This window comes from Salvia miltiorrhiza, unplaced genomic scaffold (genome assembly GCF_028751815.1).
Source record: "Salvia miltiorrhiza cultivar Shanhuang (shh) unplaced genomic scaffold, IMPLAD_Smil_shh original_scaffold_386, whole genome shotgun sequence".
NCBI classification, from domain to species: domain Eukaryota; kingdom Viridiplantae; phylum Streptophyta; class Magnoliopsida; order Lamiales; family Lamiaceae; genus Salvia; species Salvia miltiorrhiza.
In genome coordinates this window covers 143,438-213,764 of record NW_026651539.1, presented here as the reverse complement: position 1 = coordinate 213,764, position 70,327 = coordinate 143,438, and the positions used below count along the sequence as shown (strand labels likewise).

Genomic DNA, 70,327 nt, shown 5'->3' with positions numbered 1-70,327 from the left:
GTTGACTTATGACAAAACTATAAAAATTTTAGTATTATGAACTCTGTCCGTTTACATGAACATAACAACTGAACATGGAACATTAAAAATTTGAATATTTTTATCAAGCGAACATATTAAAGGAACTTATGTTCATATTTTTGTTCATTATTAATAAACGATGAATCAAATTTGTCTGATGACTCCATGCAAATTTACCTGACTACTCAATGCAATGTTCGTTTGATATAATCTTACTGATTTTTTAATATAAATTATTTGCATTATTATAATGTTGTGGCTTTGAACGTGGTGCATTCCCCCTTCCCAACACCACCACCAAATTTGTTTATGCATCTTTGATTTGTCATTAAATTAAGAGGTGATTTCCCTGTGTATATCGAGCGAACATATTAAATGAACTTGTGTTCATACTTGTGTTCCTTGCTAATAAACGATTAAACAAATTTGTCTGATGACTCCATGCAATGTTCGTTTACTATGTTCGCTTGATATAATCTTACTGACTTTTTAATAAAAATTATTTGCATTATTATAATGTTGTAGCTTTGAACGTGGCAACCCACCTTCCCAACACCACCGCCAAATTTGTTTACGCATCTTTGATTTGTTATTAAATTAAGAGGTGATTTCCCTGTGTATATAGAGCGAACATATTAAATGAACTTGTGTTCATACCTATGTTCGTTGAATATACATTGCCAAATCTAGGATCATAGACAACCGTGTTCTGTATTTAACTCCTGTGAAATCCATTGAAAAAATTAAAACTTCCATTGCATAAATCTACGATAATGATAATGATAAAATCAAAAACATGATTTCCGAAGGAAATCAATACAATGATAAACTTCAGGGTTCTTCAAATCAAAATCAAAACTCCGAACAATAAAATCAGTACATGATTTCCGAAAACGTATAATTGATATTATTACAAAGATTACTTAATGAGTCATACGAATTCATAGCAATTATCTTGAGACTCCATATCACAAATGCTTGACATAAAACTCTCTTCTGGATTTCAGAACTGAAACCGACAAGGAAGAAGGAAAAAAAAACGGTTAGAATGGAATTCAGCGATATTCACGTAAAGCCATATCTCAAGCACATATCTTCTATAATTAAATAATTTGATTTTATGTAAACCTTTTACTGTAACGGAAATCATTTAGCCGGAATTACACATATAACCTTTGGTGCTCAATTGAACGAAAATAATCTCATCTAATCAGGCACGTTTTTGACCTTTAGATCGCAAGCAATCGACGCACAGGATTTGGTCTCCGTTCTTCGCACACTTAGGTGGTCTCCATTGAACTCTCCCCTATATAGTTATATATATATATATATATATATATATATATAGTCCAAGGTTCAATGAAGAAGGCCTAAATGTAAGAAAGAAGAGAGAAGTAATCTCATCCGTTGATCTTATCTAATCTAACGGACATGATTTGTTCACGCCATGTTCAACGGATTTTTTCGTTGAACATTCGTGAACATATACAATATTTTTGGGGGTTCTGGGTTTCGACCCCCCATATGTTCAACGAAAAAATCCGTTGAACATGGCGTGAACAAATCATGTCCGTTAGATTAGATAAGATCAACGGATGAGATTACTTCTCTCTTCTTTCTTACATTTAGGCATTTTTCATTGAACCTAACCCTATATATATATATATATATATATATATATATATGGTGTGGTTCTAGAGAGAACTACATTATTTGTGAGAACCAGAGAACCATCAAATCTAATGCATCAACTGTAAAAATTAATGCATTCGCTGTTAAAATTAATGCACTAAAAAAATAAAAATAAAAATGCTCCCTTCAGGATTCGAACCCAGGATCTGCATTCATCCAACAAGATGATGCATCCACCGTAGATCTTGATGATCGAATGGCTGAAAATGGTTCTCCGGTCTCTTTTTATTTATGGTTCTTTCTTGAACCTCTCCCTATATATATATATATATATATATATATATATATATATATAGGGGAGGGCTAGAATAAAAACACTCTTAGAGCACTCCCAGCAGAAATCCCAAAATTATGCTCCTATATTCCTCCCTAAAGCTTCCCTATTTAATTTTAGGATTTCGATTTTATAAATGGATACACCAGATCTCCTATTTTCTACATTAAAACAATAATTATGTGTGGACCCTACTAATTATAACTTAAAATAAATTTAGGGTGGGTGTAAATTTAAGATTGAATTTAGGTGGGTGTAAAATTTTTTGTGGGCCCCATCCAATTTAGGGGATCTGCTGGATGAATTTTTTATCTCATTTTCAATTGTTTTAGCTTAAATTTAGAGTTAGTGGTGCATTTAGGTGATCTGCTGGGAGTGCTCTTAAGTGTATAAAATATAAATGATTTTCAGCCCTTAGATCATCAAGATCTACGGTTGATTCGTGGTCCAGGGTTCGAATCCCAAAGGTAGCAAAAAATTATTTTTCATAATTCGTAACTATGTTTGATGAATTCGTAACCTTGTTGGATAAAATTCGTACATTAAAAAACGTTTATATTTATATTTTAAGAAGTGTTTTTACCGTAGCCCTCCCCTATATATATATATATGTGTGTGTGTGTGTGTGTGTGTGTGTGTGTGTGTGTGTGAAAATCTAACCCTATATATATATATATATATATATAGGGGAAGGCTAAAATAAGAACGCTTCTTAAAATATAAATTAGGAACCATTTTCAGCCCTTAGATCATCAAGATCTACGGTTGATTCATCATCTTGTTGGATAAATTTATGGTCCAGAGTTCGAATCCCAAAGGTAGCAAAAAATTATTTTTCGCAATTCATGCCTTTATACAGTTTATTCATGCGTGTCATACATAAAATTCATGCATTTTTGCTGGTTCGTAATTCTTAAAATAAGGGTGGTTTATTGAATAACCGCCCCCTATATATATATATGTATATATATATATATATGAGAGGGCTACGGTATAAATATTTTTTAACATATAAAATACGAATTACCTAAAATTTATAAATCCTGTGTAAAATACATATGAATTCGCTGTATAAATGTATGAATTGCGAAAAATAAATTTTTTCTTACCTATGTGATTCAAACTCAGGACCATGAATTCATTCAACAAGTTGATAAATCAATCGTAGATCCTGTGATCCAAGGACTAAAAATAATTCCTATTTTATATTCTAAAAGGTTTTTTTATTTTAATCCACTCCTTAAAATAAGAAATAAGAACTAGAAAAAATGTATAAATTTTATGTAGAACACGTATGAATTCGCTGTATAAAGGTATGAATTGCGAAAAATAAATTTTTGCTACCTTTGAGATTCAGGATCATGAATTCATCCAACATGATGATGAATCAACCGTAGATCTTGATGATCTAAGGGTTGAAAATAATTTTTATTTTATACTTATTTTAGCCCTCCCCTATATTCTTAAGATATAAAATAAGAATCATTTTAAGTCTTTATATATATATATATCTAAAATTTCTAATTAACATAATAAAATTTAAAAAATTAATTCAGTAAACCCAACCTCATATATACATATGGATGTATCATGTATGATGTATGCGAATGGACAATGATAAGAATATGTTATTGCAACTATAAGGAGTGAAGATTAAAAGAAAACATTAGACAGCCGACATGAGTTACTAAGATGTGACAACATTTTGTTTCATTGAAAAAAAGATTAAAGAATGCGGTTGGAGCCTCGCCTCGTCTCGTCTTTGTCGTATCTCTATGGGCCGGGCGTCTGTGGTGTCTTCTATTCACTTCCCATTTATGAGACACAGAAATCTTTTATATTTATAGCAATATGAATTATCTATTAATTGTTCGGAGAGATGGTGAATTCAAATTAAATTTCAATTACCGTTAAGAGGGTATTAAAATTTGAACATATTAACTGCAGAGTTAAGTTCCATTATCTTCTTCCAATTGATATTCCTATCTCAATCTTCACCTAACTTCATTTAGATGCACATAAACTCAATTACAACCTTTAATTTTAGGATGAAATTCTGAATTAATTGGCCGGCTTAGTAATCACATTTTTCTTCTATTCGTCAGCTCAACTTTAGCTCTTCCCTTAATCATAGAGCTCTTTCTCTTTAAGCTTTCTATAACTTGATTGATCTAACAAAATTTGTTGGATCATCATTTTAATTGAGAATTTTGAGATAATTTAAAATATCTTTATTGAGTTTTTTTTCAAATCCCAACACTTCAAAAATAGTGTTTTGAAAAATATTTTTTGAGTGGACCTGTTTGATCTTCGGACAAAACTGATGTAGCTAATTAAATTAAATATAAATAAATTATTATATTTCATACAAAATAATAAACGTCCCAAAAATATAGGGCATGCAAATTGAGGAAATGTAGATAAAATAAATAAAAAAGAAAGTAGTAGAAAAGTAAATATGATTAAAAATAGAAAGAGTAAATATAATAATTTATTTATTTTTAAAATTTTAAATATTAGGAATAGAACTAGGGATGTCAGTCTAGCCCCGAAACCCGTGGGCTGGCCCGATTAACCCGCCACCCGAGAGGGTTAGGGTTGAATATTTTCAACCCGATAAAAGTTACAATCCGATTAGCCCGTAACCGAATAGCCCGGCACCCGATACGGCCGGCCCGACTAACCCGATGGGCTAACCCGAAACCCGAATACTTAATATTAAATATTTAGATATAAAAATAAAAAAATGACAAAATATTATATAGTCTCATCATTTCATTTTTCTGTATTTTTGAGATGCTTTGCTTCTATGAATTCAAACTATTGTTGGATATTTTATTATTTTTTCGTTAACAAAATTGAACATTTTATTATTACCAACTTATTTTATATGTTATGCAATCTTGGTGTTTTTTTCAATATCATATATTTTTGGCATTTCATGTTTGCTATATAATTTATATCTTTGATTTCTATGTATATTTTATACATTATACATTAGATCATTAAAAATAACAAAATACAAATGATTATTTTATTTTACGCATTTAAGCCGACTAGTCCGATGGGCTAGCCCGAAACCCGAACGTTTAGGGTTAGGGTTGAAAATTTATAACCCGACAAAATCCCCAACTCGATTAGCCCACACCCAATTAATTCGAAACCTGATAGGGCTGGCCCAAAATCTGATGGACTGGCCCCATAGATTGACATCTCTAAATAGAACCTCTCAAAAACAAAATTAAAACGTCGTAAGCGGGGACGAAAAGAGTAGCTGTTACTTGCCATGCATAAAATTTAGCATGTAGTGGTTTCATATCATTACTTCATTAGAGTTGGGTGACGCACCAAATTTATGTGGCTAAAATTAAAATAAGCACTCAATATACAGGTGGCAAAATTGCCATTTGGACTTCCTCAATCTTTGTTTTCTTTGGTGTGCCAAATTTTCAAATAAAGAAAGAATGCCACACCATTGTCTTTCCTCTTTTATCGTCTTTGTCATCATTTATTTATATCATTTGGTTTCATTTTGTCATGTTTGGTCACGAAGGTGTTGTTTTATGCAAGTATATATAGAGAGAGGGATTAATATGCCGGTCAGTTTATACACTATTATTATTATATATATAGAACGGGGGTTAATAGGTTCATTTATACATTATTATTTAATAAAAGCAAATAATATTTATGAGTTAAAAAATAAAAAAATTTAATCTTTTTAATGTAAATATATAAGTACACCGTTAATGATTTAAAAATTTAAAATTAAAAAAAATTCCCCTCCGCCCACTTGTGATGGTCCCACTTATTTAGGGACTTACACGTAGGCTTTGGGTGGTTTAACTAAAATAATTACTCAACTGCTTTACTAACTAGCTAGTTAATTAGCGGAAATAATTAACCCAACTACTCTGCTAAAATAGGTTAATTAGCAAAAATAATTAATCTAAAATTTGGAGAGATTGCTCAAGGCAAACCCAATTTGATGCAGGTATGAAGACTTCAGTCAAACTTGGATAACTATATAAAAAAAGAGAAGTCGAATACTCAAGAACAACTCAATTTTCCAATTGTCAATAAAATAAAATTTGTTCTTAGGTGCCACGTAGGGCATGTTCAAAAATTAAGTTTAACTAGGGGAAACTGAAGGTGACTCATTCAAAGACATGAGACCAACTAGAGAAAATCTTGTCAATGATGATCTTGACGTGCTTGTATTGTTCCTGACCAATACCACCACTCACCCTTCACTGCACCCGGATCCTCATCAATCTGCAAAAGATTTAAAAAAAAATTGGGTTGAATACTAGTGCACTCAGTGAAGTTAATGTCATTTTCTTTAAAACTTATTTTAAAGAATTTTCTACTGGTAAAATGCATGCTTGCCAGAAATATAGTAATACTTTAAGAAAATAGTTACTATAATTCAAAAATACTTTTACTGTGAGTCTGAGCTCCTGAAACGTGCGCACTTTGGGTTTGGTGTTACCTTGCTGGGTGCTAGGTATGGGGGACCCGGCCGACTCTGCCCATACTTAGACTTCTACTTGTGTACAATACTATGATCCCATGTTGGGGTCAGGGCCAATCGTCTTATTCGAGTGAACCCGACTCTTTCAGGCGAAGCCGACTTATAACTTTGTAACAACCAAACAAAAACTTTGCATGCATTCACAAATAAAATTCATTTGCTTTAACCTTAAAAGAGTGGGATTACTAACCCAAACTTACTTCGAAAATATAACCCACTTGTAAAATCTGGTGTGGGAGACTGAGCTTAGGCTGTAGAACCGTCTTGTGGATCAACCCCTACAAGACGAATATTAAATCTTAGCTCATGCTATAGATAACGGAAACTATTGTCTATCTAAGGTTCTCTAGGTCAAACTACTCTATGGTTCTTAAAACATAATAAAATCTAGAGATTATGTGTACTTTTACTCATTTTTTACTTGTTTTGGTGCCTTAACTAGGTTAACTCAACCCATTCTCTTTAAAACTTTGCACAAAACATATTTAAATTATCATGCATATGCAACTTAACTCAAGTGAATAATCTTTGAAAAATGATCACTCTCAACACTTAAATTTTATTTAAAAACTTTTGATCTCTGAAGGGGTTGTTTTCAAACAAACCATACTTATGCTTTAAAGCTCTAATATGGAGGCTCCAGAGGACATTCTGGAAATTAGAACTTGCAAGGATCATTTTCCAATTTGAATTGAGAAAATCAGAGATCAAACAAATAAAATATGGCCTCACAAAGATAGACACTTGCTAAGTAAAATCTGAAAATTCCAGACTTTCCAGACTTGAACTTGGTCATTAACTCACTTGGCTACATTAAAAAATTTACATCTCCCATTTCTAAAGTCCACTGGGAACCTAAAAGGTTAATCCAGACTCTAGAGAAAGTGTATAACACTTCTCCAATTGAACTCAACCCTAAAAGATTTATGGATCAAGAGATATTTATACTTCAAAATCAGTGCTCAAACTGGGTTTCAAATCAACATATGAAACAAAAATTGCAAAAACAAACTTGGGCTTTTCCAAAATGCTGAAACTTGACACAGAGACTCATAACATACAAAATAGTGCTCCGTATAAAAATGGGCTCAAAACTCAACGATTTAGGTTGGCCCTTGCATTCCCAAAGTTGTAGGCTATACAGAACCTATTGGGAAGTTCACTGGGACAACACTGAATTTCATAAATTCATAGTGGTTGTTGTCCTCACCCAAGCACTGAACTTCATAAATTCATAGCGGTCGTTTTCCTCACCCAAAAATGGTGAGGCTAGTGGCTAAAGAAAGCTGAAGAAGTCTAATACAACATACTCGAGTTTGAAGGGTTTTCACCAATTAAAACTGGACTTATGTCCAATTGGAAGAGATCTACTAAAACTGGATCTAATTTGAACAACAATTTTTTTTAAATCAAAAAATATTCTTAAGAGCTCGAAAAAATTTGAAATTTACCACAAGGCAAAAGACATACAGACATGCACACTGGTAAAATTGGAGAATTTTTATAAACCATTTGGTGGGTTGAAATTGTGTTACAAACCACTGCTGTGACAATGTGCCTTCGGCAGACTTCAGCCTTGCCCCTCTATATTGAGTATGGCCTGAGCGACAACATCAAGGTTTGAGCCAAATTGAGCAACCCTCATCCTAAACTTGGTTCTTAAACCTTAAAAAGTCACCAAACCCATCAATAAAATTCATGACACACACCAAGACATGATATATCTCATATCTATGCATATAAAACAAATATCCATGCTCATTTCAAGACTTAGTCAAAGAGATATGCATCCTTGTAGCTTAATCTTCACTCTAACTTTACGCCCTAATCCTTCTCTCACATCCTCCCTTGCTTTCCTAGCTTGCTTTAGGCTTCAAGGGGATGCTTTTGGGTGGTGAGATGATGGATGAAAAACCTTGGTCAAGGTATGTGTGTGTGGTGGCGCAAAATGGAGAGGGGAGAGAAAGGGGAGAGAGCTCTTGTCTTACCTTAGGTTTTTCACTTGGAATGAAAGGACATGAAGAAAGAAATTTGCACTTGAAGAGAAAGGGTGGGCTGAAAATAGGGGGTAGAGGGGAGGGATGCCTTCCACCAATGCATGTATCCATTTGTACTCTCAAATAAAGCATGTTCTTCACTTCACCATTTAAAGTAATCATGCTCTAAGGTTTTAATTTAAAATTCAAAACGTGGCTGCACTTTGATGTGTTTTAATGTAAATATCTCACCTCCGCGAAACCCCCAGAGCTGCTGCAGCGATATCTCACCTCCGCGACACTTTTTTTTCTTCTCTCCCTCTTTCTTTCTTTGTCCTGGTGCCGCTGCTTCTTCCCCCTCCGTGTTTTTCCTTTTTCCTCTACCTCCGCCGGCTGCCCTCCGCCACCGCGGTCGTCTCCTGCTACCCCTCACTCTCTTTCTCTCTGTCTCTCTCATCAACACTACCTTCTGCCTTGTAAATATTTTTTTATTCGAATTAAAGGAACAAAAATAAATCGAACTTTGTACTTTGTAAATACATATGAACTCTGAACTTAAAATATTGAATTTTAAATATTAATTACTTTACTATTAAATCAATACATTAATTTAGTTTAATGTAAAAGTTAATTAAGACGAAACATTAAAACTAGAATAAAGAAACACACCGAACAATCTCTACTATATTTATCACATGGGTGATTCTATTTGTAACCCCCATTTTACTCCTTATAACCTCTTTTTTAAAATAATAATAATAATTAATTAAAAATTTACTATTTTACCCTATATTCTATAATTCAAAATTAAATTAAATTTTAAATTTATCATTTTAATTTCCTTTTAGCCACAAATTTTGGAGATTTCTCTATATTTCGATTTTCTTGTAATTGGTAATTGTTCATTGTTGAAACCTCCAACCGGGGATATCCAACCTCAAAATACGAAAAGAAATTACTTCTATAGTTCTACAACACAATCATCAATTCTCAAACTAAATAATCTACCATTCAGTAAAAATATAGAATCAAATGAAGCGATTCACATCCATCTCATACTATAGCTATACGACTATACATATATATCAGTAGGAAGACAAAGAAATCAAGCACAGAACCATACAAATTGAATCCCAACAATTCAAACATCAACAAATTTAAAAAACAGGTAGTTTCGACAAACTAAATAGGATTGAAACAAATTCTGATTTCAGCTATGTTGCAAACCCTAATAACAGTTATCTTCTGGGTAGGATTTTGGTAGCGGGATTGATGGGGAGGGGTGGGCTTCATACAGAAAGAAACGCAAACAAATAAGGAATTGGATTTGCATGTTCTTGGTAACAACAAATTCCTGCATAATTTGCTCATCGGCAAATTCCAGGAGTCGGGATTTGCATGTTCTTGGTAACGGGCGATTTCAACAATGAACAATTAGCAATTACAAGAAAATCGGGCTATAGAGAAACCTCAAAAATTTATGGCTAAAAGAAATAGAAATGGTGAATTTAAAATTTAATTTAATTTGGGGCTATAGAATATAGGGTAAAATAGTAAATTTCTAATTAATTATTATTAGTATTTTAAAAAAGAGGTTATAAGGAGTAAAATAGGGGCTGTGAATAGAATCACCCTTATCACATCCATAGCTGACGTAATATGGGCCGTATATGATTGACGACTTCTTCCACGAACCTAACTAATGTGTCACTGATGATATATGTACCCAAAAAACTATGAAAGATAGTCAAGTAACGTTTTGTAATGTGACTAATGTCTATGACTCTGAATTTAAGTTCAGTCGCATTCAATCAAGGATACTACCGTCACCACCAATTTGGCAGCCACTTTTTAATTTTTACTATCTATAATTGTTATAAATCTCAATTTTGCCCTTTTTCACATTTTCAATTTTTTATAATTTTGTCATTAGTTTTAATATTTTATTTTTTTAGTATAATTGTAATATAATTAATTAAAGTTAATTGCATATAAATTATTGAACTTTCAACAAATTCTCATTTTGTATACGAACTTTAAAAATTTTATTGAAATTACTCAACTATTAATTTTTTTTCTCTCATTTTGCATAGTTCCTTTTTTTATCGTAGTGACATGGCATAATTATGATCTACTTGACATGACCGTGTGAAAAAATAGAACTGTAGTTGGATGGAAACGACGTCATTTCAGGCCCAAAGTTTGGTCTGAAAATAGACAAATATGCAAAATGAGAATAAATTAATAGTTGAGAATTTTAATAAAAGATTTTAAAGTTCATGTGCAAAATGAGAATTTGTAGAAAGTTCGGTAATTTATAGTATGCAATCAACCCTTAATTAATTTTCACTAATTCAATTATGATTTATATATTTTGTATTTACTGTATTTTCAATTTTTGAAGCAATAATTGACTATTAGGATTAAATAATTTAAATTTTTAAAATTTTAAATTTGAGTGACAATATTAATTAAGATTTATTATATATTATTCACTCCGTCCCATTGATAATGGTCCTATTTTTTTGGGCACACATATTAAGGAAGCATTATTTAATAGTACTATCAAGTAAAGATACTCACTTATTTTAAGACATAAAATGTATTTTGGGTCATTATAAATGGAACACCATATAGTAAATTTTGGTCATTATCAATAAATGAATAGAGAAACATTTATTATTTTATAATAAATAATTATAAAATAATATTTCATCCATTCACGAAAAATATGATATTTTTTCATTTTTGGCGTCCATCAAAATTATGACACTTTTCTTTTTAGGACATGGTTTCAAATTATTTCCTTATTTTTTATTTTTATAAATATTCTATTTATAAAAGAATCACCCTGATGCACATTTAATTTGATTTTAATAATTTATTTCATACAATATTGTGACCATTTCTTAACTGCATAAAAATCACCCATTGTCCCTCAAAAAAAAAAAAAAAAAAAAAAACACCCATTGTTTTATTAAAATTTATATCCAATAGAAAAACAGAATAAACTATTCTCCATTGGACAATAAACTTGAGTCTTTATTCTCCCTCTTTAAAACCCTCCCTCTCACTCCATTCCTTATTCTTGTCCACCTTTCATTTCCTCTACACACGCACAGACTTGATATATAATACAAGTACGTGAATCAACACACACTTATCAGTATCATCACTCTCTCATTGACCTCCCTCTTCCTCTAATGGCACCTCCCCATCTCCTTCTCCTTCTCCTCCTCCTCTTCTCTCTCTCCTCCCTCCAACCTTCTCTCTCCTCACTCCTCCTCCCCCTCTCCCACTCCCTCTCCTCCGCCCTCTTCAACTCCACCCCGCACCTCCTCAAGTCCACCGCCTCCCGCTCCGCCTCCCGCTTTCGGCGGCGCGTCTCCCTCCCCCTCTCCCCGGGGGCGGACTACACCCTCTCCTTCTCCCTCGGCCCCCAAACCATCTCCCTCTACATGGACACCGGCAGCGACGTCGTTTGGGTCCCCTGCCACCCCTTCGACTGCATCCTCTGCGAGGGCAAGTACTCCCCCTCCTCCATCCCCCACCCCTCCCCCCTCAACCTCTCCTCCGCCGCCCGCCTCCCCTGCAAATCCCCCTCCTGCTCCGCCGTCCACTCCTCCCTCCCCTCCTCCGACCTCTGCGCCATCGCCAATTGCCCCCTCGAGACCATCGAAATCAGCGACTGCCACAAATTCCCCTGCCCCCCTTTCTACTACGCCTATGGCGACGGCAGCTTCGTCGCAAAGCTCTACCACGACACCCTCTCCTTCCCCTCCTCGCCGTCTCTCAATCTCCCCAATTTCACCTTCGGCTGCGCCCACTCCGCCCTCGGCGAGCCAATCGGCGTCGCCGGATTCGGCCGCGGACGCCTCTCCTTCCCGGCGCAGCTCGCCCGCAGCTCGCCGGAGATCGGCAACTACTTCTCCTACTGTTTGATCGCGCACGAATTCGACGCCGCGCGGGTTCTGAAGCCGAGCCCCCTCATTCTCGGCCGGCGCGAGAAGAAGAAGAAGATCAATAGCGATATCTCTGAGGAAGAAGAAGAGGTTTACTACAGCTACACGCCGATGCTCTACAATCCCAAGCACTCATACTTTTACTGCGTCGGCCTCGAGGCGGTTTCAATCGGGAAAATCAAAATTCCGGCGCCGGCGAGCCTCCAGCGGGTCGACCGGAGGGGGAACGGCGGGATGGTGGTGGACTCGGGGACCACCTTCACCATGCTGCCAAGGAAATTCTACCTCGCGGTGGTGCGGGAATTTAACCGGCGCGTTGCGGCGGCGCACCGGCGGGCGGGCGGGGTGGAGGAGCGGACGGGGCTGAGCCCGTGCTACTACGGGGATTCCTTCGACGACGTGCCGCGGCTGGCGTGGCATTTCGGGGGGAATTCGACGGTGGCGATGCCGCGGAGGAACTACTTCTACGAGTTCCTGGACGGCGAGGCGAAGCGGAAGGTGGGGTGCGTGATGCTGATGGACAGTGGGGATGAGGCGGAGAGCGAAGGCGGGCCGGCGGGGCTGCTGGGGAACTACCAGCAGCAGGGGTTTGAGGTGGTTTATGACTTGGAGGAGAAGCGCCTCGGCTTCGCCAGCCGCAAGTGCGCATCTTTGTGGGATACTTTGAAGTAGCGGCTAACGTGCGCAAGTCAACTGGGTTGACTCCTTTGGAACATGGTCAAACAGGTCGGGTCGTATCTGCCTAAGATTTTAACTGCTTCAAGTTTTGTGAGTTGATGGAAGAAATTGAGATAATTTTGGAGGGTCGACGTGCAAATAATGGAAGCTTGTAAATTTGTAAATTTTTTATATTAATTTGTTGTTTGTGTATGTGTAACATACCCCTTGGATATAAAGGAAAAACTAAAATTAAATTGTCTAATTTTTTTTTTGGTTTTGATGTGGTGCCAATCTCCAGGTGCTACAATATTTGTGCGCTTTGGTAAATTTCCAGTCGTGTAGCGTGTAATATGGTGGGTTTTTATCATTACAAAATTAAATATGAGGATTGAAACACTAATGGCAAAAACGAGCCAAGATGGAAGCAATTTGAACTTGTGTAGTGCGAATAACCAATTTAACAGAGTTTGCCTTGTATAATCATGATAGTTTATTTTATATGATTGAATATTTTTGTTTTTAAAAATATAATTTCTCCAATTCAATTTTTTATATGGTATAAAAATCAAGAAAAAAATAGTTTGAATGATAAAAATAATCGAAGGTCTTGTGATATTTCAAAATTTCAATACATCTAAGTAAATAAGGATTTAGTCTTACTAATTTTATCTATCAACGTTAATCCTTCAAATTAAATGTCTTTGAGATGATTAGTTATTTATATGAATTTTTTAGATTAATGGGCCGTTTATTTTGGATGATTAGTCTTGATAGATAAAAATAATAAGATTAATTTCTTATTTACTTTGATGAATTGCAACTTTGAGACATCGCAAGGCCTTTGATTATTTCCATAATTCAAGCTAATTTTATCTTATTCTTATGACATGTACATTGTGAGATTGGAAATATTCTACTCTAAAGGATAAAAATACTCAATCCTACATATAATCAATCATGCAAAGTAAACGTCTCATAAGAGTATTCCCATCCTTTCAACTCTACGTGTGGACGGTATTTTCGTTCTTTCGTATGGAATAGGAGTGCGCATTCGATTATATGGTTCGATTTTTGCTAAAACCAAATCAAACCATATTTTTGTTCGGTTTGAAAAAAAAATCGAATCGAACCAAATTAATCAAAATTTTTATAATTAAAACCGAACCGAAAAACCGAATTAATAAAAAAATCGAAAAAAATGAAAATTTTGAAAAAAAAAAACAGAAAATTCAAAAAAAAAACTATAAAAATTTAAAAAATATTAGAAGTTAGATATTAGTATAAAATTATAATTAAAATATTATATTATATATATATATATATATATATATTATAAATATAATTCAATTTTTCGATTTTAAAAAATCCGAACCGAATCAAACCGAAAAATCGAAAGTTTGTGAAAAAAAATCGAATCGAACCGAAAAATCAAAAAAATTGAACCATATTTTAAATTTTCGATTTGAATCGATTCAATTATTCGATTTCAGATTTTTTGTTCATCCCTAGCACAGAGTGACTCATCTTTTCAAAGTTCATTTGTATTGCACTGGGTGGTTACGTCAATTAGTTGTATTTTGAAGATTTTATAGTTAATTGAATTATTTGTCGTTTTGCAGTTGATGTGGTTTAGGTATGAGACCGCACTTTAGCTTTGCCACTAATTTTTTTTGAATATTCAAGTTTCTCTCGTTATTTCTCTAACTTTCACCTTTGTCTAAATGTTGTCAGAGTTGATTTATTTCTCTAACGTAAGTATAACATAAAGTTAGTATATTTAAGCCCTCAAACTAAAAAAAAGTTACTCCCTCCGTCTACGAAATAAGTACCCATATTTCCTTTTTCGTCCGTCCACGAAATGAGTACCCATTTCCCTTTTTGGCAAGTGTATCCCACGCATCTCTTTAATTAATACACTAAAAAAGTGGAACCCTTAAACTATTCACATTACATTCCATACATTTCTTAAAACCCGTGCCGTCCACAAATGGGTACTCATTTCGTGGACGGAGGGAGTAGTATATTGAAATGTAATTGACCTTTTCAACTATAATTCTTATTCATTGAGCTTGATCCAATGAAGAGAGAGTATAATATCATTCAAGCGATCACGAAATCACACAAAATAGGTTAATCACATTTGTAACATGTGTTACTTAGATGTGGAGGGGATTTATTTTGAACTAGCCAAATTGAATTTATTTTTTCTTAAGATCCATTACTGGTTAATTTAATGCTGATTTTAATGTAGGATAGACCATTGTTTTTTATACATTTAGTAAGATTATGAAAATGACATTTGATAGTTCAAAATGGCAAAATTGGGGCAACAAAAACTCTCTATTTCTAAGGGCATCCACAGCCTTTGTGTCTTAGACTGTGTCTTAGATAGTTGTCCCCACCTAAGACACAACTCTCCACAACCCTTATGTCTTAGCTTGTGTCTTAAATCATCACTTCCACAAAATCCCCAATTCTACATTTTAATTTTAAATTTTTATTAAAATTAAAATTCAACATTACAATAATTAAAGACGCGATTGTCCTTTGACGATTGTCCAACGATTAAAATTTCAAATTTTAATTAAAATGCACGTGAACATGATGTCGTTCATTTCCTCCTTGTGCCAAAGACGCGATTGTTCTTTGACGATTGTCCAACGAGCTTGAAGCACGCCGAAAGCTTGTTCGATATCCTTGCGAGCTGTTTCCAGCATCACTTTGAACCTCTTACTCTTCGAGTCCGTCGGATGTGTAGGACTCTTCACGAAAACAGGCCAATTGGGGTAGATGTCGTCAGTCAAGTAGTACCCACTCGTATAGTAGGAGTTGTTAACTTGATATGTGATCGGCACAGCCCTTCCTTGTAGGCGATCGTTGAACAACGTCGAAGAGTTGAGCACGTTGATATTGTTGTTCGAACCAGGAGTCCCAAAAAAGGTATGACAGATCCATAGATCTTGAGATTCGACAGCTTCGAGGATGATGGTCGGTTCCCCTTGATCGCCTCGAGTGTATGCTCCTTGCCATGCCGTTGGACAATTCTTCCACGCCCAATGCATGCAATCAAGGCTCCCTAGCATTCCCGGGAAGCCGTGCTTCACCTCGTACAGTGCTAGAAGCCTTTGGCAATCGGCGGAAGTCGGCCTCCTCAAGTATTCCGCGTCGAAGGGTTGGTTGATGACTCGACAGAATTTGCGCAAGCACTCCAACAAGGTGGACTCGGTAATCCGTAGATACTCATCGTACTGGTCAGCTGCCCCACCATTTGCTAGCATACGAATAGCAACCGTGCATTTCTGCAACGGTGTGAAGCCGGGTCTACCAAGTGCATCCGTGCGTTGTTGGAAGTATGGATCGGACTGCACAGCGTCGACGATGCGCAAAAACAATGCACGACGCATACAAAATCGACGCCGGAAAATGGAGTCGGGGTAGACCGGATTTTCTGCAAAACAATCTGCGTGCAAACGTTGTGCTCCGGCTTCACGGTCCCAATGAATGTACGCCTTCTTTGCTACCCTTCTTCGAGGACGACGGGTTTCCGTCTCCGAATCACCAATAGCTTCAACAATTTGATGAAATTATTGCACGAGATGGGAGAATTGTTGAGCACGTTGCTCGTTGCCGCTTGATGAAGATGATGACATTTTTGTAGAGATTTTTTTGATGTGGAGATGATTTTTTAAAAGTGAATTGAATGGAATAGAAATGGGGTATATATAGATAATGTAAAAAGTTTTTTTTTTTTTTTTTTTGAAAAACCTATACTACCATTTGAATCCAACGGTCTGATTTTTTTAAAAAAATAGAAAACAATCGAAAAATTTGACAAAAACCTATACTACCATTTGCCCTTCGTCCCGTGTCGCCATGGAAACGCGGCCTCGACCTCGCCCAAGTCACCAGCGCGGACGGGTATCCGTCGACGCGCCTCGACCCGAGGCACCGAGACCGCACTGGAGATGCTCTAAGAGGTCATTGATTTAAGTTGTATCTCTAAAATAAAAAGAAAATGGCATTTTGTCAAAAAAGATGTAATGAGGCAAGTCTATATAGATGCTGATGACTTAAATTTTTTAGTTCCGTGACATATGCAGGTATATATATACATCCTACATAAATATTACTAGCATTTGCACGAGTTAATTGTGTTACATATATAATCAACAAAGTTGGCTAAATTAAATACACCAACTAGTTTGTACATTTAATAAGAATCATAACCTGTTTCTTTTTTCTTTTTGCTACCTGATTTTGGAAAGTAGCAAATAGGTAATCAAATTTGTTGGATTTGGGGAAACGTATGTGGTTGATGCTACCTCGCATACAAAATACTCAATTTCATTAGATTTTTTGTACATCTTTAAATGGATCTCATTAACTCTTTTAAATTTTTTTTGAGAGAATTAACTCATTTAATTAAATTTATGATAATTATATTTACAAATAAATATGCATAACATCGACATAAATAAGACTGATATATATTAACCAAATTGAAATAAAATTGACGTAGTTGGTAAACAATAACTCATCCAAAGAAATGAGTGCATCTTTCCATTTTTGGTTTGTGTAGTCACATTACACGCAACTCTTCTGCCACTGCAGAAATAATGATCCAAGCTCATCAATTGCGATTCTTTACATTTGGAAGACAGCTGTCTTTTTTTTTTTTTTTTTTATTACTAGTTTTTTATGGGCATTTACAATTGTCTCATTAATTTAGACCACAAATATTAAGAGAATATGTAATTAGTAGATAAAATGAGTTAGTGAAGAGAGAAATAAATTGAGATTTGTAAAAATAGGTATAAAGAGAGTAAGTAGTGGGTCAATTAATTAATTAATCTCTTAATTATTTGTTAAAAAAAGGAATGAGATATTTATAATGAGACATCCTATTATAAAAATTGAGTTATTTATAATGGGACGGAAGGAGTTATTTTTGTGTCTTAAATACAAGGCATATAGTATCTTTTTTATAAGAAAAAGAAGATATGATAAAACCACTGGTACCAGAGGTACCTAGAAAGTCATACATGAAGAAAGAGAAAAAGTTAATGAACACCATGACAAGAAATTAATATCCGGGGACCAAATTCTAAAAGCTGCATTCCAGCTCCAAAGCCTTCCTTTAATTTCCATCACCACCTCCTCAGAAACCCAAGTTATTCCTTCAAATCTGCTTTCATTGCGTCTCTTCCATAACACCCAAACCGTACAGACCCATAATGCTCTAAGAAGCTTCCCACTCTTCTTACCTCTGCCAAGATGTGTAAACCATTCAAAGTGTTGAACCAAGCTCCTCGGTCTCGCCGAGGGGAAGCCAACCCACTCAACAATATCATCCCACACTTGTTCCGTTTTCGGACATTCCAACAAAAAGTGTTCGGCCGTTTCTTCTTTTGACACACATCCATTACACCACAAATCCTCCGTCGTGAGCACTTTCCTCCTAAAAAGGTTGTCACAAGTTGCTAACCTGTTTCTCAAACATCTCCATGCGAACACTCGAGCCTTCTGCGGAGCTGGAATCTCCCAAACTTTTGCGAGCTGCTCCTTAAAAGGCTGTGTTGAAGAGTTGGCGTTCCTAACTGCCGCCAACTTATGGTATGCTGAATTTGTAGAGAACACACCATCTTTTGAAGCTTTCCAAAACCATCCATCATCTTTTCCTGGACAAAGAACGAACTCAGAAAGAAAAGCTGTTAGTTCCCCAATCTTCGCCCTCTCCCTGTCAAAAGGTTCTCTCCTCCATCTAAACTCCCATTCCCATTTCCCCTCCACCCATTTGCCATACTCGCTAATAGACACGTCTTTATCTTCACAAAACTGAAAGAGTCTCGGGAAAACAAAGCAAAGTGGTTTGGAGCCCGCCCATCTGTCTTTCCAGAATTTTGTGTCTCGACCATCCCCTACCTTACGCACCAAATTCCCCAAAAACCAGTCCTTTCCCATCCCACCCCCGGCCTCCATCACCTTCGGCCACCACCAAGGCATATAGTATCTTGTGATGTGATTGCTCCAGAGTATACAAAATATATTTATAATTTTTTTAAAACTAAATATATTTATAAAATTAAAAATACTATAGAATGTAAATTCTGTTCACAAAGGCATAGATTTCGCAAGACACAATGGCTAGGGATCGTCAAACACTGATTAAAACTATTATTGAATATTGATATTGGTTTTTCAAATCTATCGTTTAATTTGTTAAACTCTATTTAAGTTGCATTGTGGTTATCTTTGATTCGTGATCATTATTTTATATTCTCTTCTTTTTAGTGGAAGTTGTATTTTTTTTTTTGAAACAAAAGAATAATCATTATATTAGAAGTAATCCTACAAAAGAACGCGCAAAACCAATAAGGGAAATCAATAATCCAACAAACTGATTGCTGACAAGAACGTGTAATTAAATTGCGCTAAACTATGAACAACTTTATTGACAAGAGCGTGTAAATTACTCGTTCACTTCAAAGCTTCATTGAATAACCTCCGCAATATTCAGAAGCATAATCCAATTAGCATTCTTCAAAATTCGCCAAAATATAGATCTTTTGAAAGATCAGTCCATGTTCCGTCGATTCCCACCAATCATGACATCGCCATAAATTGTTTAACATGAATAAATTAAAATTAATTTAGGCTAGTTAGGCTAGAAAATTTCAAAATCAAAAATTTGAAAGTTGTATTGTATAACATAAATAAATTATCAATGGATGAGTTTATTTTGAGTAAACTGGATTTTAATTTAGGCTAGTTAGGCTAAAAAAATTTAAAATCAAAATTTTCGGCCTTGATGACCATAAACCTTCGACTTTCAAATTAATCCGTTGGATCAAATTATTCACAATTTCTTTTAGCATGTACTATAAAACTCCTTGATGAACGTATTCTTTTTACAAAAAATAGGTTATGTTTTTTTAAGAAAACGTGCCTTAGTTTAAAAAAGATTTCTCGCTTGATCTCATATTAAATGAAAAATTAAATAAATATCCTGACCGACAACAGATTTTTTTCTAAACAATTTTAATTTTCAATTTTCACGTCGGAATTTTTCATTAAGCGTGAAATATTAAAATTGAAGAGTTAAATTAATAATGAGTACAGCTTCTAAAAATAAATCAAAACAAATTTCCCAAATATATATCTAAAACGAGTTTAATTAAGAAGCAAAGTAATAATTTTTTTATAATTAAATAGTGAAAAAAAAAACTGATCAGTCTGCAGGCTATTCACTTGGTTTTCGGTATTTTCGATTTGAGTCTTACCTGTTTTCAATGTATATTCTTGATTCGACTATTACAAATAATTTCTTTTGCATAAAACGAGGATTACAAATTTATCAATAAAAAAGAATACACTTATAGATAGATAAATAAGTTTCTCTTCAAATTCAAAAGTTTTACTTTATAAAAGCACAAAACTTACATTCGGGTTGACTCACACCTAAAATAATATTTTTATAAAGTTCGAATTAAGATACGGGTTCAAATCAAAGTGCGGGTCAGGGTCTAAGTAGGTGTGCTGTACACGAGCCTTAAACGAGTCGAACTCGAACTCGTGTAACATATTAATTAAGAAGATTTTTTTAAATTTATAACAAATTCGAATTTGAACACCATATATACAAACATTTAACGAGTCAAGCTCGAGCTCAAGCTCGAATTCGATATTATCGAGCATCACCCGAGCCGAACTCGAACCGAGCCCGAGCTTAGTAAGTGGATGACGAGCCGAGCTCGATCATCAAGATAAAAGCTCGAATCGAGCTCGAGCCGAGCTCGAACACCCGAATATTTAAACGAGCCGAGCTCGAGCCTGCTAGTATTCGGCTCGGCTCGGCTCGTTTACAGTCCTAGGTGTGCAAAATCACCTCTTATAAAAATATTACTCCCTCCGTCTCAATTCAATAGGTCATAAGGTTTGGACACAGATTAGGCTTGGGCACGAATATTAAAAAATAAATAATTTATAATAAAATAGAAAAAAATAAAGTAATTTTTATTGAGAATATATGTGTTCAAAAAATAGGAGAGAAAAATAAGTAAAAAGATAATTATGTGTGAAGTACAATGATAATTAGTATAAATAATAAGTTATATAAGAATATTGGTTATGTGTTGACTTTTTATTTTAGGAAGTAACTTATTAAATTGAAACATCCAAGAAAATATAGTCCATTGAATTTTGTATATGTTCTTGAAATTATTGAACAAATAATAATCCTACCACGCGATGTCTCACGAATTTCACTGTAGACTGCTTATGGAATCGTGTGACGCTACTTTTTGAGAATGATAATAAATTAATAAGCAAGGATAATCAAGGATTTTATTTTTTTAATACATATTACGTCATGCGAATTTTGAACTATTTAAAGAGTCTTTTCTATGAAAAAAAAAGTCTTTTATATCTCAGTTTTCAGTTTGGGGTGGAGAATGTGAAAACTGAAATGAAGGGATAAAGATGAATTCTTGGATCAATTAAATTTGACAACTGTAATACCTTTGGCCTTGGACACGGTGAGATTGACATGCTAATATCTTTGGTAAATCTTTGAGAATGTATATTTTATATAAGTCGCATTGACTTAATTCTTTTTATTTTCGTACTTCAACTTTAAAGTTTATTACAATGTGATAATACTACAGGTCCAATAAATATAAGGTTATAGCAAAAAATTAAGTCAAATATATTAATTTTTGTTTTCTTAGACCTCCGAGTTTATAAGAACTCTTCATCATTATAAGTTAGACCAACATCAGGTGAACTTTCGACTGTCAATTAATATCTAATTTCGTCGAAAGTCAAATTCAGGTGAATATTGCGACAAAAAATATAATTTCGTGTATTTTTTAACTTAATTGAAAATTCAAATGAAAAATTACAACTTTTTTTTAAATTTGTGTATTTTTTTGCCGTCCCCTAAACATAACTCCTGCAAATATGACGCATTTTAAAGCTCTTAATCCAAGATTTGTTTGTTTTGAGAACTTCAAAATAAAGTTTCCAATTTCGAATATCAAACTAATGACATATTAGTGTAGACTGTGTAGTGGATATTTTTGTGATTAAATTATTCAGATTAGAATTTCATTGACATTTCATACGTCGAGCATACCTGTTTTATGTGATTTGTAGATTATTACTCGTGAACAAAATTTTCCAATGCACGACTCAAAATTTTATGTCATTGAAAAAATATTTTCGACTCCTAATGTTAACTTCTAGAAATAATTTGACTTATACTATGATTCTTTTGCAATATCATATACTCTCTCCGTCCCACGAATCTTGAGTCAATTCTTTTCGGCACGAGAATTAAAAAAATAGTATTTAGTGTGTTAAGTGTGGTAGATGAAAAAATGAAAATGTGAATAAAGAGATTTTTTTTATCATATAAGGAAATGATTCAAGATTCGTGGGACGGCCGAAAAGGAAAAGTGACTCAAAATTTGTGAGACGAAGGGAGTATAACCTATGTTCTGAAAAGTGTTAATTCATTTTTTTTATTGAATAGAAAGGGAACAGTAGAATTTGAATCTTAGATTCAACTGTTTATAAATTGAAGTATGCACCGCTGGATTATCCGTTTAAGGACGAAAATGTTAATTCATAAAAATGTTTTTTTAAGATGCATAAAAATACCCACGTGTAGAAATTACTCACTTATATAAAGTTTTGTAAGAAATATCCATATTTAAGTGTAATAACCTAAAAGTTAATTTGGTGATTTTTCTATAAAAATCAATAATACACTGATGCTGATTGACAAAACAAATAGATTAAATTGCCATATGCAGGGTTAGGGGATGACTAATAATTAATGTTAACAAGCAATATTAATGTTTTAATGCAATTATATATACTCTATTCTTTCACAAAAGAACATTTTAAGAGGAAGTGATATAGATCTCTAAAAAACATTATTGACTGTATTAAAAATAGTCAAAAGTGAAAAAGTAAGAGTAATTGAGATATTTATAAATAATGAGCTATAATTAAAAAATAAGTATAATTTTTTTTTTAGACTTTCCAAAAAGAAAAGCCGACTGTTCTTGAAAGCTCTTTGGATCTGCACAATTTGGATTTTGTGGAGACGAAGGAATGAAAGCAGATTCGAAGAAAAGGCATGGGAGCTTCAAAGCACGATCATGGATATTAAGACTAGAATGTGGAGTTGGAACAAGATTTTTGGGATTTTTGCTTGGGATTTGCCCTTTTCTGTGTGGTGCTCTACTGAGCTCTCTTGTTTCCTCTGTAATTGATTTTCGGTACCCCTGGTACCTGCTTTTAATATATTGCTCTTTCCTGATAAAAAAAAAAAGACTTTCCAAAAAGAAAACGTAATAGAACGAAGATGGTAATATTTTTTCAATTACCTTGCAACAATAAAGGTCATATTTTGATGATGTTGAAGTCTCCACAACGTAGGATATTTTATTTTAAAAAGTGTTCCATCAAAAAACAAAATTAAATAGTGAATAATTTACATTAGTTGCCATTCAAAGTGAGATTCGAATTTCCGAGGAGAAACCTACCTTAATTGAATTGTAGCTATTCATGTATTACAAACATTTTATTCATAGCTTGACTTATTTATTATTATTATTTTTTTAACAAAAAATAGCATTTTTAATGGATTTCATCCTTATATATATATAAGATCTAGTGAGAATCACCCATTATGTGAGAAGTAAGAATTAGAGGGTTTTGGCTAAGCTTTATAAGCTCTTTAAAATAACTTATAAGTGTGGTTCATTTGTTGCTAGCTTCCATTGTTGTTGAAAGTTTGAGAAGTCTCATAGGCTTGAAGAATCAATTCTTTTGTAAGTAATTTGTTACTTATTTTGAATTGGTGGAACGTTTCCCCCGAACGTAAATATGTTATCACTCAATTGGGTAATCATATCGTATGTTATTTTGTGTTTTATAAAAGGAGACATTACTAATGAAATAAAGGAAGTATTAATTAGGATTTGAATTTTTTAAACTATACTAGCATTTGCACCTCGTACATTGCACAATTTTTTTTATATTTATAATATTTATATAAAATTGATACCAATTCAATTATCATATTTATAACTATAATAAAAATTTATTTTTAAATAAATTCTTCCTCCATCCCTAAAAATTACCTTATTACCATATCTGGATGTTCCTGAAAATTGTGACATTTTCTTATTTGAAATGACTCCACAAACTTTCTCTCTCACTATTTACAAAAATGTATGAGACTCAATCTCCACTCAAACACAACTATCACATTTAAAAAAAAAACTCGTGCGCACTGGCTTCCGCACCCTCCCACTACGAATGCTCTAAAAACCTATAATTATTTAGATAGTGTAATCGTGTAAAGAACCTAAAATTATAAATTTTTTAATTTCGATAGTAATTATAGACTTTTAAAAAAATAAATTGAAATCACCCTTTAAATCTATTGAAAATTTACCTATTTTTATTTTAATAATTTTTATCTTATTATACATTTATACTATATTTAAATGGAAGCACATAAATAGAATTTAAAAAACTAATAGAAGTTAATGACGCATAACTATGACATTAGCGGTTAATTTTATAATTGTATTAATTTGAGTTTTGTAAAAATTAAGATTTTGATTTTTCTATAATTTACAAAATCGCCATTGAAATTAATTTTAAATTAAAACTTATATTTTATTAGGATGCACAAAACTACGTTTGGTCTAAAAATTTGTCGGTTAATTTATCCTATAAATTGCGGTTATTCTTTTATTAGGATGCACAAAACTAACACATCATCCATGAGAAAATTAAACTCGATTATGTTAATAAAGTTCACCGAAGCTGCACGAAATTTAACTCTTACGTAGGAATCTAAATATTACTTTTTCTGGTTCAATTTTTAGTATTCAATTGAGAGTGACATATGTTCTAATAAAGTGATTGTGTGTACTGTAAATAAAATAAAGGTCTCATATTTATAAAAATATTAATGTAATTAAAATAGAGCAAAGATCCTATTAATAAAAATAAATACAAAAATATGAAATAATTAAAAATACATGAATACTAAAATTTGACAAAAAAAGAGTATAATTAAAAAAATATATGTGGAAGTTGAGATAAAAAGAGTATAAGAGCATCCGCAATGGCCTTACTTGATAGCCTACTTGATAGCTTACTTGATAGTGGGGGACCACATTGAGTAAGTAGTGCTGCATTGGGGTTACTTGATAGCCTACTTGATAACATTAGTTTTGATTTTTATGTTTTCCATTTAAATTTAATTGCTCAAATTTAAATAACATATATTTTTTATAAAATTTAAATAACATATTTAAATAACAAATTTAAATTTAAATAACATATTTTTTTATACTCACTCCGTCCACAATTTAAAGCCCTACTTGCTCTTAAAAATTTGTCCACAATTTAAAGCCCCATTCTGCTTTTTATACCCTTTTACCCTCCCTTGCTATTTAAAATTACTACCCTTTGCCATTAATTATTCCTCCTCATTTTTTAACCCACTTAATTATTTCCTTAATTAATTCACTAACACTAACTAATTAAATAAACCAAAAATCGGGCACTTCATTTATGCTATTCTAGAGAATTCCATGCGATCTACCAGCCATTCTCTCTTTGTCTTCGTCTTTCTGGAAGAAACCCTAGATCTGTATCGGCTCTCTCTTTGTCTTCCTCTCTCTAGAAGAAACCCTAGATCTATAGTCTCTCTCTCTTCGTCTGCCTCTCAAAATTAATTCCTCTGTCTTGTGTTCCTTTCTCTGTTACTCGATGAATCTCTCAAAGACTAATTGCCCTTCATCTTCGATGGAGGGTATTGTGCTACACTATGTCACTTGGTTTTGTTCTCCACCAGAAATGGAGTCGATTGTGCCGGAAACCCAAATGTCGGCCTTCGATCTCTCTCAATCGGTGTCGGTTGTGTCTGAAACGGACTTCACCACCTTCGATCTATGTGTGTCGGAGCCGTTGCCGCCAGAATGCGAAGCGGCGGCTTTCGATCGCTTAGAAGTGCCGTGGTTGCTCCCTCTCTCTGGATCGGAGGCGATGCAGCCGGAATATGAAGCGGCGCCATGGTTGCTGCCGAAAACCGAAGCGGCGCGCCTCCCTCTCTCTGAATCGGAGCCGTTGCCGCCGGAATGCGAAGCGGCGGCTTTCGATCGCTCAGAAGTATCGTGGTTGCTCCCTCTCCCTGGATCGGAGGCGATGCAGCCGGAATATGAAGCGGCGCCATGGTTGCTGCCGGAAACCGAAGCGGCGCGCCTCCCTCTCTCTGAATCGCCGGAATACAAAGCTGAGAGCTTCCCTATCTCTGAATCTGTCAGACGAAAGAGGGAAAAGGCCAAGCGAATCTCCGACCTGAGAGAATCCTTCAAACGCGATAGGGAGAAGGCCAAGCGAACCTCTGACTTGAGAGAAGCTTTTAGACGAATCAGGTGATTTCGTTCATTGATTCCGTTTATAGTTCTTTGGTGGGAAATGGCTGGTGATGCCTTCTGTGATTTGTATTTGTTGTGCATTGTGGGGATGGCTGGTGATGCCTTATCTGTTATTCTTATTTGATGTACATTGTGGGGATGGCTGGTGATGCCTTATCTGTTGTTTCATGCATTTGGTGTATCTGTGGTGCCAATTGTGTATCTATGATGCCAATGGGGTATCTGTGGTGCCAATTGTGTATCTGTGGTGCCAATTGTGTATCTGTGGTGCCAATTGTGTATATTTGTTGCCCTGTGAGGAGTTTCTTAATATCCTAGGGTTAGAACAGTGTGTACTAAACTTGATCCAACTGTAAGCTGTCCCTATGATGACTTTTATAGTCTGAGGGTTTGTTTTAATTCAGCCATCACTTGTTTTTGGAGGTTGAATTTAAACAAAAACTGATAGTCAATGATGCTAAATTTTGCAGAGACAATTATGCTTACAAAAACTGATTTACATTGCAAACACATCAAAAGATTGTTCATGTGTTTGTATCTGTAAACCCTGCACTACTCTATAGTAACTACTCAGTAATACCCACTTGATGCAGCCCTTCTATGACATCTCCAAGGTTGTAAATTTCACCTTCTTCACTTGCTTCCAACTCTAGGAACTCTAAACTTTCCCTCACAAGTGCTTCTTCAACCTGAATACAGTCTGGTAGCAATCCGAGTCTTGTGAGTCTGTCTTTGTTCATGTGAGGAATTTTGTAGTTATTCCCACCCTTTGCCTTGATTATTTCGTGATAGCAACTTTGCAAAGTGAGGAACACGTGATTTAGCTTCTCTGGTGGGTATTCGTCATAGGCATCTTTCACATTCTTTAGTAACTCCTCCACATTACTTGCTGGTTTCTGATCTTTCAATGTCTGTATAGCTCGGAAAAAGCCTAGATCATTCACATTTGTATCCGGCGAATTAGCTGGCTGGCATACTAGTTGGATTTTAAATCCATCAGTATTTGCAACCGCTAGAAAGTCTGGATCATCAGGTTTTATGTGGGGTTTGGCATTATCTTGTTGGATAAAAATGTGCTTGTTTGCTGCCAATGGCCACTTAACTTTAAAGATTGGAACCATCTGTCAAAAAAAGGGGCTAAATGATGATTCTGTTACAGATTCTGATAGCATTCATTAATTACATAAAAACTGTAACACCTTACCTCTTTAATAAGGCAAGCTTTCATGACTTCCTTTGTAATGGCTGCAATTGGCTTCACTTCCAAGGTTCCTTTGCTTCTGTTTTTTGAATTCCTTTGAGCTGGTTCTATGGTTGTGAAAGGAAATATGCCAAACTTTCCATCAAAGAGTATTGTGCCATCTATGTCAAATATAGGTCGTGCTACAGCACACATAAACATAATCTTGTCAATGTACCTCTTTGATTTGCATGTCCTATACGGTTCCTCTTCATCCGGCATGAGGTAATACCTATCTTTAATTTTGGTAAGGTAAAACCATTTCTCATCGATGTGAATGGTGTTGTACATACTTTGGAACTTTATAAAACCACCCTCCCTTATTGAACTAAGCTGTTTTAGGCTCCAACTAAGCCTTGACAGCCTATTTTGTGGGGTAAGAAATGGTTTTATAGCATTTGTATGTGGTTTCAGTTTTTTCTCCTTTACCCACTTGTGAATCAAAGACTTAGACACACCTAGGTTTGTAGACATGATTCTCATTGATGATCTTTGAAGCACAGAAAGATTCTTCACTTTTTCAACATCAATACTCTTCTTGTTTTTGTATGAGATGCCTTTTCTAATGGACTTTACCTGGACAGGTACGCCACAAGCTCGCTGATGTAATACTTGGCTCCATATCCTCCAAATGGTCTTCAAATTCACTTTGAAGAGGATGGCTGCCTCCTTTTTTGCACCATATTCAAGCTTGCCTCCAATGCTATGTTCAAGCAGCCACTGTGCTATTTTGTTTCTGTCATCATCTTGGATTTTAGGGCATTCAATGGCCATTTTAGTGATTTACTTGTAGTAGGTGAGAAATGAATGCATTGTGAAGTTAAAGTGGTATTTATAGGGATTTTAGAGTTTATGGTGGGGTCGATTTTCCCTCCTAATTTTTGGAGGGACCGTTGTACTCTTTCTTGGTTTCTTCAATGAAATATTTTATTCCCTCCTTTTTTACTACAACTTTTAATTTGCTGATTTCATTCCATTTGGTTTTTTAGTTATTTAAAATTTGATAAAGCTGCCAACTTGTAAAAGAAAAAAAAGCAGATTAAGAAAAAAACAAAAAAATCGAAGTTCTTGCTGTTTGTACAAGTAAGGAATTCAAAGTTAAAATAAATTTGAAATGAAGGAAGAATAAAAAAAATAGAAAACCTATAAAAGAAAAAATAAGTAAAATAAATTACAAATGCTTATAAAAATAAATCCAAAAATTAAAAGCAATCTCCTAATCACAAATTAGTAAAAGTAATCTAATCCTTTAACCACTACCCTTTTCTTTCATCCACATCACCTTTTTCAGTTTTCTTAGTCTCCGTGCCCACACTAAAGTGAGGCTTTAAATTGTGGACGGAGGGAGTATAAAATTAAGGCGCGTGCATTGCACGCGCCTAAATCTCTTCCCATCATGCATACTCGAAGACTCGAATAGCACTCGAGTAACCCACCCCTGCAACGCCCTAGTCGAGTGCAACGCTCTACTCGAGTAGGCACTCGAGTAGGTGCGTTACTGATGCTCTAATTTAAAAGAAATGGTGGACATGGAAGAGAAATTTCAATTTTCAAATGCAAAGGAATCAAATGAAACCATAAGAAACAAGAAGGAGTAGTAGCAATTGAAATGTGTGCGATTTAAAATTAAAATAGGAGAGGCAGAAAAGGACAAAAGTGGCCGCCAATAGTAATAGCTGTCAAAGTTGTGTCTGCTCACGGCCAGCTGTCTGCCAACTCTCACACGCATTGCGTTCTTTCTAGATCGTTTCTTTTACCAATATATGCACGTGTGCTATTTGTGGTTCCCACTTCAACCCCCCTGATTCCTACAACTTTTTGTCGTTTTTCAACTCTTTCGCCGCCGGAAAATTGGATGCTACGTATGTGGTGTTGCTAGAATTTACATTTCTTTTTATCGCATCACTAAATTAAAATTATACTCTCTTCGTCCATGAAAGAACTTCCTAGGAGAGAGTGACACGAATTTTTAAAAAAAATATTATTGAATGTATTGAGAGTGGATAAAAAATAGTTGATTGTATTGAAAGTGATAAAAAATGTAGTATTATAATAGTATTGAGAGTTGTGAAAAGTGAAAAGTAAGAGGATTATAAGTGGTGGGGTATAGTCCAAAAATAGATAAGAAGTTCTTTTGTGGACGTCCCAAAAAAGAAAGATAGAAAGTTCTTTCGTGGACGGAGGGAGTATTATTCAAAATAATTTAATAAAATCGACTTACCCGCTAAGAGTAACTCCAGTGAGCCCGCTGGCGCGGCGCTGCCGCATCGCATGACTCGAACGGGGCACATTTCTTTGTGCCGAATTCGGTAGAAATATATATATGACAGCGTGCTATGCATGTGTCTTATTTAAAAAAAAATTAATTTTAACATTTACAATGTTTATATTTGACTAGCATTTGCGTTCGTGCAACGCATGAAAAATATTTTAATATTTTACTTTCCCCGTCCCATTTAATATGACCCCTTTGTTATTTTGGATTGTCTCATTACAAATAGCCCTTTCCAAAAAAAAAAAAATCCTTTTATCTCACAAAAATGTGTGAGCTACACCACTTTCTATAATTTAATCCTTAATCGTTCTTCTTCTTAATAACCGTGACAAAAGTAAGGAGTCATGCTTAATGGGACGGAGAGAGTATTATATATATAAAATTGATAACAATTTAATTATTATATAAAAAATTATAAATATAATAAAAAATACTAGTATAATTTTAGCTAAATATATTTAAGTTTAATAAAAAATAAAGAATAATTCGTAATAATAAAAATTGATATTGTATAATAAAGAAAATACTTAAGAAAATAATGTAAGTTCAAAGTAAAAAAAGGAAAATAACAATAAAAATGAAAAGAATTAAAAAAATAAATTTATTAAAGGAGAGACGAGTGATAATTTTCTGAAGTTTTAATTTTAAATAAATATAACTTTTACATTTTAAATTCAATATTTACATAACATATATCACATTAAAGCTTTTGTCATGATCTTTAATTTAGTATGCATATCAAATATTTATAATTAGTCCACAATTTTTGAGAAAGAAATAAATAGAAAAAAATAAGAAGTTAAAGAAATATATATATACTCTTCCACGAAAGAACTTCCTGCTTTTCTCTTGCACAAAAAAACTTCCTACCTAATTTTAAACTATACACATCACTTATAAATATTTCATTTACTCTTAATTTTGACCTCAACACCACTTCCAATACTAATTAAAACACCTTTTCATCATTCCAATACATTCAACAATATTTTTTCTACTCTCAATACACTCTGCAATTTTTTTCTTAAAATCTGTGTCACTCCCTCTTAGGAGAAGCTCTTTCGTGGACGGAAGGAGTATATAATTTATAAATAAACTGGATAAGATCAATTTCATAAGGAGGAGGGGTATCAGTTTTAGCATATTTATATGAGTGCATGCAAAATCAGAAACAGTGCAGCCCCAGCGCCCCATTAATATTTTCTTCCTACGCACTTAGAGACGGAGGTTCCTCCGCAGATTAGTTCTACTTATTTTAAACGATGCAACTGGTTTGCAAAAACTAGAATAAACCTACTCTTATGTCCCACCAAAATAAAACAAAACAAAAGGCAAGAACTGAATCCACTTAAAACAGAAATTGTTATCATTCATGGCAGCATGAATTGAGAGACAACCTTAACCTCATACAAAAGGTCCAAAATTAACCCTCTCTCTGCCACCTTTTACCCTGTTGGATACTGAGTATAACCAACATAACAATGTCGAACAATTTCTTGTTACAGACATTAGGTCAGATTTGTAAAACGAAGGGAACCCACTCTTAAAAGCTCCCAAAATAACTTACTACATAACGTCACAAATTACAATTCCCAAAAACTATATCAATTTCTGTTCTATTTTCTTCTATCATATTTTCCCCCTCAACAATTACAGGGTTTGCCAGTAACAAGTATCTCTGAAGGACGAGCAGTTCTGCAGAAACAAAAATCAAGGACGGAACAATATTACTGATATCAAGCTTTTTCCTTCACCTGGAACTGAGCTTTAAGCTTATACGGCGCTACATAACATCATCACAGAAACAAGAAAAATAAACTTTGTTAACAAAGAATCAAAGAATGATACTTGGGTTAGAAAGAAATCAAGAGATGGAACTGAAACTCTCAATTGGTTCAGATTCTTCAAGAATGGATGCTGCCTGGAAACAGTCGACAGCATCAGCTATCCGCCCATCGACCTTGTGAACTATGCCTAACTGGTACCAAGCCATATAATTGGTTGGTTCAATCCTTAATGCATCTGAAAGTAGAGTTCTAGACACTGGCAACATCTTGGGTCCCATTTTAGACAAAACTGCACCAATTAGAATCTTGCAAGGTACGTATTTCGGTTCCAGCAAAAGGGCATTGATATAAGCAGCCAAAGCTTCATTTATACGCCCTTGTTTTTCATGCATAACACCTGGAACAAAATATGAGTAGTATATTAACCACGTTTCTTTATTTCATGGCCCTCTAAACCCCAGTCTTTCAGTTATCCATTGAAACTTAGAGGCCCACAATAATTGTGTAAGCTATCATTTGGCATAATTTTCTACTCTGCAAGTACATAGTTTAGCATTTATCCACAATGTTCTAAGAAATGCAGCCTAAATGACTAAATGTGGCCACCACCAGTTTAGTCTATTGTGCCAAAAGGCCATCTCAGGCTTTCTCTTTGGCTCTAGATTCTTGTAAATTTTGACAAATGATACTTGTGCTCCATTGTTGAATTTGATACTAAAATTTGAATATTTACAACATTAGAGCTAAAACAATTGTATAAAAGCTAACAAACTAATAAGGTGTGTTTATCAATTCAACTTCCCCAGCCCCATCCAAACTCTATAGCTTCTAAGAAAACTTACCAGGTATGTCAACATGCAAGATCAAAGACATAGATGTTGTGTTATTTCATCTGATAATGAGAAATATAAATATCTTATAACCCCAAAGTCATAACCATTCATGTATTTCCTGTACAATGTTCTTGCTTTTCTTATACAATTTCATATAATTCTCAAATATAATACTATAATATAACTAGATTATAATCCGCCTTGTTTTTAAAAGATTAAATATATATAAATATCGAAAAGGGTACTAAATAGTAAGTACAAATAAGTGAGGAAAAATATTTATTAATAGTAGCACTTCAACAAATCAAAAAATTTCTATAATGATCAGAACATTTGTATGCATAGCATTATGTAGATATATATAATGATATGACTATAATCTATTACTGTGTTACAAAAACTTTCCCCCTTTGTTCAATTATGAAAACATATATCTCACATAATTTGATATGTGGCAAAGAAGATTCACCAAAGCTTGACAAGTCTCAGAAGGGTCTTGGATGGGGAATTTTTAACAAGAGGAGCTTTACCCATAATATATGGTTTTTCTTTCAGTGTATATATATATATATATAGATATAGATGTTGCTTAACCATTTAATTATCAAACAACATGGGCTTTATTTTTCTTTATAGCAAATAAAAGTGTACATCCAAAATACTAATTATTGTCATTAATTATCCTGCCATCCTAAGGACAAATGCCGAATGGCATTTGTGAATGTCCATAAACTAAGCTGGGAAGTTCAGAAAGTTCAACGAACCTACAAAATATATTATCTCCACTGGATTTTACTGCGTTCATGTCTCATTTTAGAGAATTATATCAATTTATAATCACGTAAGTGACACTATTTCTTTCATAACTTAGGTTATTTGCAATATAAACCAAAAAGATAAAACTAGGATGCAGGTATACATAGGCCTTGTTCTTTTGGAAGATCTATCTTGTGTCTGGTCAGTATGCACTTGAGTTTAGATCTCTCTCATATATGAGGTGCTTTTCTTATAAACAGCTCTTAGAATAGATCGTTTTTGTTGGATTACATTCCGTTCATTCAAATGGGATGTCATAATTTACCTTTTCATCTTCTTTATTTAATAGACATTTATTGGTTAGGCAACTGATGAAGTTTTGTTAGCTGCCTCATTCTATATCCTACTTAGGTAGTTTTACATAATACATGAAGCCATAAATAGTTTTAACAATGTAACAGTTGATTGGATCACCATCACCTTCATCTTGCTAGCCATTAAACTTGATGGAAATTCAAAGAAGAAATGCATTTGAACAGGTTCTGTTTGCAGTGCATTTTTCATAGAATCTAGAAAGGCATGGGTCCTGGACTTCTGCTACCACATGTTAAACTCAAAGAACGCTAAAATTCACCTCTAGTTTAGTTATAAAGTTTGTCTCTCCATAAAGAGAATGTAGTTGAAGTGGTACAGGTTCTTTAAATATGGATGGCCAAGATTTTCTTGTGAAACCAACGTGAAACAGAGTAACTTCTAAAATTAAAATACTACCAGACACCTTTCATTTTTACTTTTTCTTTTAACCTTTTAAAAGCAAAGGGTTTGAGTTCTTACCTTCTGTGTGCAGTGTTTCTGGAGAATACTCTTTCAGCGTTCTGGCTTTCCCCAAACATACTTCTGCATCCTTCCAGTGAGAAAGGATAGAGTATAATTTTGCAAGTCCATGCCAAACTTCATATTCATTTGCATTCCCATCCTCTACCTATATCACACACAAGAGATTATGCCTGTTATGAAACTAAAAGGGTAACCAAATGTTCAAGAATCACCAATCCAAAGGGATTGGCATAGGTTATCCTGAATATAGATACAATTCGGCATCAAATTAAACTGGATGAGTATCTAAGATCCAGAATTCAACCTGAGGTGCACTTGCAAGAGCTCCACAACTTTTTCTTTGAGCTTGTACCAATGCAAGAAGATAACGGTAAGTCTCAATTGCATCCTTGTGCAGCGACTGAGAAACTTTTAGCTTTGCTTTCATCCTCAGGAGTGGCCCTTGATCCCACTTCGAAGTTTCATCTAATGCGGCATCAGTAACCACTTCAGCCTCTGAAAAGCGCTGTTGGGCAGATAGAACCAAAGCAAGCAGTCTCCAGCCTCTTATCATAGATCCACCTGTGGCATCTAAATACTGTTTGGCGTATCTCAAAGCTGCATCAAGATTCCGGTGTTCAGCGTATTGAACTCCCAACTCAAATGTGAGATCCGAGTTGTCAGGCTCTAAGGCTAACGCACTGTCTAATGATTTCAGAGCCTCTGACTGAAGGCGAGATCTCTCAGAGTCTGAGGAAGAAATTTTTGCTTGTTTTCCCAAGCAAAGGCCCATCATACGGAGGCCAACACCTTTTAAATGTGGATTTGATTCAAGTGCATTAACAATTGCCTTTTCTGCATATTTGACTCCCTCTGCAGCAAAAAACACATTCTCACTGCAGATTTTCGCTGCAAGCAGTAAAGACGTGATATCATTTGGCTCCTCATGCGGGTGTAAAGACTTTCTCAGCAGTTCTATAGCAGAACTATTCTGTCCAGCTCCAGTTAAGGCAAGTGCCATAGCTTTCCATCGATCAATACGATGCATTGCTCCAGGCATAGCCTCTTCAAGTTGCTTTGCTAAAACTGAAGTTTGACTACATATAGATAGAGCAAACGTAAGGTGCTCTAGTACCGATGGATCCCACTTGGCCTTACCAAGGCAAAACTTTCTCATAACAATCATTAAAAGTAAAATGGCCTCTTCCAGATTATTCTTAGGTACATATGAACCCTCAACTTGAACAGCTAAACTGGGTGGACTAACCTCAAACCCACTATACAGCAAGAAAACCGCAAATGCTTTTTGAATCCTTGCACAACGATCGTTGTCAATGTTCCATTGACTTAGTATGGCTCGGCGGTAGGCAGCCATCGCTTCAGTATAGTGTCCAGCTTGTTTCCATAACTCTGGGAGAAGTTCGACAGCATGGCTAACAGTTTCTTGAAGCTTATTCTCTACCAACACATCAGGAATTCCATCAGGGAATATCTTCTCTACAGCATCAAGCACACTTTTGCACTCTTCAGCCGCCTCTAGAATATATTAAGAAAAGGATTGTATCTAATCAGATAAATGTATTCAAATGAACAAGGTTTCTAGGGAATTCCATTTGCTATAGAAAAAGGCGGGGGAAATTGGAAGATTCTTATGATTATCTCAGAACTTTTTGAAATAATTTAAATAAAATATTACCACTCAACTTTCCCAGCTTCTGAAGAGATTTAGCTTTCAGATATATGGCCTCAAGCACAAGGTTAGTTGCATTCTGTGAGACTACAGATGCTAAATCGCTGCGAGTACGGCCCTTTTTGGTACTCGGTTTATCACCTAGAGATTGTTGCATCCTTTGTATGGCTGCTTGAAGATCAATGCCATCGAAGACTCGTAAAGCACCTTCAACATTTCCACGTTGATATTCCAACTTTCCAAGAAGGGCTCTTGCTTCCTAAAATTAAGTTGAGAAAATGTCATTTCGGGACTAATCTCCAAATTCATGGTAAAATAATTAGTAAAGTTGGGGCTAATTTTAACAGGAAACAAGTTTATCAAATAATGCTACTAAAGAGATACAGGAGTATTCATTATGCTGTCAATCGGGTCAATTCACTCGGTTTTGGGCTGGCCCTATCAAGCTGTCGGGCTATTTGACTCGGACCAATTGAGCTAAAAAATCGGATAAAAATTCTTGGCCCTAAGCCTATACTTTCGGATTTTGGGCTAGCCCGTCGGCCGTAAATTTACGAACAAAATTCAACATATTTTATAAATCACCTGTTGATGATCACCAAAATGTTCCCCATCTCTTATACTTAAAGAAAATCACAGATAAAAAGGAAGAGATGAAAAGGAAATAATCCTCCCCTCTTATTCTTGAAGTTTCATTTTCAACTTTAGAATATTAATTCCATCTTCATATTCTTGCTTATCTATTTATTATAAAAATGATAATATTAGATTATAATGCAATTAGATAATTTAAATTTTGATGTATGTAATATTATCATCTAAAAGATAGTCAATGGAGATGAATAACAAGAGGAAGTAAAAAGCAAAAAAGAAGTGTCCAGCTCAAAGTAGGACCAAAAAGATCAACTACTATTATGTACAAACTTTAATATCAAGTATTCAAATATGAGTTTCTTAATACTCATTTAATAACAGAACAACTATTTCTTTATCATAACAAATTACAGTTAAGAAGAGTTTGGGTTCATTTTCCTTTTTGCTCTTTTTCTAATTTCCAGTTTTTCCACAGCCATAGGTGTGAAAATTGAAAAGTTGCTTGGAAGATCGTATGGTAGGACCTACTTTAAGTTATCAGATGATGAAATATGATTCAAAAGTGTTCCGTTCGTAAAACTTTTCTGAGTGAGGATCGAGTGTTTAGCATATTAGAAGGTTGGAAACTACAATTTGAAACAAACAAGCCCCAGAGTCCTAACTGCATTAAAAAAAAAATGACTAATAAAATCCAGATATCCAAATAACAATTTATAAGCTAATTAGGGGAAATAGAAAGGGAAGCTTTTCAGCGATCAAACCTCAAAATTGAGTGATAAACCATCTCTTAATGCAGATTCAGCCTCTTGAATATTGCCCTCATCAAGCTTTGCTTCAACTTCATTTGTTTGCATGGAAACCCCATTCGCAACAAATTGTCGAACAGACGGATCTTTATCGGCTTGTGCCGAGCCCGACGGTTGGCCTCCTGACATCGCTGATCGCAACCTTCCCTCACTAGATCGCACGAAAACAGCAATTCCCCATCACCCCTGCAGTTCTACCGTAATCAACAACACCCCATCACCCCTGCAGTTCTACCGTAATCAACAACACGACAACGATGAATGCATTTAAACCAGCCAAAAAAGGTTTATATCAACTAACCCTGGATAAAGAAAGCAACCCACGCCAAATGCACAATAAATAATTCAAATGCCGGCTTGTTCGCTTGAATTGAGTTCATGGAATCTATTCAAATTAGCAGTTAGATGTTAGGGGAAAGAGCTGCAGAGAATCAACATTCGCATTCGATCGCAATCTAGGTTAAATCAACGAAAAATAAATCGCAATTAATAAACGAAATCACATTTTAAAACCCCGGCTCGAACGCCGAAACCAGAAAGACGAAACATCAACAAGACAATGAACGCCGACACGTTTAAAATTAAGAAATTTGATTTTCGATGTTGCTTCATTTTTACCTTCCACAATGCAATGTTTTGCAATGTATTATTCTGAAGAACCGAGATACAGAGAGAGAGAGAGAGAAAGAGGTGACAGATCAGAACAATGGATTCAAAAGAAAAATGGTGTAAAGGTGCCACTTGTTTAAACATCTGCATTTTTTTTAATTATTTCTATGGCCGTTCTTAATATTTTACTACTTACTAATTATTTGTGTTTTTCAGAATTAATATCATTATTTTTGTTGGTTCTAAAAAATTGAATTATATAATTAATCGAGATTAAGAGTGGTGAACCTCCCTCTAAAAAAACAGAGAATGAGTGGCAAACCTCTCACTAATAGAATGATTAATTGATTTTAAACGTTTCTAACTATAATTGATAGATTAGGTATTAACTTTTTCAACGGGAGTTGATTGTGATGAAGATTGAAAAAGCTAGAAGCTATGAGTTCTTCCGCACTGTATCTTGTTTTGTATTCGGAAAATTCACAACAATGGAAAAATAAATCTAATGTGAATGGAAAAATAAATCTAATTTTATAAGAAGATGTTTGGTTTGATTGATAAGTCACTATTGCTAAAATAATTTACTTAATTAAATGTTTGATTTGCATGATTCAGTCTGTGAAATATAACTCTTTTTATTGTGAGATCAACACATGTACATAAGTAGAAAATTTTGATTTTAAAGATATTTGTTGAGACATAAATCAATAAAGTTTATAGATGAATCCTTACGCTTATAAACACAGAAGGCCTTGGTCACAAATAAAGGTTATGCAAACTCAAAATCTTTAAGTCATCTTAAACGATTTAAAGCTCTTAAACTCCTACTATGAAACACGAGTTTCCCAATGTTTCTATCTATCAGATCACACTTTTGTATAGTCGAGCTTAGTTGCTATAGTCAAAAGATTAGAAGAAAATAACCTTGTGTTCCTACCGATCTTATTGTGTAAAGGCTCCCACCTCCTTAATTGGAACCAAATCCTTATACACCAACCTAGATTATAGTGGTAGTGATAGTAGTAACAATAATAATAGTAATAATTATAGTATTGAAAGTTGCAAATACACTAATTGATCGCTAAATTCTTGGAAATAAAATCATCAATATATAATACGATTATGGATTCTTGCGCTCTCCTTAATCCGGGGTCCTACATGGCATATCTAAGAATTCACCATTCCAAATCCATACAATTCTAGAACCTCTAGCTCAATTCTCTATCGCTGACGTGGCAATATAATTCAACATGTAATAATATATTTTAAAAATAATTTTAAATTATACATTTAAGATTCTACACCACCTCCATCTCCATCCTAACAAGCCATCTAAATCTGAAAAGCCTCTTCTCTCCCGTCTCCAACCCCTCCACCCACCGCGACGAATCTGCCCCACCGTGCCCGTCGTCTCCATCCCTCCACGGCTCCACCTCTTCTCTCCCGTCTCCATCCCTCCACCCACCGTTGCGATCTGCCTATGACACCCACCGCGATTCGCCGCGCCGGCACCCATCCTCTTCTCTCTCGTCTCTAACCCTCCACCCACCACCGCAATCTGCCCAACCGTGCCCAGCCCTGCCCACCTCCGCGATCTGCCTCGCCGTCTTCTTCCCTCCACCCACCGTGCCTGGCCCCCGTAGCGATCTGCCCCACCGCGCCCCGCCCTCCCACCGCCATGATCTGCTTCACCAGCTCTTCCTTCCCCCCACCGCGATTCATCGTCCAGCCTCAAGTGACTCTCTCCTTCCCCTGCCGCGGCGATTTGAAAGCACCCTCATCGATTCTCTGACCTTCCCCTCCCCACCGCCATCAGCCATGGTAAGTATTATTTTAGGAAACAAATTGAATGCGTTTTAGAATAATGAAATTTTGGAAATGACTTTAGTTGTGAATTGCCGCAGGAAACAAATTGAATGCGTTAGTCAACCATGGATTCGCCTCGCCGGCACCCACCGCGTATCGCCGCGACCCTATATCCCCAAATCCTCACCGCCTCTTTGCGATTTCCGGCGACCACGGCAGCCATGGCCGCCGATCTGCCCCCCCCCCCCCACCACCAGAAATCGATCTGCCACCTCCCTTCCCCCATATGGTAAGTATTAAATGTTTGACTTATTTTTCTTCTTTTTTCCAGAATTTTGGTAAGATTTTTAACAATGGAAACTTAAACCCTAGATTTTTATGTTAATTAATTTTCGGTTGCTGCAGATTATGTAAATATAGAATGGTTATAAACTTTAGAAAGAATTTTTTTTGGAAAGAATTTTATCGAAGGAAACTTAAACCCTAAATTTTTATATATAAATTCATTAGCTTGAATTATTAACGCCACATCATGTTCTCCGATTCATAGCTGCGGTACCCTTCTTCTGCGATTCACCTTTTTATTTATATTGTCCAATTTTTTGGTTTAGATTTTGTTAATTAACTCTATGTGATTGCTTTACTTCCCTGTTTTGGTTTAGATTTTTGGCTAGAAGTAAGCGATTGCTTTAATTCCCTGTTTTGCCGTGGCTGAGATCTCCGAGCACATCACCAACAAGGTCTCCGAGCATTGCATAAAAAGGTAAATGCTTGCTGCCACAATAATGTTCCTTTGACTAATAGTGTTTTTATTTCAAAACGAAGTATCTGAATTGGTTTGTGCTTTGCTTGATTTTTTTTTCTCTTAAATTCTTTGTTGGGGGTTTCCTGTGATTTGAAATGTAAGATTTAAGAAAGATTGTTTCTTTGTTCGGCTAAAAATTGGATAAAGGACGAATCCTGGTTCTATAAAGGCAGTTTTTATATTTTTTTACTTCTCATTATATGTGAGCTCTTCAAGAGTTTCATTAAATGACTTTATGTAAGGCTGTTGAAGAATAAGAATAATTAGCTGACTTTCAAATATATCTCAACGTAATGGCTATCTTGTGTATCTGTGCTTATGCTATTGTGTGGTGGTGGTGACTTAATACAACCGTGCATTTCTGCAACGATGTGAAGCTGGGTCTGCCAAGTGCATCCTTACGTTGTTGGAAGTACGGATCGGACTGCACGGTGTTGACGATGCGCAGAAACAATTCACGCCGCATATGAAAACGGCGCCGAAAAATGGAGTCGGTGTAGACTGAATTTTCTGCAAAATAACCCACGTACAAACGTTGTGCTCTGGTTTCTCGGTCCCGATGAATGTAAGCCTTCTTTGTATGCCTCCTTCGCCTAGGAGGGCTTTCCGGTTCATTAATAACTTCAACAATTTCATAAAATTGTTGCATGAGTTGGGAGAACTCTTGAGCACGTCCCTTGTTGTCGCCGCTTGATGAAGAGGATGATTGTGAATAAGGCATTTTTATAGAGATTTTTCTTGAGGTAGAGAATGATTTTTGGGAATGATTTGAATGAAGTAGAAAATGGGGTATATATAGATATTGAAAAAGGAAAAAAAATAAAAACCTAAACTAGTCGTTTTTGCCAACGGTTGGAAGCAAGAAAAAAGAAAAGAAAAAAGAAAGGTAACAGAAACTGTCGAAAATTTTAAATCTGATTATTATTATTATTATTATTATTATTATTATTATTATTATTATTTATCAGCGTGTGTTTCGCGTGTTTCACATTTCCTCCACCGTGCCGCGACACTCTCCAGCAAACTCGGGTCGTGCCGCCGCGACACGCCCTTGGCCCGCATCGATCCGGCTCTCCAGCCTTGCACTGGAGATGCTCTTATACATTTCACATGACTTTTCATTTAATTTTTTAATTCAAATTTAATTTTTCCATTTGAGGGTTACTATTATTGGTAGTCTATATTTAATGTTAAAGATCTTGAGTTCAAATTTATCGTAAAACAAATTTTGAAGTTTTTTTAGTTAAAGATTAATTTATCAAAAAAAGGTTATTGGCGCCTAAATTTATCGTAAAACAATTTTTGAAGTTTTTTTGAGTCCATTTTGATTTTCCCCGCAAACTTCAAAAGTTGTCAAAAAATATGTAAATTTTGAAAATCGTCAAAAAATATACAAATTTTGGCTCATTTTATTTTTTCCCACGAAATATATTATTACAAAAAGAAGGATCCAAATAATTCTTTCATAATCTTACACTCATTATCTCTTGTTATTTTTTAACTACCTAGCTTAACTAATATGCAAACCTTAAAAGAAGTACTAATATGTTTAAACTCGAAAAAAAATGTAAATATGTACTATTGTTTCGACACGGAGATTAAGAAATTGAGTGTTATATGTTTTAATAGAGTGTGGCCTACAATTGTTGATCAAATTAGTGAGTAATTATTGACTTAATTAAAGTAATTTTGGCATTTTTAGAAAGTGGCCTACAATTGTTGACCAAATTAGTGAGTTATTGTTGACTTAATTAAAGTAAACTTTTGTCATTTTTAGAAAGTGGCCAACTTTAGTGGGACACCCAAAATAGAAATTGTGACACCCAAATCCAATTTAATTTTAAATGAAAACGCACGCGGAAAATCATTACTATAAATAAATATTTAATGAGAAAATCAGGAAATAAATTTTTATTTAAACATACTTTACTCAAAATAACATTTTTAGGTAATGCTAAATTCAAAATATTTGACTCGCCATTCGACCTTCCACGCGCCTCCGGCCTTTAAAAAAAACCTCAAAATGTTAAGTATGGGATGAGCATACAGGGTACACTCAGTGTGGGAACATGCAATCATTGTCCACGTTAATAAAATGAGAATCACATATGATCAATACATTCGTAACTGAAAGTCGCACTGTGGCATACCAAGGACCTTTCCGTCCTGGACCGATTGAGCCAGCCCCTGGCGACTGGTTGCAACCATAACTTTAACATGAAATCGCATTGTGGCATACCAAGGACTTTAATGTCCTGGACCCATTGAGCGGGCCCCTAGCGATATAATTTAATGCAACTCACATATGGTAAACACATGATATTAAAATGGACAAAGATTAACCACGGGCATGTACTGAAATAAATCCCATACCTGAATTTTGAACTTGAACTTGAACTTCAACTTGTATGCTAACTTGAGTAAATCAAATAAAAGTAACGTCCTAGTCGCGTCGCACCTAGTCAGATAAATTCAAATAATAAAATATAAGGGCCTAATTGAACTTTAAAATAATAATAATAGTAGTTTAAATCTTAAGAATTTATTATCATAAAATCATTTGGAAATAGTTGGTCTAATGAATCAAATAATAAAATGCATGCTCTTATTAAAATTTGAGTTGGGATTTAATAAAATCAAGTCCTACTTAATAATGAAAATTAAAATATGAAGTCCAAATGATATATAAAATTTGGGCTCAATCACCTAAATACGTGTATGAGTTTATTAATAGATCAACCTAGGCCCAACCCAAGCCCACTCTTCCCTTCACTCTAATTTAAAACCCTCACACACACACCTCACTTCACAAACTCACGCAGCCTCCTCACTCCCTCTCTCTCAGCCGCTCTCCCCTCACCCCTCTCCCTTCTCGGCCTTCTGCCGCCGCCGGAGGCCGGCGACTCTGCCTCCCCATGTCCTCTCCTTAACCTCCCTCCCTCTCCATCGACTTCTCTCCCCCTTCTGCTCTTCTCCTCGCCGCTCCAAGCCGCGGCCGCGCCCCCTTCTCCGGCGACCCCTGCGGCCACCTATTCCTGCCTGGCGTCGCCCTCACCTCCCTTCTCTCTCCTGGCCGACAGCAGCACCACCATCGCCGCCCCCGCGTCGACAGCTGCGCTGCCCAGGCGCCTCCCTTCCTGTACTGCCGCCGCCGCCTTCTCTCCCTTTCCTCACCTCTAGTCTCCCTCTCACTCTCAACATCTCACTCTGTCACGCCCTCTCAGCCTCTCTCTCCGTGTCGGACAACAACACACGGCAGCGGCGCCATCGCGCCTCTTCCAGATCTGGGCTGCGCCCTGCTTCTTCTCTTTCGCCGGCCGCCGTGGTACAGGCGGCTCCCAGTGGCGTGGTCCAGCCACAGCCCCTTCATCACCCCTCATCAGCACTCTATTTTTATATCTCTAATTTCATTTTATTCTTTCTTCATTTTATTCTTTCTTTCTCTTTTGACTGTTAATGTAAAAAGATGAATTATTATTGAAAATAAACCTAATTCTCTTGTGCTGTGTGTTTGCTTTTGAATTGAAGATGTTGGGGATTTTGGAATTTGAGAGTAAAATGAATTGTGAGAGTTTAAAGATTATTAAAAAAATTTGCAGAAATAATAAAATTACCTTGAAGATAAAAGAGCACCAATGATTTTAAAGAGATTGCTGCGTTTTTGGCATGAAAACTGAGATGATAAAGGATGATGCTTCAAATAAGAAAATTTGAGATGATACTTGTGGCTCAAGAATGTTTTGAGATGAAACGTGGCCGAGTGAAATGAAATGGCTGCAGCAAAGTGATACACCTATACCTTCTATTAAATTAAAATAATAATTTATACTTCGTCCCAATATTCAAGTCCCCTATTCCTTTTTGGGCCGTCCCAATATTCAAGTCCCCTTTCCTTTTTTGGCATTAATTAAGATACAATTAATAGATTTAAGTGTCTCTCTCTCCTCTTAAACGGCTATCCCCCTCTCCCTCTCTATCTCTCTCTTTCTCCCTCAAAACCACCGCCCTTCTCTCTCTTGGCCGGACGGCCATCGGCTTCTGCCGCCGCCGCTCCAAGTCCGGCGGAATCGACGGCAGCCGCGCCTCCTCACGGCCCATCCCCTCTCTCCATCTCTCTCTCCTCCTGCTCGCGGTGGGCAGTCACCCTGGCGACCTCAGCGCCGCCGTCCTCGCCACCACCCCCTCCGATTCTCCCTCTAAATCCTCCGCTGTTCCCTCTCCCTTCAAATTCCGGTGAGCAAAAACGAAGGCCACCTCCACTGCTCTCTCACTATTTCCGACGACTGCAGCAAGCGGATGCCACCGTCGTCGACAGCAACGAACCACCGCCGCCAGCCGCCGATTTCACCCTCAAGATTGCCCTCTGTTCTCCCTCCCCTCTCTGGCTTCGACGGACAGCAGCTGCGGCACGACGGCAGTATAGAGGTGGTAGGGTTGCAGATTAGGGAGGTTTATTCCCAGCTCTGTTCCAGATTTGGGGAGAAATGATGGCCTTGCCGGCAGAGCAAAGATGGTGGATTTTGGTTGTAGATTTGGGTTGCAGATTTGGTTAGAGATTTTGGTTGCAGATTTGGTGCGGTGGATTTCTGAGCTTGATTTTGGGTGGCGCGGTGGTGCGGTGGAATTTGCAGATTTGGGGGAAAATAGTGGCCTTGCCGGCAGTGCAAAGATGAGACGAAGGGTGGTGGCTCCGGCGGCGGCTCTGAGATGAGACGAAGGATTTTTCAGATTTGAAGAAGCCGGTGGAATTTGGGGAAGAGGGTGACGGCCGGTGGAAGCTTCTGATTTAATTAAGAAATAAAATACCATTAATTAATGCACTAATTATGTGGTCCCTACTATTTTTACATCTACTTTAACTCTCCTAAATACCCGTGCCCAAAAGAAAGGGGACTTGATTAACGGGACGGAGGGAGTAATATATAAGAATGTATGGGCTTCCATGAAAAAAATATGAAGCTTTAGCCCATTAATAACAAAAAGCCCAACATTAATAAAAATTATAAAAATATATATATATATATATATATATATATTTTAATCCAAAATCAATATAATGTCATAATAAATATATTTAAGTAAATAATTTTATTTAGGCCCAAATTTATATAAAAAATATGTTAGAGTATAGATCTTTATTTCCATAGGTATAATTTATAGTTTAAAGTCACATCTAACTAGGGGCACGACTAGATTCATCGACTGTTAAATATATATATTAATAACTCAAAAATATAATAATTTTCAAATAAAATTTGCAAAGGAAGAAAACGGTTTTGGGCTGTGACAGAAATGTTGCCAACTTTAATGGGACGGATGGAGTATATCATTTCAGCAAATATCCCTGTGTAACATGTGACTCAAGAAGTGAAGAATAATAATTTTAGATTCAACAAAAGAAACTAAAATTGCTAAAAAAGTATAATCCTTCTGTCCACGAAATATTGTCCGTATTGAGAGAAGCACGAATTTTAAGAAAATTTGTGTTTTATTTAGTTAGTAGATAAAGGAGCCCATAAATAAATAAATAAAAAAAATTAATTAAATTAATTAGTGAAGAATGAGGTCCACGTGTTAACAAGTTAGGACAACATTTTTGAGATGGAGGGAATATTCACGTAGGAACGATGTACAGTCAAAATTGAAGAGTCTTATATGGTATAGATAGGGATGTCAAAAAAGCTCGAAACCGACGGGTCAACCCGAATAGACCGATAAAAAAGGTGGGTTAGGGCTGAAATTTTTTAGCCCGAATGGCCCGAACCGAAAATAGCCCGAGCCCGATAGGGTTGGCCCGAAAACCGAGTGGGTTGGTCCGATTAACCGAACACATTCTTAATAATTGATTTTTAAACTTTAATACTTTACTTTTTAATTCAATAATAACATTTTGATGCATGTAGAATATGTTTTGATTTTTTCTAACGGTTAATAACAAACATCTATGATATAAAAGTCAAAGAAAGACAGTCATTTATATTAAATCTATATACAATTTTTATCAAAACAAAATTAAAGTTAGATATTATGTAAACTTATGTTAAAAAAATACTAATTTTTGTATCTAAAATAAAGCGAATTGTCTTGATTTAAAAAATACGACATATTTTTATTAAAAGAATATGATTATTTATATATAAAAAAAACATATAAAAAAATCGTAAAACTTGCGGGCCCGAACGGGCTAGCCCAAAACCGAGTGGGTTAGGGTTAGGGTCGAAAAATTTTAGCCCAAAAAATAAAAAAATCGATTAACCCGAATCGAAAAATAATCCGAAACCGAATGGACTGACCCGAAACCAAGTGGGCTGGCCCGATTGACATCCCTAGGTATAGACTTTTTGACAGGCATTGAAGATAGCTGTTTTTCTCCCTCTTATCTTTTTCGTATTTTCTATAATTGAAACCCTTTGTTTCTCAGCTGTTCACCTTTCTTCAGATCTAATCTTGCAGCCGCCGCCTAATAGTCTGCCTATCTTCGCATCAAATCTCACCGCCGATTAGGGACGATGAGCAGAAGAGCTGCTGTTTCTGCAATAAATCTCATTCATGGAAGAGGATTTCTCAATCGATGGTCGCATAAATCGGGTATTCTCTCTCCTCCATTCCCTCTCTTCTATTCCAAAGCTTTTCAACATAAGCGATCCACAATCTATTTCAGTCGTGTTAAAGAATTAAATGATTCTAGTCAATTGTTTCATAAAATGAAGACTATGAGGCGGCAGCCTTATGTTCGCATGTATAACAATCTTTTCAGTTGCCCTTCATGTTCATGTGTTCAATGAAATTATGGGGATTGGTGTCCGTGTTAATAATTACACAATGAATATTGCTGTTAACTGTTGTTGTCTCTTGAAAGATATATACTTTTGTTTTGCTATAATGGGATTCTTTTTTAAAGGGTTGTTTTTAGATGGCAAGGAGGTCGAAGCCGTGAAACTGTTAGAAAAGGTTCTGGATTTGAAACATTGCGTGCCTAGTAATGTTATGATTCTGCACATGATAGATGGGTCATGCGAAGCTGGACAGGTCATTGCAGACTATGATTGGCTTTGTAGATTAGAATGTAGTGGTTGGAGTCCGAACATTAAGGCTTATAACACACTAATTGACGGATTATGCAAGAGTGGAATGGTCTATGATGCTTTGAAGCTCCCATCCAAGATGGTCGGCAAGGATATTTCATCTAGTATTGTCACATATAATTCCATGATTATGGGATTGTGTGACGATGTTAAAGTGACGATTGTAAATGGGCAATTCCAAGATATCTTCGGATGTCGTTACTTTCAATATGTTGATTGATGCATATTGTAAAGGAAGAGGCTGAGAATATGTTGGAAAGTATGACACAACAAAATATTTGTCCCAATGTCGTCACTTATAGTGCTCTTATCGATGGGTTTTGTTTGAAAGGTGAAATCGAAAGAGCAAAACAATTACTTGATCCATGGTAGAGAGAGGCCTTAAACCCAATATTGTTAGCTATAACAGCCTGATCAAGGGATATTGCGATAAGGGAATCGTGGATGAAGCTTGGCTTATTTTTCTTGAAATTCCCGATAAACGTAGTATCATGATACATGGATTATTTAGTAAAATAGATTTGTTGAGAGTTGGAAGCTTTTCAAGGATATGGAATCTCAACAAGCACATCCCGACTTGCATACTTATAATATATTATTTGATGTATTATAAATGGATTATGCAAGATTAGAAAACGTGAGACGTTTTCAATCAACTTCCTTCTAAAGGTTTGCACCGTGATGTTTGGATATATACAATTATTATTGATTCACTTTGTCAAGAAGGGTCTCTAGTGGAGGTACAAAGTTTGCTTTTAGAGATGGAGAATTGTGGTAGTGGACCTGATAGCAATATCATTCGTGGAAGAAATGTGCAAAAAGAGATTTTCAGCAACTTCTTCGGTACCAACTGATAAAGTGGAAGAGCAGAGTGGAGATGACTTTTTTCTCAAATTAATGAAGGACCTTGTGCCCAAAGAAATTTTATCATAGTCCATTTATTCTTCATGTACGAGGTTAGTGATACCGACAGTGATATAATATCATTGCATTTATAATATTATTGTGTGTGTCTGTCCTTGTGTTTTTTAAACTTACCATTCTTTATGCATAATGGTATGAGTAACATTGTTCACCTTTTCATCAATTTTGTGGGTACTATTTCTATTGTAGGATTCTTAACTTGTTTTTGAGGTACTAAATTTAGTTTTTGTCTTTTGTAATTTTAAGTTTTCTAATTGATTAATGAGAGAAGGCAAGGAAGGTGACCATCATACATTAATAGAAATACTTGGTTTAGCTTTTTAAGGTATTGAGCACACATACATAATTACATGTATGCATATTCTGTTATTGTCTCTTTCATGTTGAGGCCTCCAACAAATTAACATTTGAAGAGATTTTAATCTAAAAATGTATTCAAACTTCTGATTTTGGTTAGCAATCTTCGACATTTGTAGAATGTGTTTGCCTTATGTCATGTTATGTTTGTCTTGAAAAGCATTAATCGTTGTCCGATGTGTTTCTACTGTAGGGTCAGGATTCGTGCAGCTTGAGAGCCAAAGCATTATGTCTGGGAGCTGCAAGCTGAGTTCGATTTTTATATGCTTGTGATATACAAGATCCTATAGCTGACAAAGTATGTGTATTTTATGAAAGAAGGTTATTTGTTTGCAGAACCTGTTATGTTCAGATGAGCTTCAACAGTTTGTTGATGGTGCTCTTTGCATTTCTTTATTTGGTAACTATGAGAATTCATTTTCTTTAAACCAGGGGGCTTAGCCCACTGGCCACCGGGTCCTCACTTAAGTGAAGTGACCCGGGTTCGATCCCTCTTGGGAACGAATTGGTGATTGGAGATATAAGGTGGAGTTTGGTGAATGGAGAGATAAGGTGGTTCTTGGAGTGGATGGGGAACTAACTACTAACATCTAACATGACTTTGACCGATCAAAAAAAAAAAAAAAAAAAAAAAATCATTTTCTTTATCACTTCAAAAATAATTTGCATTTTGAAGAAAATCTGCACATATGATTGCTATCTAAATTCTCAAACAGCCGTACACTTTTTCGAGTAAAAGCTATTTTTCCAAAAGCTGCTTCTTGATTCTTCACTTTCTCTAAAGATGCCATCTCCTTTTCTTAATCCAAAACAGAGTTAATACAGGCTTACGAATTATTTTTAAGAATGTTAAATCTTTTTAAATACTAAATTATTTTTGCATTATCAATTATATTTTTAATTATCAAAAATATTTTGCTAAATAGTGAATTATCAATTTTATATCAATTATATATTCCATTAATTTTTTGGTTTTGAAAAATTGACGTGATTTGTTAGATGCCACAACGTGTTTAGAACTACTTAAACAAACTTACATGAAATAGAACGTCGTTGTTTTGTGTCATAATGAAAGAATAATTTTAAATATACTATAATACTCCCTCCGTCCCGTTATTAATGGCACGTTTCTTTTCGGCACGGAGATTAAGGAGAAAGAATTAGGTAGAATAAAGAGTGTGGTCCACATGTTTAAGTTTGTGATTAAGGGATATTTCTATTTTATCAATATAAATAAAGACTTTATTTTATTCATATTAATTTTTCTGACTTTAATTTTTTTTATTAATTTAATTTTTAATAAGCATTAAATAATTTTTTTTTAATTGATCTAAAAACTGAATCTGCATAACCCAAAATAGTGGCGCCAAATGCAACATCATAATCTGCACTATAAGAAGTTGCCAAAATATTTCTTCTTTAACAAATTTCAAAGTGGCGCCATAAAGCACACAATTTTTGGAACCTGCTGTATCTCATTAAAAATTTCAGATTTTTCAAATCTCCCTCACTTTTAAAAAGTGCAGTAAGTTCAGCCCTTTATAAATAGGGATACATTTCAGATCATCAAACAGCAGCTAAACTCCTAAAATCAGAAAGAAAAAAAACTTCAATGGCTAGAAGAAAGGATCTTTCTTCCTTTGAGAGGGCAGCCATACTTCAATTTCTTCTTGAAGGGAGCAAAAACGGCAAACCGGGCAGAGGGAAGCTCACTGCAGCGGTGCAAAAGTGGAAGAGTTCCCGCCGGACCATTAGTCGACTTTGGGCAGCTGCAAAAAAGCAAAAAGATCGTGGTGAGGTAATTAGTTGTTTGAGTAAAAAACCTTCAAATCCAAGAAGAAAAAGGGTAGAAATTGATTTAGGATTAATTGCTAGCATAGACTTGACAAAAAGATCTACAATTAGAAGGCTAGCATGTGGGATTGGATGCAGTAAAACAACAGTTGGCAGGTGGATTCAATCCGGGCTGATCAGAGCACACACAAATGCAATCAAGCCTGATCTTACGGCTCCAAACAAGTTACTTAGGCTACGGTTTTCCTTAGAAGCTCTAGAATGGGATAGGATTGTTAGGAGTTTGTCATTTAAAAGCATGCACAACACAGTCCACATTGATGAAAAGTGGTTTTACATCACAAAAACATCACAAAGGTTCTACCTCACCCCTGAAGAGACAGAACCGCATAGGACATGCAAGAGCAAAAAATTCATCCAAAAAGTCATGTTCATGTGTGCTGTGTGTCGGCCAGTGTTTGATGATGATGGCAGCTGCTTGTTTGATGGGAAGATTGGAATATTTCCATTCACAGAATTAGTACCAGCCAAAAGGAAGAGTAAAAACAGGGCTGCAGGGACAATGGAGCTCAAGCCCATACAAAGCATCACAAAAGAAGTTGTGAAAGATTGCTTTATAAACAAGGTACAAAGGCTGCCTGAATTCTGCCCTAAATGCACCAATACCATGTACCTAATTCATTTGGTTTCTTTGTATGCTTAGTTAATGAAGTGGCACTTTGGAATGCAATGTTTTAAAACCAGAATGCTTTCTTTTTTTTAAAGCAAAACAGATTGTGCATGCTGTTCTGCCCTAATTCAGATGTGAATGCTGTGATTAATTGTATGCTTAGTGTGAATGCAACAGATTAAAGTGTGAATGCAGTCTATTAAAGTGTGAATGCAGTCTATTAAAGTATGAATGCAGATGGCAGTTAGGAATGCAGTTTATTAAAGTGTGAATGCTTTCTTTTTTTTGTAAAACAGATTGTTCCTGCTATTAAAGCAAAATGGCCAGCAAATGCTAGCAAAACCATCTACATACAACAAGATAATGCTAGGCCTCACATACAAGACTCAGACCCAGATTTCAGAGCTGTTGCTTCAGCAGATGGATTTGATATTCATTTGATAAATCAACCACCAAACTCCCCAGACACAAACATCAATGATCTGGGGTGGTTTAGGGCAATTCAGTCCCTACAAACTGAATCAGTTTGTAACAGTGTATCAGATCTTGTGAATGCTGTGATTAATTCATTCAATGAATTAAGCCCAAACACTTTGAACAAAGTGTTTTTGAGCTTACAATCTTGCATGATTGAAATTCTGAAGGTTAAAGGGAGAAATAGCTACAAAATTCCTCATATGAGGAAGGATGCACTAATTAGGCAGGATATGCTCCCATTGAATCTCCAAGTTCCAAGTGAACTTGTTAGGGAGTGCATATCTTATCTAATTGAGCATGGAGCACTATCCATAACTGACTCATTAATGCAACAGTTGGGAGTGAATGCAGGATGCACCAATGAGCTTGAGGTGATGGTGCATAACCTTCAAATTCAAGGTCATGAAGGTTTGTAATGTGGAAGCAGGAAGCATTTTGGAGGTAGAAGGCAGCATTTTGTGATTAAAAATAGTGAATGACCAAACATTTTTTTGTAAATGCATCTGCCCTTTTTGTAAAAATAGTGCAGACTTTGTAAATGCATCTTCCTTTTTGTAAGTGAAGCTATGTGTAAATGCATCTGCCATTTTCTATGTGAATGTTTAGTGGAAGTTTTAGTGGTCAAGTTAACACTCAAACACACATCAAACAGCAACAACCAGCCAACAACATCAAAAAGCAGCAGCCACCAACACTCAAACACACATCACAGCAGCCACCAACACCACAATCAGTGGTTAACCAAACATTCAAACACCAGCCAACAACATCAAACAACAACAACCCCCAATCAAGTTACTTACAATAAGGAAACCAAACCAGTAAGCACAAGGGAACCAATAAAGATCAGGCTTTTTTTTTAAAACTCATTGCAAGTTAAAAAGATCATAGTTTTAAAAACCAACAGGGACCTAACATTTGACAAGTAATTCATCATTTCAGACCCACATAACACCCATGCCACACCAATAAACACTGCAAATCCCACATGCAATAGCCAACAAGGTCATTAATCCAACAAATCAATCGACCACATATCAATATCACCACAATCAGTGGTCAATCGGCCATATATCAGCAAACCAGGAAGAGCAAATTAGGGATTAGGGTAGATCTCACCAGAAAAAAGGCAGGAAGCAGGATTTTTAACATCCGCAACTCCGCATCACCCATTTCCCTGTGTTGCCAATTTTCCTCACACAGAAAAAAGGAATCGGGGTAAGCATCACAATTAGCAGGAGAAGATGATACAGGCAGTTCATCGGAGACCATAGGAGTAATGATAGGGCCTTTACCTTGTTGGGCTAAAGCCAAGCGACCCCGTTCTCTGATTCGATCTTCAATCACCTTGACCTCGATCCATGTCTGTAAAGAAGCCATCCATTCCCAATCATATGAATCACCGTAGTCTTTCGACATCCTTCGGTTAGATCCCTCAGATTTTGAAGGTAGAGTCACAGAGAGAGAGAGACGACAGGCAGAAGACGAAGATAGAGACAGATCTGATTTTGGTAAGGGTTTACATCATTGGGATTTTTCAATCGGGGACGATGGTGGAGGCCAAATCGGTGAGAGACGAATTCAGAGGGGGCGGCGGCTTACAGCCTAACAAGGCGACGAGGGGCGGCAGGCGTGAGATGGAGAATTCAGGCGAAGAAAGAAATTAGGGTTTCAGACTCGAGAGAAAGAGAGAGCGGCGGACATGAGGGAGAAATTAAATGGAATGGATTGAAGAAGAGACGGTTCCAATTCTGAGAGAGAGAGAGACGCGTGCCAGATTTTTATTTTAAAGTTGTTTAATTAGGCTTTTAATTAGGGGTATCATTAACATTAAACACTCCCTTATTTTTTCCAAAAAAGGAAACGTGCCATCAATAACGGGACAGCCCAAAAAGGAAAACGTGCCATTAATAATGGGACGGAGGGAGTATGCGACAAGCTATGTCAACTTTTTAGACTTGAAAAATGTACGAAGGCTACAAATAATTCATTTTTTTTAGAAGACAAATAATGCAAAATTGATAACTCATGATTAGAAAAAAAATCTATAATTTAGGATATAATCATATAATTAATCATGATTAATATTATATAATTGTCGCTTATAACAAAAGCTGATGAATAGCCAAAAAAAAAAAGAAAAAAAAAAGTCATGCTCTCTCTCACACCATCAATGTCCAAGAACAGACTTTCCCTATTTCTTTATATATAGAGTGCCTATAAATTTAGTTGTAAGATGGTAGTGAGACATGGTAATTGAGATAATTGCACTGATCAGATTTTCACCAAATTATGATTTTACAAATGAACTAAAATTTTGCTTCTAAGTACACAAACCTTCATTTATTATAATTTTACATATAATTGGATATTTACGTTATTTTATTTAGTCACGATGACTCTAATTTATCACTTCAACTAGCTTTGATAACATTATTTTATAAAAAATGTAATAATCATGTGAGAAATTCGAATAGTTGAAAAAAATAAGAACAATTGAAAATTTATGTATGAATGTAAATTTTTTAATTTATGTACCTCTTTTGCACAAAAGGAGAGAGAAGCGATTGTAACCTTTCTTCAGACACAATCTTTCAACCCAAATTTTAGACCGAAAAAAGAAAAAACATTGAAAATCCGTGGTTGGCAAAAGCTTCTCGTCTCCCCCCATTTTTCTTCACCATTTTCTTGATAAAAATAGATACTAAATAAAATGAAATGGGTTTATTTCGTTGGCCCATTTGACACCTTTACGTTTGATCTCTATTTCCCCAAAGAAGAAATGATTGATCAAATGGATTATTATCAATTTCCAATTTTGAATTTTAACATAAACTTTCAATTTTGTTTTTAGAATTCATAAATTTTTTTAATACTTACTCAATTTTTTATATCGATTTAATTTCCTTTAAATTGAATCTGAGATGACATATCAAAAAAAGATGATTAGGACTCATCGGCGACACTTCAATACGACGTTGTACCTAAATACACCTCTTATCAAAATAATAAGCTAATATTAATATTAATAAATTCGAGATAGACAAATATTCGGACCACCACACCCAAGCTTGCCACTTTGTTACAAGCTAGTATTAAGATCAAAATTTTGTTATATTTTTTAATTTTATTAAATTTACAATTTTTGAGTTTTTACTCAATTTCCTACAATTGGTTTTTTGTTACAATTAATTATATTTCTGATTTAAAAATAATATAAAATAATATTATAATTATATGATTGGAATGATTATTGATAAATCATAAAAAATAAACGTGTTTGGATTAGAAAAAATATTGATAATGTGAAAGAAAAATAAATTAATAAGATTTGATAATTGAATGGTTGAAGTGGTGGGGAGGAACATGAACCTCATTCTAACACCAGAAAAAGAATTAAAAAAATTATTAAATTCTTTACCTATATAAGTACTATAATACTATACAATATACATGAATAAATAAAGAAAATCTGAGGTAGTTCCCTTTATTTGGCGGGGTTTCTTGGCCTTCAAACATTCGCAATATTCCGTTGCATTTGCACATTCCAATTGCATCCCCTTCAAAGCAAACTCAAAACCCAAAACCGACGCATTCATACCCTTCCCTTTTTGCAGCTCTCTCTCTCAGTAGGCCTCCACATTTTGTCTGATCCAGGTTCTATTTCTCTGTTTTTTCTTTTCTTTCTAAATTCAATGAGTTATTTTGCCTAGCTCACTATATCGACTCAGAGAGTTTTCTTGTTTTTGGGCTTCACTGTCATGATTGAAATGTGATCAACTTCTATAGCAAAAAGGGTCTTGAAAACCTGCATCTCATGCGCATAATTATGATCATATTACTCAACGATTGCATATTCCTGATTTTGATGATTGTAGTAGGTAATAAACATGCAGAAACCAAAGGAATTGCTGAAAGAAGTGTTGATTTCAGACTCGCCAAATAGTAGCAGTAAAGCGGCGTCGTGTACTAGAAGAGGCCCCAAAATTTCTCATCCTCCTATTGAAACTTACTGGCAGCTACCGCCCATAAAAGAGCAGCGCCGCCGCGGCCTCATGAAAGTTCTTTCGCAGCCATTCAAGTACAGGTGGAGGAGCCAGTCTCAGAAACTGCTTCTCGAAGGGGCTCATAATCCTAAAGATGATAAAATTGTTGATGCGTTTCGTGAATTGCTTTTTCTTGAGGGTCACTTATCAGAGAAGCATTTGGATTATCATACTCTTTTAAGGTTGCTTAATCTGCTTTTTATGTATTGTGATTTCACTTAGGAGTGTTTACTTTGAGGATTAACCTAACTAGATAAAAATAGTATAGGCTAATCCCTTGTTTACTAAGGAGTGGAACTTTGGGATGTCCCAAGACCGTTGATAACTCCTATCATTTGAGCTAATTTATCACGATTCATATCCTACTGAAAGGTTGGGATTGGAGAAATCTTAGTAATGAGGATAAAAATACTTAATCATCTATCTTATCAATCATGAAAACTAGACTACCCCTGATTGTTTTAATTCCATGACCAGCAGAAAAATTATGTGGACTAATTGTGGTGCAGATTCCTTAGAATGAGAGACTATGATCTTATGAAAGCTAAAGACATGTTTGTGCAGTATGTTAAGTGGCGAGAGGAGATGCGCATTGACACAATCTTACAGGTATCTATTTTCATAACCTTCTAAAGTTCTGCTAGAATGCTATGCAGGTGAAGATGCCTGTATGAGAGGATGTCTTGACCTTGGATATGGTAAATTTACGAAAATGTGAAGTTTTGATTGGGAAATTTGAAGATTAAAAAGCTTTTTTGCACATGTGCAAAGAAGTATATTTATCTAGACACAGCGAATTTTATTTGTTTGGATTTCAGAAAGTGCTGCATAAAATCCTAGTGGAAAACATTCCAGCTATCATAAAGCTACTGTAATGCAGAGTGAGCATAATTAATGATAGGATACACATAATTACAGTTTTATTTTTATTTATAAATATTTGGAGCACATAATTATAGTTTAGAAAGCATATAATGTTTCTAGCTAGTGATGTTTGATAATGTTTCACATACATCATAAAGATGCATTGTTAAAGTTCAATGTGACAGCACTGCAATTTTGCTAAGAGTGACTTGTTCGTTTTTTTTGCTAAAGAATGACTTGTTCATTACTTACCTGTTAATTGTGTGCTTTACATCCAAGATTAGCATGGTCCTACTAGTTGCACTGATTAAACATACCTGAATTATCTCCTTTTATTGGTAACTAGTTTCTGTGTCTCTTAGATAATGATTTAAGCAAACTCGATGGAAACATCTACTGCTGATTCACGATTGCACGGCAGGAATTCAAGTTTGAAGAATATCAAGAAGTGAGGAAATGTTATCCTCATGGATATCATGGAGTTGACAGATATGGCAGGCCGGTTTATATTGAAAGAATCGGAATGATTGATCTTGACAAGTTTCTTCGAGTAACTACCATTGAGAGATTCGTGAAGCATCACATATATGAACAGGAAAAGACTCTGAGCTGGAGATATCCTGCGTGCTCACTTGCTGCAAAGAAACACATAGCTTCAACCATAAGTATCTTGGATGTGAAGGATGTGGTAAGACGTCTCTGTCAGCAACTTAAAACTAAGACAAATTTGTTCTTTATGAATTTATCAGAGTTTAAGTTTGGATTTGACATAGCAATACAGTTTCTCTTCAGGAAATTATTAGGCTTAAATAGATATTTCAAGGGTACTCTAAGTCTGGGATTATCACAGACGGGCTAAGCTTAATCATATTTCCCTTGTATAAAATATGGTTTAATAGTATTAGGTGATAGTTCTTTTCAGTTCCTTAAAGGCCAACGTTGTTGCTAGTCACATTTGCTGTCTCTATGGCTTCTAGTTCACATAAAAGTAGAAATGTCTGTAGTTTATAAATCTAATTCTCTATGCAATTAAATTAGTCAAGGTTCTTGAATTTTTCTTCAATCTACAGTTGCAATCACCATGGCGAGACAGGAGTTTATCTCAGACAGTTAAGAGTAGTTTAAATGAAGAGTGCATCTCAGAATTTTCATTTTCCCAAGTCAAACTTATATAGATTTGGTGATAAAGCAACAGGAATTTCTTGAAGCATTAGACAAATATGCTAAACTTATTTGTAGTCAATCTATTGATAACTATCATGTATCTTTCTGTTCTATTCAATTTTTTTATTTAGATATACAATTTTGTTGACAGGGAATGAACCATTTTTCAAAACCTGCTAGGTATCTGTTTATGGAAATTCAAAAAATTGACAGCAGCTATTATCCTGAGGTAGACTTTACAGTCAATTTTGTTTTAATTTATCGTCTAACATATGTTGGGATCCTATGAAATGTTTTCCAAAAGGCATAATAGCCAAATAAATCCAATCATTTGCCATTTATCTTTTGTATGTTAGCCAATCTTCTAAATTTGTAAGTTTAGCCATAATTGGTCACTTAAACAAAATTATAGTCAATTTGATATGTCGAGTCAAAATTAGCTTCCATCTCTACCACATTGACTTAATAACAATTATATTCAGTAATTAAGTCCACATGAAAGTTACATAAGCTAATTTTGGTTCAACATATCAAATTGGCTATAATTTGTTTGGATGACCAAATTATGGCTAAATTAGTTTTTTAGAAGTATTGGCTAAAGTGCAAAAGATAGCAAATGATTGGATTTTTTTGGCTGTTTTGCCTTTCCAGAATTTTAATTCAATTGGAATCTTGGCGTCAAAATTTATATTTGTTATATGGTATCAATTAAGGCTTGAAGTCATATTGTTCATTATATGTTCTTGGGCCAATTTGTTATGTGGTAAAAGTTATCTATGTAAAGACATGAAAGATATATAGATTCAATTTTAAGATTGCAATTACACATCATCTAAAACTTATCACTTTTGGCCTGACCTTTTGTGGATACTACATTTACTGTGTAAATACACAAGTGCTATATCATATCTGAGATTGTGTGTCCAAATGAAAAGGGATACAACAAAGCATCTTATCCCCTTAAAACAACATATATGTTCTTCTACATCATTGCATGCATCAACTTTTTTTGTACCGTTCTGATAAACTAACCAAAATTGCATCCATGCAATATATCATAACTAACTAACTAACGACTATGAGAGAAGTGACTGCTATAACAAACTGTTGTAGAGATTTGGTGGTTTTGGGCTCTTGGGCCTATCACTTAAAGTGTCTCACGTAAGGGTGATACCTTCAATACATAGACATAAAATTGCAAAACACATTTGTGCTCATATACATTTGGCTGTGACTAATGACTAGAGAACAGAATCAGTGGGATGAATTCCTCATCTAGAACTATAATATTGTGGATGGACTGAACCTTAATGTTTCTCTTTTTTGTTGTTTATTCATATCTGTACACTTGTTAACCAATTCAACAAAGTTAAGCTTTTGTTAGGCATCTCCATTTTCTATCTAGTAAATACCTTCCATTGATAATGCTTGCAGACACTACATCTGCTTTTTATAGTAAATGCTGGACCAGGATTTAGGGTACTTTGGAAAGTAATCAAAGCGTTTCTTGATGCCCGCACCTTGGCTAAGATCAGAGTAAGAAAATCTTGAATTATGCTCATTTTCATTTCTGGATGTTTTTCTAGTTATCACGACTTTCTCCCAGCGTGGTCATTTTGCACGTCATACACTATATGTACCTAAACAGTCATGGTTATTTGATGGTCACCAAGGAAGGTAGTGACGGACTTCAATTTAAGTTTTCACAGCAAAAATTTTGTAGGTGTTGGGATCTGACTACAAAAGTAGCCTAATTGAAGCTATTGATCCAAGGTACTCTACTCCATTGTGCTCTTGGTTTAGGAGGAAATATGTAGGATATATGCCTCTAATACGTGTTTAATTGTTTAAAACATGTTTGATGATCAATAGTAATCTCCCGAGTTTCTTGGGTGGTGACTGTGCGTGTCGTGACACTGGTGGGTGCCTCTTTAGCGACAAAGGACCTTGGAATGATCCTGAAATCACTGCAACACTTGAGGTACTTCCTCAATGATTCCTTGATTTTCACAAATTCTATTTTTTGTTGTTGTTTGTCCATCATGTGAAGCTTTGATGCTGGGATGAGCTTCACATGGATGCATTTTCGTGTAACGTGGCTTAGATAGTACTTTCTCTGCTAGGCAATGCTGTATACCGAGGATGGGGAGGAAGGTGAGGAGGGGAAGTGTTCGAGCAAAAAGAGTGCATTCTTTGGTCACAATGTAAGCCTTTCTGTGTATGCTTGATGTTATCATGTCACTCAATTTGGAGTCTGGTTTATAAAATGGCTCAAATTTGGTACATTTCTTTGAAGTTCTAAGACAAAAAACAGACTAAACCTCTTTTCTTCTCCATAGCGATTTCTCCATTTGCTACCTTACCTAGTAGCTCGCTGATGTTCTGCTAAATCTCAGTCAAGCAATTTGTTGTGTCATGCTAAAATGTTCTTGCAGCTTACTGAAATCTTCCTTGCAGAGCTAACATTGTTAGCCATGCAAAACTGAGGAAAAAAATTAGTATTAGTTCATCTGGGCTCCCTTTTGTTCCACTTCTCCTTATTTTTACCATTTTTTGTTTATACAAACACAAATAAATGCAACAGAGTTCTGGATGCGAAGATGCGTTTCCAACAGATGAGATCGCCAGAGACTCGAGGAAACAGCCTCTCGTACAGAAGATCCAAGCTTTTGAGCCTGTCGTTGAAGATGCAAAAGAAGTAGGTTTCTAACCCTTTTTTTTTTTTGGTTTTTTGTTTCTGTAAGTTTGGAGTAAGTTTCTAAGTTTCTAACTAGTAGTCATGCATTATTCAATAAAAATTCGAGATGAAATGGAATAAACATTTTCTTTTTCTGCAGAAAATCAGGATGCTTGAAACTGCATTGGAAGATACCAAGTTGGTGAGTTAGCAGAATCAACAAACTTATTTCCTAACAGAGTTGTAGAAGCATGTTCTTTTTTCTTTTTCTTTTTTCCATTAATTATTTTATTTTATATTTTCTTGTTTGCTGCACTTTTTCCCTGCTTTACAGGTCTTAAAAGAACTTGCACAGCATATGGAAGAGCTGAAGGGAATGACTAAACTATCATAAAACAGTTACTGCATCAGAAAATAAATGTCACATATATATCTTGTTTGGCAATGTCTGTTTAATAAGTTTGTCATGACCACTCTTTGTTGCTTCACTAAGTTTTCTTAATCTTTTACCAATGACTAAAATCATTTACACAATCTATATATCCAACCTATTGTAATTCGGTTTTGTGACAATTTAGTATAATGATTGATGAACATGAAATCAACTTTGGGATTTTAGGTAATCCACTTAAACCATCGGATTTAAAAATGTGACTTTTTAAGACCCAGACCTAATTTTTGTTCAAAATATATCCAAAACATCGTTGGAACTTGGAACAATATCTCACCACTTTTTCTTTTTGTCTTTTTTCTTTTACACATTCACCTAACTCAGGGCCGGTCCTGGCAAAAATGGGGCCCTGGGCGAAACTAAAAAAATGGGCCCTCAATATATTATTGTGCACAATATATAAAAAAAATATAAATATTTTATTACTTATAAAAATAACTTCGTCTAGCGTTTTAACTTGTAAAACCATCTACAACATCGTCTTATTTAAAATTTCTTTTTCTATATATAATATTGACAAGCCATTTGTCACAGCCCGCCCTAACTAGGGATAGTTAGGCCGAGTGATCCACGACTAGGGATGGGGTTAAAGAAGAAGGGGAAGAAAAGGGGCGTCATTTATAGCCGTAAAACTTACTCATCTTAATAAAACTCGTCATTTTTATTCATTAATCAAGTTATACATCATATGCAACCATTCTCTTAAGACTCAAAGTATGACATAACATACTATAACATCAACAACATCTTGCAGCGGAAAGTAGCTAGACATATGTATGAAGACATATTCTAGACAGGTTAACTATTTATTAACAACCCTGGAGACTCTGCTCATTTCAGCACCATCATCACATCAGCTCAACCTGCACATTTAGAAAACATATGCAGGGCTGAGTACAAAAGCACTCAGTGGGCACGTAGGCCTAAGTATAAAAATACATGCTTCAAAACTGTAAATTGTCATGCCATCATAAACAGTACAGCAAGGGAGTTTTAGCTAAAAGGCCCAAGCTTACTAAATTCATTTGTGATTCTTAAAGTTCGACTGATCAGTCTAAGTTCTCTTGTAATCTATCATATCTGGAACTGTGTGCCGGAGAGGTGGCCACCTCTCACGGTCACTTGACCGGCCAACCCGCTAGATGACTCACGGTCACTGGTGTACACTAGCCCTGGCAGGATAGCTATCAACTGCTCAGGACCCGAATTCGATTGCATCATTGGCAAAGCCAAAGCAGATAGATATCATACTAAAATTTAAACATTTTATGGCAAGACAATACTTGAAATAACTTTAACTCAAAGATTTTATCATGAAATGACTTGCTTGAACGTAACATTTAAACTCATTTGATATATATGAAAGTAATGCCCACCTGATAGAAACTTTCTGTGGTACAGTAGCTCCTTGACTGATTATTAATCTCGTGCTTGACCTTTATTACGAGAATATAAATAAGATACTGCTCGAGCAAAATCCTCAAATAATGAGAATACGAAATTAATGATGCATGATCCTCTTATGCATGAATTATTATTCTGAAATAATAATCGGGAAATTTTACTATTAATCCAGGCTATCGGATTTAAACAAAAGCTAAGTCTCATCTCATGAAGCTGGATAATTATCTAAAATTAATCCGTTTTCTACAGGGTGTTCTAATCCGCCGATTAAATAAACCCCGCTCCTCGTAGTCGATAGGAAAGAATAAATAAATACTTCGACTTACTCGCTTTTATCCTCGTAAAACTCAATCGGGCTTAATAAATGGGAGAAAGTACTGTTGTAAGTTTAAGTAATTAAAAGGCTCGACATAAGGCCGCCTAATAATTAATTAAGTAAAAGTGGGCCTGAATAATTATATAAAAGGCCCAATTGAAATGAAGTAATAGAGGCCCATCTGAATAAAATAAATAAGGCCCAACTTTCGGCCCAACCAATATATATGAAATGGCCTGACTACAATTAAAGACTGAGCCCAAAAGAATTAAAGGTGAGGCTCAATTGAAATAATTTATTGGCTCAAGTAATTAAATAAATCTTGGCCCAATGAATAAATGATTGGTTAGTTGGGCTCAAATAAATAAATCAATCAAGGCTCAGCTCAGATAATATAACAGTCCAATTAAAATACAATGTAGTTGGGCTTTAATTATGAAGAAACTCGGCCCATAGGAATTAAAGTGAAGCAGGCCCGAATAAAATAAAACAAGGCCCAACTTAAATTAAAATCGGCCCAAATATTAAAATAAATAAAGCCCAAAAATTTTGGCCCAACCCAATTAAAATAGGAGCCCATTTCTATATAGCACTCGGTTCTCTCTCTCTAAGCAAACACGCTTCTGCTATCTCTCCTAAATCACTCACGCCTCTCTCCATCTCGCTCTACCTTCAGCCGAGGCGGGTGCCGCCGCTGCTCCAGAATTCGGCGGGAGGTCGTCGACTGGAAGCAGCCCCGTCCAACCTCGTCCTCAATTCCCCCTCCGAAGTTCTCTCTCTCCCATATCTGTTGAAGGAAACAAAGAGGAGCCCTAACTTCCCAATTCAGAAATCGTCGCCGCTGCTGTAACTGGAATCCGGCGATTCAAACGGCGCCGGTCGTCGTTTGCCATCACCGGCGTCAGCCTTCCACGCGTCTAACCCAGCGCCGCCCTTTTTCTTCATCGTCAAACCCAGGTCGCTGCTGCTGGTTTTTGGTGAAGGTACGCCGCCCCTCTCAAAGAATCGATGCCTCCTTCTCTCATCTCATCACGGTTCGATGCCGCCGCCTCTGGAAGACCAGCGAGCAGCGCCGTCGTCGTGTCGCCTCCGCGTTCGATTTCTGGCGAGACCCCGTGCTTGGAGTTCCACGAACCGCGCTGTGCTTCAAAGGAGATCAGCAAGGGCCGCCGTTGGTTTTGTACATCCGGCGAAGTCGATGCCCTTCGTCCGCCTTCTAATTCTCTCACAGAATGGCTCAATTCCTCCTTTCAAAACGAGCCCTAGCTCTCCGCCGATTCAGGCGAAATCGCCGCGCCGCTGGGCTACGTCCGCCGCTGCTCTTGAATCCAGCGAAGTCGAGGCGACCGTAGGCGCCGCTTCTGAAATCCCGGGTCACCGCCCTGGTTCGACGCCGTTGCGTCTCCCTGGAGTTCGGCGGAGCAGGGCAGTCAACCCCCTCCTCTTCCGTGCGATTAGCGTCGACGTCAAGCCGTCATCTTTCCCCGTTTAAATGAAACAGGTACCTCGAATAAGCCTCCCTCCCCTTCTAAATGCTAAGTTCAATACTTAAGTCTATGTGGAGTCTTGGTTTTGCTACTGATTTGTGAGAGTTTTCTCATTGCCTTTATCTCAAGTGGAGAAAATATATATGTATAAATTGATTTCTGTATTATGCTTAGTCCCCTTAAGCATATAATCATTTGTATACTCTGTATTCTTTAACTGATCATGGTTGTTGGATGAAATGTGAATGGATTGAAGTAAGGGAGCTTAGTATATTGATTTATGCTTAATTGTTCTAATTTTAGGGGTTTGAATGTGCTCATTGTAAGTTAAATCTTCTGGAAATTGGTGCGTTTTATGGTGTATTTGATGCTTTTCAGGAGATTTAGGTTTTAATGGTGGAAGAGTATAATTTTGGGGATTTTTGGCTAAAAATGGCGTTTTTACGCCAGACCAGACCAGAGGAATCATAGGCCAGAGAAATCAACCACCAGAGAAATCAAGTCTCCAGAGCAGCGGAACCAAGCGCTCCGGATCCAAAGAAGTCATTCGCCAGAGAACTCGCTAAGTCAGAGAACTCGCTAAGCCAGAGAAGTCCGACAGAGAACTCGCTAAGTCAGAGAACTCGCTTAGCCAGAGGAGAAAAGCGCCAGAGGAGTCGACCGTCAGAGGAATCGAGGCGAGCGTGGACATGCCAGAGAAATCACCCGCCAGAGCGGAGGAAGCGCTAGAGGAATCAATACCAGAGCGGAACCCATTCCGCTGACAAGATCAGAGAAGTCATCCGTTCCTCTGGCGATAACCATTCCTCTGGCGAGAGCTGCGATTTCCGCCGAGTGGAGAATACTTGTTGCGCGCGTCATAGCTGGAGTTACCTTATCATCTACGATTCTATTCCTTTTAGAGTCTGGCTTTGCATGGTAATTTCCATGGTGATCCAGAAGGAGTTGAAGTCTATAAATAGGGCTATAGTTTTCATTGTAAAAAAATCATCCAAATTCTTGCCCTAGTTTTAGACGCCATCTTTGCAATCTGTTGGCATCCGAAGCTTAGGATTTACTTGCTTTCATAGTTGTTCATAGTTTTGAGTTTTTATTGTTCTAAGTTAGATTTCAATTTCGTTTTAGTTTAGTTTCTTGGATTGTGATTGAGTGACACAATTACACGTTCAAGACAATTACGGTATTTCATATTTCAATTCAAGTTATTTTCGTTTAATCATGTTTATGCTTTTCGTTATTGTTTATGTTTTCTTTTCAATTATGCAATTTCAATTATGCACTTTAGTTTCATGCCTAGATTAGAAGTCTTTAAATTTACAAGTATTTAATTTCTTAAGTTAGGTTTAATTCGAGTTGTTTAAATTATTGCCTAGGCTAAGTTTAAGTTCAATTTACATTTAAGTTTAAGTTACGTTTTTAAATCAAAACCTTTACTGCTTTCTTTTACTGTTTTTCCTGCGATACAATTAAAAGCCCTTTAAGACTTTCCTTGAGAGATGACACTGGGTCAACTTACCATCACTAGGATGTCCTTGTTCTATTGCAAGTCAAACTAGAGGTGTTCTAGGTTGAGTCAAATTTTGGCGCCGTTGCCGGGGAAAGTTTTAGGCGTTTTAGTTGTGTCGTTTTTACTTGCTTTATTTAATTTTTGTTTTTACGTTTCTTCCACTCGGTGCGTTTAATCCGTTTGTTCAGTGTTGTGCATGCAGGGACGCCGTAGTCTTAAAGGCAAATTGGTGTCACCTTTGCATAGTACGAGCGAAGGGATTTTCAGGAAGAATAGTTGCAAGGGAGTGTTCGGTGACGACGGAGCAGACGGTTCTAACTCCAATTCCGACGAAGACGCACGTGACAGAACTGACGATTTCTACTGTGGTTCTGAATCTGACTCTGAAGTTCCAGAGCATACCATAGAGACAAGGGAGGAAGAGGCCAGCTTTGTCGACTTCCGTGCTAAGCATAACACGACTAAGGAGGACACCAGCGCTACCAATACAGAGCAGACCGCAGCCACGGCAGAACACACTAAGGAGGAAGAGGCCAGCTCTGCCAATTTTTGCACCAAGCAGAATTTAAACAAGGAAAAGAAGGAGATGGCCAAGAACACGGAATATATGGGAGACTTCACCAGGCCGGTAATTGGAGATACCAACACGTCGGCAATTGTGCTCCCCACTGCTGTGAGAAATTACAATCTCAAACCTAATGATTCGAATCTGCTGCCGGTGTTCCACGGAATGCCAAGCGAGGATGCGCTGCAATTCATCCGGGATTTTTGCACACAAGTGCAAACAATCCCTCTACTTACTCTTACGGAGGATCAACTCAAGCTCAAGTGCTTCCCCTACGCACTTAAAGACCGGGCGAGGACGTGGATGCTATCTCTGCCGCCCAACTCTATCACTACATGGGGAGATGCTTGTGAAAAATTCATGCTGAAATACTACCCAAGTCACAAGACACAGGAGCTGAGAACGAAAATAATGGAGTTCACCCAAGGAGCGGACGAGCCTTTTCATGAAGCGTGGGAGAGATATGAAGAACTCCTCCGTCAATGCCCTCAACATCAATTCACTAATGTTATGTTGATGCAGTTCTTCTACGATGGGTTAGTGCAAACTGCCCAATTTATGGTAGATAGCACGGCAGGAGGGAACATAGCTCGGAAAACTGCGGCAGATCTGAAAGAGATTTTCAAGACTTTAGCCGAGAGCTCCCAACAAAAGTCAGTCCGAGGACGGAGAGTAGAGGCTAGTGCCGTGACAAATCAGTTCGAGATGCAGCAACAATTGGCCTCGATCATGCGAGAAGTCCAACAGCTCAAGATGGAAAAGATGGAAAATTCTCCAGTTCAGAGCTCAGCACCGCCGATGACAACTCAGCCAATTCCAGCTCTGCCGACGCCAGCCCCGCCGAACCCAGCCCTACAGTACGTTGAGCCCTGTGGTATTTGTGGAGATTTCAGCCATGGAGCTAATGAGTGCCATAGAATGGGAGAGTTTACTCCGGAAGGACAAGCTGAGGTCTATGCGGCACAAGGATTTCAAGGCTACAATCTAGGGCCAAGCAGACCTTATGGGCAGAACATGAATCAAGGTCAACAAAATGTGAATGGCGGATGGAGAGGTCAGCCGAATGCTGGATGGGGAAATCAAAATCTTGGGGGGAATCAATTCCGTCGACCACCTCAAATGGGCTATCTACAACAACAATATTTCCCACAACAGCAGGGTTCGTTCCAACCGTACAGATCACAATACCAACAGCAGCAATCCATTCCGCAACAGAGTGCACAGCCGATTCCACCACAAAAATCCACGCTCGAAGAAACGCTGCAAACCTTTATGGAAATCAGCAAACAAAGTATGGAGGCCCAAGCATCTACAATCAAAAGGCTCGAGACAACGGTTGGACAACTTTCCGGTACCTTGAATCAAATCCAACAACAACAGCAGCCTGGGAAATTTCATGGCCAACCTGCTCAGCCACATCAAGCTCTTGCTGTAACTGTTCTCCGCAGTGGTAAGATTCTGGATAACAAAATGGAGGTTCCAACACAAACCAGAGCAGAAGAACCGTCCCGTCAGAGTAGAACCGATTCCTCTGACCTTGTCAGAGCAGAGGAACCGTTCCGCCAGAGCAGAACGGATCCCTCTGGCTTTATCAGAACAGAGCTGCCGAACTCTGCTCCGTTCAGACCAGAGCTGCCGAGTTCAGATCTGCCCAACTCGACTGATGGAGAAAAGGGAGACCAGCAAAAGGAAGAAGAGAAGGAGAAGGAGGTCAAGCTCCACAAAGCTTCTACACCTTATCGACCACCGATTCCCTTCCCGGGCAGATTGAGCAACGGAAAGCAAGACCAACAGTTCGCCGACTTCTACAACATGCTTGCCAAGGTGAACGTGAATCTTCCTCTTCTTGATGTGATCAGAAAAGTCCCAGCATATGTGAAGTTTTTCAAGGAATTGGTCTCCAACAAGCGGAAGTTCGGGGACAATGAGAAGATTCTAGTCTCAGAAGTAGCGACCTCAATCATGCAGCAATCCTTACCACCAAAGCAGCGCGATCCAGGTAGCTTTGTGATTAATATTGCTTTAGGAAATGGTAAGGAAGCTACGGGAATGTTAGATTTGGGTGCTGGAATTAACCTTATGCCTTACTCTATTTTCAAACAATTAGAGTTAGGTAATTTGAAATCCACTCGCATGTGTCTACAACTCGCTGATAGGTCCGTTAGGTACCCCCGTGGGATAGTTGAGGATATTCTGGTGCGAGTCGGGGATTTGATTGTGCCTGTTGACTTCGTAGTCCTTGAGATTGGGGATGTGCACGAGAATGGTAGAGATCACACTCTGCTATTAGGAAGACCCTTTATGGCGACCACTAACACGTTGATTGATGTCAAAAATGGAACTATTAAGATGACAGTGTTGGGGGAGTCGGTGTCTTTCTCGGTGCATGAAAATCGGGCTATGCCTTCTGCTAATTTCATAAATGAATGTTCATATATAGATGCTATTAATGGCCTGGTTGAGAAGGTATTTATACAGGAACATGAGCGTGTGGAAGTTTGCGCTGGATCAGCCGATATAGAGGAGTTAGCTCGGGAAGCTGAAGACTTCGGCTCTGGACCCGCCAGAGAAATCCCCATTCCTCTGCCTTGCGGTTCTGCTCAGACAGCCATGCCGAGCTCAGTGCTTTCCAACCATACCGAACTATCCCTCGATGATCAGATGGAAACCAAGAGCCCAGCGCTGGAACTAAAGGAACTCCCTGCTAACCTCAAGTACATCTTTTTAGAAGCAGGAAGGGAGAAGCCAGTCATCATCTCATCTACGCTGACTATAGAGCAAGAGGCAGCGCTGCTTGAAGTTTTGAAGAGAAACAAAGCAGCGCTAGGATGGAGCCTAGGTGACATACGTGGCATTAGTCCAGCCACATGCATGCATAGGATCAACTTAGAGGAAGGAGCTGCACCAAAGCGAGATGCCCAGCGACGCTTGAACCCTATGCTAATGGAGGTTGTGCGTAAGGAAATCCTAAAGCTTCTTGCCGAAGGGATTATCTACTCTGTCGCCGATAGTGAGTGGGTGAGCCCGGTGCATGTCGTGCCAAAGAAAGGAGGAATGACAGTTGTGCGCAATGAAAAGATGGAGTTGGTGCCGACACGTCCTACCACGGGATGGCGGATGTGCGTCGACTACAGGAAACTCAATGCCGTCACCAGAAAGGATCACTTTCCTCTTCCTTTTGTTGATCAAATGTTAGACCGTTTAGCAGGACATGATTTTTATTGTTTTCTAGATGGTTTGTCAGGATACTACCAAATCGCAATCGCACCGGAAGATCAAGTCAAGACTGCATTCACCACGCCTTTTGGGACATTTGCATGGAAGAGGATGCCGTTCGGATTGTGCAATGCGCCCGGGACGTTTCAACGATGCATGATGTCCATATTCTCTGATATGATTGGTAAATGCGTGGAGGTTTTTATGGATGATTTTTCGGTTTTTGGGAAGTCTTTTCATGATTGTTTAACTAAGATTGATGTTGTGTTGAAAAGGTGTATTGAAAGTGGCCTAACTTTGAGTTGGGAAAAGAGTCATTTCATGGTTACTCGTGGGATTGTCTTGGGTCATGTGGTGTCTAAGCATGGACTAGAGGTCGACAGAGCTAAGGTGGAGGTAATCCAAAAGTTGCCACCCCCTATTGATGTCAAAGGGATTAGGAGTTTCTTAGGTCACGCCGGTTTTTATCGACGTTTCATTAAAGATTTCTCTAAAATTAGCCAACCTCTATGCAAACTGCTTGCTCAGGATGTTCCTTTTAATTTCGATGACTCTTGCATGCATGCCTTTGAAACATTGAAACTTAAGTTGAGCTCTGCCCCGGTTGTAATTGCGCCTGATTGGTCATTGCCCTTTGAGATTATGTGTGATGCGTCTAACTCTGCTGTAGGAGCGGTGCTAGGTCAGCGTGTGGATAAGATGTTACGTGTGATTTACT

At 36.4% G+C, this 70,327-nt stretch overlaps 7 protein-coding genes and 1 long non-coding RNA gene across 24 annotated transcripts; 4 read left to right on the top strand and 4 right to left on the bottom strand.

Annotated features, from left to right (window-relative positions):
- Positions 1-5,991: 5,991 nt before the first annotated feature.
- On the bottom strand, positions 5,992-9,188 carry LOC131004396 (uncharacterized). 7 transcript variants are annotated; one of them, XR_009094992.1, is made up of 3 exons: positions 8,750-9,145; positions 6,712-6,799; positions 5,992-6,262 (listed from the first exon to the last, which is right to left on the bottom strand). XR_009094992.1 is itself a non-coding variant. In XM_057931078.1 (3 exons), the coding sequence occupies exons 1-3, from the start codon at positions 8,678-8,680 to the stop codon at positions 6,258-6,260; spliced, it is 264 nt and encodes an 87-aa protein (XP_057787061.1). In that variant the 5' UTR covers positions 8,681-8,743; the 3' UTR covers positions 5,992-6,257. The 7 variants fall into 7 exon arrangements, 2 of the variants coding, with proteins under 2 accessions (XP_057787061.1, XP_057787060.1); XR_009094990.1 differs by having other exon boundaries at positions 6,722-6,799; positions 8,750-9,144; XM_057931078.1 differs by lacking the exon at positions 8,750-9,145 and adding an exon at positions 8,510-8,743.
- Positions 8,040-8,531, top strand: LOC131004397 (uncharacterized). The gene is made up of 2 exons (XR_009094993.1): positions 8,040-8,139; positions 8,400-8,531. It is a non-coding gene; the product is annotated as an uncharacterized LOC131004397 (long non-coding RNA).
- Positions 9,189-11,515: 2,327 nt separating the features above from the next.
- On the top strand, positions 11,516-13,381 carry LOC131004395 (probable aspartyl protease At4g16563). The gene has a single exon (XM_057931076.1). The coding sequence runs from the start codon at positions 11,701-11,703 to the stop codon at positions 13,129-13,131; it is 1,431 nt and encodes a 476-aa protein (XP_057787059.1). The 5' UTR covers positions 11,516-11,700; the 3' UTR covers positions 13,132-13,381.
- A 13,773-nt stretch (positions 13,382-27,154) lies between these two features.
- Positions 27,155-28,602, bottom strand: LOC131004358 (uncharacterized). Its single transcript, XM_057931031.1, has 2 exons — positions 27,793-28,602; positions 27,155-27,709 (listed from the first exon to the last, which is right to left on the bottom strand). The coding sequence occupies exons 1-2, from the start codon at positions 28,600-28,602 to the stop codon at positions 27,155-27,157; spliced, it is 1,365 nt and encodes a 454-aa protein (XP_057787014.1).
- Positions 28,603-31,449: 2,847 nt separating this feature from the next.
- On the bottom strand, positions 31,450-38,317 carry LOC131004393 (protein NPG1). Of its 6 annotated transcripts, XM_057931075.1 has the most exons (7): positions 38,004-38,154; positions 37,341-37,571; positions 35,992-36,244; positions 34,621-35,831; positions 34,314-34,461; positions 31,952-32,287; positions 31,450-31,798 (listed from the first exon to the last, which is right to left on the bottom strand). In XM_057931075.1, exons 2-6 carry the CDS (start codon positions 37,512-37,514, stop codon positions 31,968-31,970), a joined length of 2,106 nt encoding a protein of 701 aa, XP_057787058.1. In that variant the 5' UTR covers positions 37,515-37,571; positions 38,004-38,154; the 3' UTR covers positions 31,450-31,798; positions 31,952-31,967. The 6 variants fall into 6 exon arrangements, with proteins under 6 accessions (XP_057787058.1, XP_057787055.1, XP_057787053.1 ...); XM_057931072.1 differs by having other exon boundaries at positions 31,450-32,287; positions 38,004-38,317; XM_057931070.1 differs by having other exon boundaries at positions 31,450-32,287; positions 37,341-37,579; positions 38,004-38,131.
- Positions 38,318-46,969: 8,652 nt separating this feature from the next.
- Positions 46,970-49,399, top strand: LOC131004392 (putative pentatricopeptide repeat-containing protein At1g12700, mitochondrial). Of its 4 annotated transcripts, none has more exons than XR_009094985.1 (3): positions 46,970-47,193; positions 47,507-48,646; positions 49,165-49,399. XR_009094985.1 is itself a non-coding variant. In XM_057931069.1 (2 exons), the coding sequence occupies exons 1-2, from the start codon at positions 47,115-47,117 to the stop codon at positions 47,908-47,910; spliced, it is 483 nt and encodes a 160-aa protein (XP_057787052.1). In that variant the 5' UTR covers positions 46,976-47,114; the 3' UTR covers positions 47,911-49,399. The 4 variants fall into 4 exon arrangements, 1 of the variants encoding a protein (XP_057787052.1); XR_009094986.1 differs by having other exon boundaries at positions 46,976-47,193; positions 47,519-48,646; XR_009094987.1 differs by having other exon boundaries at positions 46,976-48,646; positions 49,171-49,399.
- A 1,212-nt stretch (positions 49,400-50,611) lies between these two features.
- Positions 50,612-53,643, bottom strand: LOC131004391 (uncharacterized). The gene is made up of 2 exons (XM_057931068.1): positions 53,032-53,643; positions 50,612-50,740 (listed from the first exon to the last, which is right to left on the bottom strand). Exons 1-2 carry the CDS (start codon positions 53,329-53,331, stop codon positions 50,723-50,725), a joined length of 318 nt encoding a protein of 105 aa, XP_057787051.1. The 5' UTR covers positions 53,332-53,643; the 3' UTR covers positions 50,612-50,722.
- A 1,768-nt stretch (positions 53,644-55,411) lies between these two features.
- LOC131004389 (phosphatidylinositol/phosphatidylcholine transfer protein SFH11) lies at positions 55,412-61,273 on the top strand. Of its 3 annotated transcripts, none has more exons than XM_057931066.1 (12): positions 55,412-55,569; positions 55,809-56,140; positions 56,468-56,567; positions 57,244-57,510; positions 58,138-58,215; positions 59,421-59,522; positions 59,710-59,759; positions 59,859-59,967; positions 60,110-60,190; positions 60,571-60,684; positions 60,824-60,865; positions 60,998-61,273. In XM_057931066.1, exons 2-12 carry the CDS (start codon positions 55,968-55,970, stop codon positions 61,055-61,057), a joined length of 1,176 nt encoding a protein of 391 aa, XP_057787049.1. In that variant the 5' UTR covers positions 55,412-55,569; positions 55,809-55,967; the 3' UTR covers positions 61,058-61,273. The 3 variants fall into 3 exon arrangements, with proteins under 3 accessions (XP_057787049.1, XP_057787047.1, XP_057787048.1); XM_057931064.1 differs by having other exon boundaries at positions 55,420-55,569; positions 55,794-56,140; XM_057931065.1 differs by having other exon boundaries at positions 55,422-55,569; positions 55,791-56,140.
- Positions 61,274-70,327: the final 9,054 nt, after the last annotated feature.

Excerpts from the sequence above, each read along its gene's own strand:
- LOC131004393 (XM_057931072.1), bottom strand. The coding sequence starts at position 37,514 with ATGTCAGGAGGCCAACCGTCGGGCTCGGCACAAGCCGATAAAGATCCG. Across the intron at positions 34,462-34,620 it reads CTCTTGCAAGTGCACCTCAG|GTAGAGGATGGGAATGCAAA; the intron begins GTTGAATTCTGG and ends TGTGTGATATAG. Across the intron at positions 32,288-34,313 it reads AGAAACACTGCACACAGAAG|GTGTTATGCATGAAAAACAA; the intron begins GTAAGAACTCAA and ends ATTTTGTTCCAG.
- LOC131004389 (XM_057931064.1), top strand. The coding sequence starts at position 55,803 with ATGCAGAAACCAAAGGAATTGCTGAAAGAAGTGTTGATTTCAGACTCG. Across the intron at positions 59,523-59,709 it reads GCACCTTGGCTAAGATCAGA|GTGTTGGGATCTGACTACAA; the intron begins GTAAGAAAATCT and ends AAAATTTTGTAG. Across the intron at positions 60,866-60,997 it reads CATTGGAAGATACCAAGTTG|GTCTTAAAAGAACTTGCACA; the intron begins GTGAGTTAGCAG and ends CCTGCTTTACAG.
- LOC131004396 (XM_057931077.1), bottom strand. The coding sequence starts at position 8,680 with ATGATTACTTTAAATGGTGAAGTGAAGAACATGCTTTATTTGAGAGTA. Across the intron at positions 6,800-8,509 it reads TTCCAAGTGAAAAACCTAAG|GGGTTGATCCACAAGACGGT; the intron begins GTAAGACAAGAG and ends TTCGTCTTGTAG. Across the intron at positions 6,263-6,721 it reads AAGTGGGTTATATTTTCGAA|ATTGATGAGGATCCGGGTGC; the intron begins GTAAGTTTGGGT and ends AATCTTTTGCAG.
- LOC131004395 (XM_057931076.1), top strand. The coding sequence starts at position 11,701 with ATGGCACCTCCCCATCTCCTTCTCCTTCTCCTCCTCCTCTTCTCTCTC.
- LOC131004392 (XM_057931069.1), top strand. The coding sequence starts at position 47,115 with ATGAGCAGAAGAGCTGCTGTTTCTGCAATAAATCTCATTCATGGAAGA. Across the intron at positions 47,194-47,506 it reads TCGATGGTCGCATAAATCGG|GGTTGTTTTTAGATGGCAAG; the intron begins GTATTCTCTCTC and ends TCTTTTTTAAAG.
- LOC131004358 (XM_057931031.1), bottom strand. The coding sequence starts at position 28,602 with ATGGCCATTGAATGCCCTAAAATCCAAGATGATGACAGAAACAAAATA. Across the intron at positions 27,710-27,792 it reads AAGCTTGCCTTATTAAAGAG|ATGGTTCCAATCTTTAAAGT; the intron begins GTAAGGTGTTAC and ends TTTTTTTGACAG.
- LOC131004391 (XM_057931068.1), bottom strand. The coding sequence starts at position 53,331 with ATGTCGAAAGACTACGGTGATTCATATGATTGGGAATGGATGGCTTCT.